We start from the raw sequence: 64,576 nt of genomic DNA, 5'->3' as shown, positions 1-64,576 counted from the left end.
CTTTTTCTCAGCAAGTTAAACAATTTTAGTTCTGAATATTTCAAATATTATTTTAAAATGTTAATTCCCAGGTATTTATATTTTACTTATGGCATGTTTCTTCTGTTTCAAGAGTCCTTATGTAACAGTTTTTATTTCAGATTCACAATCACATTTTCTTCCTTACAATTTAATTACACATATATACATTGAATATATATATGTGTGTAATTAATATATATGGATGTGTGTGTGTGTGTTCACAAGAGTGATTGACTACCTGCTTGGAGATCTCTCTGCTGATTCAGTTTTCACTTATTTAAAATTCTTCCTTGAGTTTTTTCTCTAATATAGTATGGTATGCTCCTTTCTAATATAGACTCTAATCATCTCTGCCTCTTGCTATTCACACCCTTGTTTAATCTTCTCCTCTTGCATGTAGACTGGCCCTAAGGGCTTGCTTCTAACGAATAAAATAAGGCAGAAGTGACAAGATATCACTTCCAAGATCATATTATAAAATCTTGGGTGTGCCCTTGCTTACTCTATCTTGGATCACTTGTCTTGGGGAAAGCCAGCTGCCATGTCAGGAGGCACCCTTGTGAAGAGGCCCTCATGGGTGAGCTTGGAAGCAGATCTTCTGAGACTCACCAGTAGCCATGTGAGTGAGCCTAGAAGTGAATCCTTCAGCCTCAGTCAAGCCTTCAGATAAGATTGCGGCCTTCATGAGAGACACGGAGCCAGACACACTCAGCTAGCCAATGCCTGGATTCCTGACCCACAGAAACTATGTAAAATAATAAATATGAGTTATTTTAAGCTGCTGCTAAGTCTTGGGATAATTTGTTATACAGCAATAGATAACTAATATATGTGATAAGTTGGAAAAATATTATTTAAATATTTTTATGTCTAAAACTGTCTTCTAGTGAATTTTGAGTCAAAGAGGAATTTTAAACTGAAATGAGTTTAGAAATCAATGATAATAAGAACACCACTTATAAAAACCTCTGGGACCCAATTAAGGCCATAATAAGAAGATTCTGAGCCTTAAATGATTTTTATATTACTAAACAAGAAAAACTTAAAAGAAAAGGAACCAAGATTTCAACTTATTTCACATGTCCCACCCACTGCACAAATGTAATAACCTTGCAAGTGCATAATTTACAGAGAAATAACAAATCTTAGCAACTTGGTGGATATCCCTCGAGAATATTTTTTTGACAGGGTACCTTTATTATGTTTTTAGTTTTTTTCTAATTAAACAAGGAAAATATATGTGTTCCAGAAATATCTTTTCAATGATGAGCAAGATGGAGAAAGATGAATTACCAGTAATTTTATCATCTACATATAACATTTCTATATGTTTATAGATGGAAAGGTAGATACATTTTACCAATATGAATTTATACTATATGCAAAGGTTTGAATCTTTTTTGATTACTTAAAAATAATTTTCATATTAAATATTTTATGTCAATAATAATGATTCTTTGTCTGATATTTAAATGGTATTCCATTACACAGATTTTTTTTTTTTTTTTTTTGAGACAGAGTCTCACTCTGTTGCCCAAGCTGGAGTGTAGTGGTGCGATCTCGGCTCACTACAACCTCTGCCTCCCAGGTTCAAGCAATTCTCCTACCTCAGCCTCCTGAATAGCTGGGATTACAGGCACGTGCCGTCATGCCCAGCTAATTTTTGTATTTTTAGTAGAGATGGGGTTTCACCATGCTGGCCAGGCTGATCTCGAACTCCTGACCTCAGGTGATCTGCCTGCCTCGGCCTCCTAAAGTGCTCGGATTACAGGCATGAGCCACTGCATCTGGCCCTTAGATGTTATATATTTTATGTTAACCAAGATCTTACTGTTGGTTATTTAAGTTTTTCATTATTTCCTGCCTTGATTAACAGAATTGTGCTGACTATGCTTGTGATTTTTAAATTACTCTCTTTGGTTATTTCCTTAGCATGTATTTCTAGATTATAACTTTTGAGACAAGGGCATAGCCCATTATTAAGCTTTTTTATATTCTTTGCCAAATTGCCCCTACACTGTTGTACACTACTATAAGCAGTGCCCATTAGCCCACACTCTGACCAAACCTAGATGTTATTATGTTTTACCTTTCTTAATTTGATCTATGATAGATAGCATCCCATTTTTATTCAATTTCCATTACTTTTAAAAATGAAATATACCTTTAAAACTTTTAAACTGTTCATTATTTTTTAAAAATTTCTTTTCCTTTCCCTTGACGATCTATTTTTCTATTGATTGACTTAGCTTATCTTTTTTTTTTTTTTTTTTTGAGACAGAGTCTCACTCTGTCACCAGGCTGGAGTGCAGTGGTGCTATCTCGGTTCACTGCAACCTCCACCTCCCAGGTTCAAGAGATTCTCTTGCCTCAGCCTCCCGAGTAGCTGGGACTACAGGTGTGTGCCACCACACCCAGCTAATTTTTTGTATTTTTAGTAGAGATGGGGTTTCACCATGTTGGCCAGGATGGTCTTGATCTCTTGACCTCATGATCTGCCTGCCTTGGCCTCCGAAAGTGCTGGGATTACAGGCTTGAGCCACCACGCCCGGCCGGTTTATCTATTTTTAAAGAGCTTTGTATATGTTAAGGATAACAACCTTAATAAGATTGATAATAGTTTCTCTTATATATAAATTTGTGACTATTTCTTGCTTCTTTGTCATTTGGAATTTTTTTTTTTTGAGACAGAGTCTCACTCTATTGCCCAGGCTAGAGTGCAGTGGCGTGATCTCGGCTCACTGCAACCTCCGCCTCCCGGCTTCAAGCGATTCTCCTGCCTCAGCCTCCTGAGTAGCTGGGATTACAGGCATACACCACCATGCCTGGCTAATTTTTTGTATCTTTAGTAGAGACAGGGTTTCACCATATTGGCCAGGCTGGTCTTGAACTCCTGAACTCAAGTGATCCACCTGCCTCAGCCTCCCAAAGTGGTGAAATTACAGGCATGAGCCACCACGCCCAACCATCATTTGCATTTTAATTAAGGTAGATTTTTGAGAAAATTATAGACTTATCAAAATTATATGTGCATATCATAAAAATAATTAAGTAGTTTTACAAGAATTGTTACAAAAAATAGTTTTCTCCTGCTCTGCCCCACCTCTCATCCTATTCTCTTATCCCAGAGGCAACCACCTTTTACCCTTTTCAAGGATTCTATTGGTATTTACCTTCATAACTGTCAGAAACATAATCAGATTGCTCCTTGATTTTTCAATATTAAGTATTCTCTACTGACTGAATTCCTACTGGAAGAAGATGTAGTTCTCTATCTCATCCCATATGCACATCACTCACATACATAATTCTACTGCCTCCATCCTCCTAATATAGATGCATCATAATTGTGGTCAGACTTAGGGTCAGTGATAATTATCATTATGGCTTTGTAAACTGTAGTCACAATTGAGTTTAATAATATAGATACTGTGATTACTATTCCTTTTCTGTTTCTCTCTTTGTCTTCTCTGGAGTTAACAACTGTCTGGCTTAGTGGTTTATTTAATTTTCTATATGTTTATTATTAGTCCATTTCCAAATTTCCCCTCTGATAGATTGAAATATATGGCTGCATTATGTTGCAATTCCTCCCATCAAGAGATGGAATCAATTTCCCCCTCCCTTGTATCTGGGCTTCCTTGTGACTTATTCTGACTAATAGAATACAGTGGAAATATTGTGTCAGTTCCAGAGCCTGAGCTTCAAGTGGCCTTGCAGCTTCTGTTCTCATCTTTTTGCTGCCTTGAGACTACTATGAAAGGAAACCTGGGCAAGACTGTTGAATGAGGCAAGATCAAGTGGAGAGAAGTACCAGCCTTCCAGCTATCCCCAGACCTGTGAGTGAGCCCATCTTAGAACATTTAGTCCCAGTCAAGCTGCCAGATGACTGCAGCCCCACTAATGACATTAGACAAGACTAGCAGAACCACTCTGTCCTCCAAATGGGCCAAGTTAAAGCTGCTGTCCTATAAAATCATGAACTAATAAAATGGTTGTCTTTTTTAGCCACTAAGTTTTGGGGTAATTTATTTTGTAGCAACAAATAACTGAGATACTTTCCAAGTGTGTAAACCTCCTCTCTATAATCTCAAATGTATTCGGTAATAACGTTAGCAATTATACTTGCAAATGTTCATATAATATTCTTGTTCCAGGCAAGTCTAAGTGCTCTACCTGGATTAACTCATTTCATCCTCATTGAGGAACATAGAACAAGTAACCAGTCTAATGTCATATAGCTAATAAATTTTGGGGGTGTGATTAAAATTTGAGTTGTCATATTAATATAATTCACTATTTTTAATGAGCCTAAAAAGAAAACTTGTATGATTATTTCCATAGATACTGAAAAGATCTTTATAAAATTCAACATCCATTCATGATAGATTACATACTATATGATCTCATTTATATAACATTGTGGAAATGACAAAACTATAGGGATGAGGACAGATCAGTCATTATCAGGAACTGGTGGGGAGGAAGTATTTGGCTACAAAGAGGTAGTATGAGGGATCTTTTAGAGGTTATGAAACTGTTCTGTATCCTTACTGTGATGCAGACCCAAAAAAGGTCAATTTTACTGTATGAACATTTAAAAACCTTCAAGAAAAGTGGAAATGATGCATACTTTCTTAACATTTAAAAATTTATATATCTCAATCCAAAAGCCAGGATCTGTGTGTGTGTGTGTGTGTGTGTGTGTGTGTGTGTGTGTGTGTATGATAACTTTTTCTTTCTTCCATTATTTTATTTTGTAGTATCTTTGTGGGTCGGGAACAATTATTATTATCAACATAATTATTATTAATCTTTAAATGAAGAGATTTCTTCCTAGGCAAACTGATTGCAGAAAATGTAAAGCTGTGTTCCAGATTAATATTGCAGCTTCCTCATTCAAAGTGAAAGCCCTGATGACATAATATTGTATATGTGTGCGTATAATTTAAATGTGTGAGTGTGTAAAAGGGAGAAAAGTGGAATTATATATCTGTAGTAGTGATGCCTAGTGTGGCCACCAGAGAAGTCTGCTTCCAGTGGTCATCTGAAGTCCCAGAACTATCGTACAGAATAGCTGCACAGTAATCAAACATATATGTATTACAGTGGCTTCTCAGAGCTGAATCATTGTTAGATGCACATGACAATGTGACATAATTTGTAATAGTACTGATATGGTTTGAATATTTGTGTACTGCAGATCTCATGTTGAAATGTGACCTCCAATGTTGGAGGTGGGACCTGGTGGGAGGAGTTTGGGTCACGGAGGTGGATTCCTCGTGAACGGTTTGGTGCTCTCCTCATTGGTAGAATGAGTTCTCACTCTGAGTTCACGCGAGACCTGGTTGTAAAAGAGTATGGCATTTCCATCCTCCCCCTTTCCTGCTCCTGCTCTCATCATGTGATGCGCTTGCTCCCCTTTTGTCTTCTGCTATAATTGGAAGCTTCCTGAGGTCCTCACCAGGAGCAAATGCTGGCGCCATGCTTCCTGTACAGCCTGCAGAACTGTAAGCCAATTAAATCTCTTTCCTTTATAAATTACCCAGCCTGAGGTATTCCTTTATAGCAACGCAAATGGACTAACACAAGGATACACGCACTTGTTAGTTGATAAAACCTAGCCAGGGCTTTAAGAAATGTTCTCCTCCCATGAAACTTCTGCTTAGGACACTTAGGGAAATTAATTTGTGGCTGGGAAGATAAGAAGAGCAGCTCTTCATGGATATCCTCACTCAGTATCACTGGAATTCTGATCCTCTTCAATGTTTTTTCCATAATTTTCTGTTGAACAAACCACATATTACAGAATGTTTTCAAATTATGTTAATGTCTCGCAACACTTTGATGCAGAATTTCCAATTGATCTTGCAGCATGGCTTGCTACATGGAAGAGATGGGATGATCGGGGTAAGGGTAAAAGCATTCTGGGATTGCCTGAAAGGGAAAGAGTGTGCCCCCTAACCAGGGGCCTTATTGGTACAGTACAGGGAGTCCATACGATGGGACAGAGATTTATTAACAATGTTCCCAGGGCAGTTAGTTAAATGGGTATACTGGGAAGAAGAAGTGGAGGTGGAGAGTCTAAAGTTCTACTCACAGTGTCTTACATAGTATTTACCCTCTTAGGTACTTTCTGGAGTCAAGTCCAGGAAAGAGAATTAATAAAATGTCAGGGATGTGGGCTATTTCAGGACAAGTTAAGGAGTGAGTTCAGATTGATGAAGAGAAAGTAGATGCTATAGAGGAAAGAGTGGTTGCTCACCTGCAGCCCCTTTTCCAGTGAAGGGAATAGCAGATTATTTGCAAATGACTCAGCCTCAGAGAATAATCTACCTTACCTGTCTTTGTTGTTCATAGTATTCCTAAGGATAAGAGGGAGGTACACATTGCCGAGTACTAAGCCCATATCCCCCTCATACCTACCTCTTGACAGAGACCAATTAATTCTGAAGTAATTTACAACAGTCTTCCCTCCCACAGACTCAATACAACTCTGAGAATCTTCCCATCTCATAGGCACAACCAGCTGTTTCTCACTGGTTCAACCTATTGTTTCTCATCTATGTAGTTTGACTTTCCAAGTTTCTTGAGGGGAATATGCCAGACTACCTACTTTGCTTCTTGCAATCCCATGATTAAATCCCAGATGAGAAAACCAACGGAAAATTCAGGAAAAGCAAGAATTTTTAACCAAAGAGTTACAAGATATCAATGCCCTCCAGTCAAAGATCACCAAGAACACAGCTATACTTGAGTAAGTTGAGTTATTACTCATTGTAGCAGGGGAGAGTGCACATCATGGGGTACCATGGAGCATCTCAATAAGAGGATATTAAAAGGACATATTATAGGACTTGAGCTTTGGTTGGGCAATTTTCTGAAGGGTTCAAAGAAGTGGAGACCAGCTCTAATTGGGAGTTGTCAGAAAGCAGAACAATTCTATGATTGAGTATCTCAACAAGTCTTATCTATAGAGAAGGCAAACTAGATAGAGTGAAGATGAGGCTAAAATTGATAAAGAAGCAGAAGTCATTCATTTTAGCCAAGAAAAGGGGGATATTTAGTATTTTGGGGGTTGTGCACTGACTTTGTCTTTGTTTGTGCTTAAAGAGATAGCTTCTTTAAAAAAAAAAAAAAAAATCCCAGTCTGGTCCTCAGCAGGGATATTTCACTGTCACTCTACTCTGTGGAGATGTGGATTTTGGTAGCAGAAGCCGTCATCTAATCAGGAGTCTAACTATGACTGAATGATTACATAACCCTATGGTAGAAGAGACAATGCAAGCCCTGTATGGGGTCTGGTGGTATTTTAAATGGCACCACCAAACCCCAGTGTCAGGCAGCCAAACCAAAACTGAGCACATGTTATGCAGTGAAGTAGTTCAATTCCTGTGACAAATTAGAAAAGAGTCCTCACTGGGCTCACACCTGTAATCCCAGCCTGGCAGGAGGATCACTTGAGCCCAGGAGTTCAAGACCAACCTGGGCAACATAGCGAGACCTCGTCTCTACAAAAAATAAAAATAAAAATATTAACTGGGCATGATGGTGCATACCTGTAGTCCCAGATACTTGAGAGATTGAGGAGGGAGGATCGCTTGTGCCCAGGAGATTGAGGCTGCAGTGAGCTGTGATTGTGCCACTGCACTCCAGCCTGGGTGACAGAGTGAGACCCTGTCTAGAAAAAAAAAAAAAAAAAAAAAAAAAGTCCTAGCCCTGATGTTGCCATTGCCAACAAGAGCAGCTATTTGGGTTGAGGCCTTAATGAGATCATAACATGGTCAGAAAAATTCAAATGAGTCCAAAGGCAAAGGAATACAGATAGGTGACAGAACAAACCTAAACAGAAAACAGATTTATGTGGTTACTATACAAGGAGTGAAAAGGGAAAATCAGAAAAACTTTTTTGGCAGTACCCATCCTACTCCAGCCAAATACCAATAGAAAAACCTGACCCCACCCATTTCAGCGAGATGAGTGGGGACCTGATCCCCACCCCATCACCTTGCAGAAAGCACAGGGCAGCGCTCTTATCCCCTGCTGGGGTAGTGTCGATGGGACAGAGCAGGGAGTTAATATTTCATCCTCTGCCCAGTGGAAGCATGTGGCACTCTCACTCTCCTGCCAGGTTAGTGTCACCAAGGTGGGGTGCAGATCTGATCTTACATACATCCCCCTGCCTGGAAAAAGCAGGCGGTCCTCCAATTCTTCCACAATGGTAGTATCAGGGAGGTCCGGTGTGAGCTGGGCCTCCACTCTACCTGGTATCAAAAAGACTGAACAATGCAGCAAAAGTCAGGGCCAGTCAGAACTCCACTTGCCTCCCACCCCTTGGGTCAGTGGGGCCCAGTGAGGCCCATCTAGAAGGGAATGAGACTGAACAAGGCCACCACTTGGGTGTCAGTGGATCCCAGTTAGAACCTGAGAATCAAGCCACACATGGCATCAATGAGGCAGAATGAAGTGGCAGGAAACAGCTAGAGGACACACTGTTTTCCTCCACCCTTGCCATCATCAGGGCCCAATAGGGAGCTGAGCTTCTGCTCCCACCCTGCAGCAACAGGCAGTGTGTCAGATCCTGCTTTTCCTCTCCCTCGCATCAGCCAGGCTCAGTGGAGATGACCTTATACGTTGACATGTACTCAATGAGGCGGTGCAGATGTCCCCAGAGTCAAGGTGAAGTTGTATTTCTGTGCATTGGCACATCTCTTTGCCAGGGTGGTGAAAGCAGGAACCAACAGGAAGCTAAGAGTACATACCCAACTAATCCTTGTGCTACATCTCAACAAGGTGTTACTCATACGAGTGGGTTTGATTGCTTGGCCAATGACCACAACCAAGGAGGATTTAACAAGAGGATTTTATTACTTGCAACAAGGAGGACACTGGGGATAATTCCTCAAAGCAGCACCTCCTGGAACGAAGATGAAAACAAGGGCTTTGGTGGGGCTAGTTAGCTGAGTCATTGTACGTAGAGGTGGAGTAAAGGCAGCACAGGTGCAGTCATGAACATGCTTCCACATAGAAGGTGGCAAATAAGCTCCTCCCTGAGTAGGGTTTTAAGTATGCCAATGAGGAGAATTGCCAAAATCATCTCTAACTCAGGCATCTCTGGATCCAACTGTTTTTGTTTGTTTGTTTGTTTTGCTGGGGCTGATCTTCTTCCTGGAACTTTTTGAAATAAGAACCCAAGGTGCAACAGTTAAAAATGGATACTTTTTCACAGTACTGACTCCATGTTAGACAAAAGTTTATTTGTTTGAATATAATTATTACTTTGCTTGAGTTTGTAGATTATTCAGGAAAAACAGCCTCAGGAAACATGACCTTCAATAGAGATAAAAGAAAAGACGCTGACCAACAACTCTGGGACAGGCTGACCAGCCTGATAAGAATATACGCTGATAGCGCCTGCAGAAGGCCACAAAACATAGACCAAGAAAGCAATGATTAACTGCCCACCCGAGACTGCACGCGTGCAAATGTTTTGATCATCATTTCCCCTAATTTCCCTTAAACCTCCCTGATGCAGAGACACAACTCAGTAAGGTAGTCTTTGAATCTTTGAATGCTAGTTCACTGCCTCCCCTAGGTTGCTGGCTTCTCAAGTAAAGCTAACTTTCCTTTTACCAAAGCTTGTCTTTTGAGCTTTTGGCTTTCAAATAACTAGTGGCCCAGGCCTGAGTTCGGTTACATACTCCAAAACCCAGGGATCCTGGGTTGCAAAGAGAGTGCCTGCTGAAAAAGAAGATTAAAACTCAAAACGGAACAGCTGTGACTGAGCTGTGGCCTAGTGAAGTCATTGGACACTGTGATTCAGGCTATTCGGATGTCAGAAGACACGGATCAGGGCCAGGTAGAGTAGAAAATGCTATTCTAGGGGGTGCTGATGGAGTAAGTAGACGTTGCCCTGGGTGTTGTTGGTGATTCATAGATCCTGTGCTGGGGTACAGTAGGGAGTCACAGAATAATAATGTGATGGAGGCTAATGATGATAGCGACAGGAGGCAGCCAAACGCCTAGGAAGATAGGGGTGGGTCCCTGGTGAAACCCCACCTTCAAGCTGAGGACAGTCCCAGGTAAAACCTCGGACCAGAGTGAAAATGTCTGTTCCTGTTTGCCTGCCCCTTCCCTATTCTGAGCCCATGAAAGCCCCAGACTCAGACACATTGCAGCGGAGGGTGGGGGGTTGGGGGCTCTTTCCTGCCTTCAGATAGGGGGACCACCCACATGTCCCCTCTCCACAGAAAGCTATTTCATCACTCATCCCTCAGTAAAACCCCCCGCCTTGCTCACTCTTTGATAGCGTATCCTCATTCTTCTTGGATGCTGAACAAGAGTTCAGGACCCACCTAGTGCAGGTACCCATAAAGGTTGTTGCACTGGCCCTTTGCCCTCGCCAGCAGAGGGCAGCCACCCCACACGACGGGGCCAGGAGCCAACTGAGCTGCTAACACGCCGCTGTTCAATGGGCTGTGGACAGCAGAACTAAAAGAGCTTATCCTACACTCACTTGCTCATGTGCTCCCTCCCACAAGGGGTTGAGTGGCACGGGCTGAGTAGAGAGGGTGCCCTTGCTGCGAGTCTGGCAAAGGAGCTGAGAGAAAATTCCTGTGTCAATGAGTTCATCATTAGCCCCCATCACACTATTATTCTGTAACAATAAGGCTAGTGACAATAAGGCTAAAAGTATTGGGTGCATCTGCTGAGCGCAATTGACAATCTAGAAAATGATAATAAAAGGCAGAGAGTTGTTAACAGGCAATGAAACCAAAGTGTTTCAGGGGTTATGTTGGGGGAAAATTGAAGGGGTGCAGAGGGTGTTGGGAGATGATATAGTGTCCTCAAATCCCTATTGTCCCCTGAACAGCATCTGTTGTTTCCCCATTTTCTCCCAGCAGTCTGCTCTCCCGCTATTTCCTTCAGCACACTATTTGCTGAACTTCTCGTTTTCCTCCATCACGGTGTTTGTGGAAAACCTCATGAGGTCCTTTCACTGGGCCTCACTGTTATTAGAAAAAAGGGTCCTGATCCAGATTTCAGTAGCAGGTTCTTGGATCTTGCACAGGAAAGAATTAGAGACAATTCACAGAGCACAGTGAAAGAAGCAAGTTTAGTGGAAACTATTCTGTTACAGAGTAGGGTGTCCTCAGAAAGCAAGAGGAGGAAAGCACTGTCCTTTGTTAGTGTCCCTACTTATAAGAAACTATAAGGAGCTAGAATTAAACTTGGAAAGTGCAGATGTGTTCACTATGGGTAGGAGCAATTGGTGTTATTAATGACCATTAATCCTTCAACCTAAACTTGCTCATAAAGTGGGCTGCAAGCTTAGGACATCTGGACATTCTGCTGGCTTGGTGGGAGATGCTCTGTATGGCCGTAAATATTCTGTATTTATGATTGATGGTCAACTTAGAATGTGGCTATTTTCACATCATAAGTATTAACCCTATAGGTGCCTTGTGAGTGCCTAGTTCCTCACTCCAAAATGGACTCACTCTAGCCACATGTTATTAAACCAGAGGCCCAGTAAGCAGGGATTCCTGTAACATTAAGATACCCCATTTGCTTTCAGCCCAATGTCTGTTGAACAACTCCCATGATCACTGTGACATACCACCCAGATCTCTCTTCAAGGAAAGATGGTTTCCCAGTTATCAGCTGACAGTATTCAGGACTGTAAATCCCTTCAGGAATTGCCTAAGATGCACGGAGCTACCATGCCCAAGATCATGCCCTTTCCTGGGGCAGTCCCCATCCAATGTCTGATCAAGTCTAGGGAGTAAAAACTCAGCACAGCAAAGAGCCATTCTAGCTCCAAAGCTCCTTGCAGGATTGGCTAAGGCTGTCATTTGGTCTGCAGCACAGCTCAGCTTCTGTTCACTCCAGCTTCCTTCCACTCTTTCCCACAGGTGTTTCTCCCAAGGGCCCTCCCTAATAAACATCCTGTACTCTAAACTCTTTCTCAGAGCCTGCTTCCTAGGGAACTCAACACATAACAATTAGTATCAGAACTGCTCTGAGAAAGCAAGCTGTGGATGAAATGGAGTTCTGGAACTACATCACCCACTGCCCATCTGAGAAAGAAGTCATCATTATTAGTAGCAGGTGGAGTGCAAACAGCTCCTGGAATAAATAAACAATTCAATTGTTAAAACTCTCACAGGTGGTGAACTGGACTGGCTACTGGTGGAGGGGGATGCACATGGGGGAAATAGTAACAATCAGGCTAAAAGTTTTTGGTGCCTTTGCTGAGCTCAATTGACAATCTAGAAAACGACAATAAAAGACACAGGGTGGTTAACAGGCAATGAAACAAAGTGTAAAAGCCTCAAGGGGCTTCCTTGGCAGCAGCATATGAAGAAGCTTTCATGTCCTGAAGTGGAAGGGCAAAGGACACTAAGGACAAGGCTCAGGACTTGGTCAGAGCAGCAGAGTACAAGGAAAGCGAAACTCCCGACTAAGGCAAATCTTCTATGCCGAGGTCAGGGCTCTGACTGGGAAAGGAAGCAACCTTGACACAGGGTACATCTGGGTTGATGACCTCCAAAATCCTGAATCTCCAGATTCCTTTTATTCCAGTTATTATGGCTATGTTGCAAATTTCTCCAAAACTTAGTTATGTAAAACAACCATTTATTATGCCTACAGATTCTGTGGGTCAGAAATTCAAGGACTTGCCTCGGCAGTTCTTGCTTAGGGTTTCTCTTGTGGTTGCATTAGATATTGGCTGAGGCTAAAGTCATCTGTAAGGCCATCTGGTCCTGGAGTGTCCACTTCCAAGTTAGCTCACTCACATGGCTAGCAAGTTGGTACTGGCTGTTTCTTGGCCAGGAGCCTCAGTTCTTCCCCGCATGGCTCTCTCCACAGGGCTGTTCTCACAGTGTGGCAGCTGGCTTCCCCCAGAGTGAATGATCTGAGAGGTCAAGGAAACAGCTGCAGTGATTTCTATGACGTAGACTCAAGTGTACTGAATTGGTCATACAGGACCAAGTCCTTAGCCAGTGTGAGAAGGGACTATACTAGGGCATGAATACCAGAAGGCAAGGGTTATTAGGATCCATCTTGGATGCTGGTTACCATATCTCTGAATGCTGTAAGCCTGCAGAAGTGGCCCATCCCTCCCTGTTAAGGACTATCACACCCCTATGCTGAAGTACAGTGCAGCCCCTCCACTGTGCCCCCATCAGGATCTATCCTCACTTCCCCTCTTTGCCACTATACCTATAAATAAGGTTAAGCCACGGCATAACCCACAGATATGTGCTGGGCATGAAAAGGGAGGAAAGTGACTATACTGCAAAGGCGATGCAAGGCCTGGGCTGCATGTACCAACAAGAGCTGGAGGAGTACATATGGGGCAGAATTTTGAGGGTGCTTGATCAAGAGGGATTCTGAGGGCATTGGATCAAGAGGTGGTGGATGGGAAGAACACAAGAATGGGTAAAAGAGAAACACAGGATTTAACATCTTGGCAAGGACTTCAGGAAATGATGTAATTCACCACTGAGATGGTTCCTTGCAATATAGGGAAAGCAATAATCTGTGCAAAGTGATGTTGAAATGCCAGATTTGCCATGGCAGTTAGTGGGAGAAGGGATGAAAAGTCTCAGGGAAGTGGACCTGCTGGATACACTACCAGAAACTGGATAATTACACTCCACGAGAAGTCCTATTTACAAAGGCCATTAAGAATTTTCAGGTGAGAAGGACACTGACATCACTAAGTTCAGTGGTGTCTCTCCTTTCTAGGTCAGGGCTGGCAATAGGAAAAGCTGTTACAGACTTTTGCTAACTGATTGCTTTGAGGATGATAGGACTGCAATGCAACAGAGGCGAGTTTCCAGACCTGAGCCACTTTCAGACCCAGAGCACATTAATTGAAGAGGAGGTTGGTCCCGAGGAGAAAGGACGCTATAGTACCACAGCAAGTATACATGATCCCTAGGGGAACACATGATTATATCAATGGATATACAGTAGGCATTGGGCACAAATTGGCAGTCATTCTCAATCAAAATTCAAACCAAAGCAGGAATATTAAAACCTTAAATACAATAGAGATCATTTACTGAAAGTCATCAAGAAACATAACACTGAATTGAAAAATACTGAAGACGTCTCCACTGAAGAAACCGACAAGATAGGCTCCATAATCACCATTACTTAGTATTGTTTTGACAGCTTTCACTACTGCAATAGAAATGAAAAGGTGTCTGCAGTGCTGTAGGGCAGGGAATATGGCTGTGCCCACTTGGCTGTTCACTGTGGGCATCATTATCTGGGGAAGGTGTCCATTCCATACAGAAGACAAAGGCACCTCCTGCCTCACAGAGCAGAGTTGTGAACTTATACCAGAGCAGCAGGCAGCAAGGGTTGGGTCCTCCTCTGGACAGGTTTTCTGAAGGGAAGTGTCTTTGGAGCTGGTACCTAGAGCTTGCTGCAATATTTAGAGAAGCAGAGGTGCCCCTCAGTGCATAGCATGGTGTCAAGGGACCATTTGCTAAGAAGAGGATGGGAAAGAGCCAGGAATGAGAGCCTAGGAGATAACACTGGGGTAATTGTCAGGATGCTACATGCTGTTCTGGGATGAGAATACTGGGGAAAATGAGGAGAAGATACTATGACAGCACAGCCCACTCCAACTGTACTGGTGGCAAGTGGAGGCAGGGTTCTAAAAGCCCCTCTTAATAACTATCAGAACACACCCCAACCTTCACAGGAAAATAGAAGCAATTATCATTAATATCTAATATGGACAACTGGTGTTTTCTTAGTCTCTATTTTTCCTTGGATTCTGCTCTTGTAGATACTGGAAACGAATCAGCACACAAAAATGACAACACAAGAAAACGAAAACAAACAAAACAGGCGAGGCATGGTAGCTCACGCCTGTAATTCCCACACTTTAGGAGGCCAAGGCAGGAGGATCACTTGAGCCCAGGAGTTCGAGATTAGCCTGGGCAACATAGTGAGCCCCCATCTCTACAAAAAATAAAAATAAAAATAAATTAGTTGGGTGTGCTGGTATGCTCCTGTGGTCCCAGCTCCTCAGGAGGCTGAGGCAAGAAGATTGCTTGAGTCCTGGAGGTCGAGACTGCAGTAAATCATGATCATGTCACTGGACTCCAGCCTGGGTGACAGAGCAAGACCCTGTCTCAAGAAACAAACAAACAAAACAAAAACTCTGGCATGAAGGCTCAGGTGTACTATTCATAGAGCACTTACTAACTCCACTTCCAAGTGCTTTATGTGTATTAATTCAGTTTTTTTCTTACATCGAATCTACGAGGTATCTGGATTTGGGTCATTTAGAAGGCCTTTCCTTACAACTGTTAGAAAGGAATTCACGTATATTATATTCTAGTACCTGTATAATTTCATTATTTTTACATTTAGATCTCTCATCCATTTACAGCTTATTCTATCTAAAAACTTTCAAATCTGAGACTGAGCTGAAAAGTATAAGAAATGCTTTATTCAAACTGCTCCACAGCAGGGAGCCCCTGATATAAATCAGTGACTTGCTGAGCAAAAGGTAACACTGTGCCAGACACTTCCTAAGTTGTAGAGAAAGGAGAGACTTAGAGTTAGCACATCTGGAGTTCTTTTTTGTTTTGTCTGTGGTCCACTGTGCTGACAGGGTGGTCCTGTTTTTATCTCTTGTACTGGGAAATTGTTTATGTTCAACAGCAGAACATCAAAGCCTAGCTGTCGGGAGAAGGCCAGTTCCCAGCTGAAAGAAATCAGAGGCTGTTTTATCTTCTAAGCCCCACTTCTTCCCCGACCACACACTTTTCAGTTTTAGTTTAAGACAAAGGTTAGGATCTACCTGGGGTCTATTATTGGGCTCTTACAATTCTCATGTATGGTGCGAGGTATAGATCCAATTTAATCTTTTTTCTAAATGGCTATCCAGTTATTTAAAAGTACATCTTTGCCCCGGTGTCTTTTCTTAAATTAAATTAAAAAAAATAGAGAAGGGGTTTTGCTATGTCAGCCAGGGTGGTCTCAAACTCCTGGCCTCAAGTGATCCGCCCTCCTCAGCGTCCCAAAGTGCTGGGATTACAGGTGTGAGCCACCATGCCCAGCCTGCCCCAGTGTCTTGAACTCTTTTCTCATACACAGTACCATAATTTCTAGATATACTTGGGTCTATGCCTGGAATTTTTATTTCTAGTCTATGGTCTGTCTGCCCATTCCTGTGTCAGTATCCCATTGCTTTAATTATAGGGGGGTTGTAGTAGAATCTAAAGTTGGGCAGTCCTAGCCTCTCTCATTTCTCCTCCTTTTCTTGCATGTGTGTTTTTACCATATGGATTTTAGAAAGTCTGGCTCCTGAGCTGAAACACCTATTTATGCTCTACTCCCTCTCTCTATGATATTTATTGACAACATTCTTTTGGGTGGAAAACAAAAGTAGAGAAATTGTTAAAAGAAAAAAAAAACCATTGTTTTGTGATAGATGAAGTCATTGGCCCCAACCTTTCAGCCCTTCCTGCATCTACATCCTTGCCTTGCCCTCACATGAGCAGAGTATACTTCCCTGCCTCTTCAACTTGGACTTGCACATGTGACTTACTTTGGCCAGGAGCATGTGAGAGTGAGTGTGTCAGCTCTAGGTCTAGGCCTTAAGAGGTACAGAACCCCATCACTGATCCCAAAGATCCTCAGTTATTAACTGCACAGATTTCCTCATCACTGACCACACAGAATCCCTCCATAAACCGTACCACAGACCCTCATTAGTCACCCCATAGTTTTCCCATGTCCCCTTATGTTTCTGCCATAGCTGTGAGAAGAATATTCCCATGGGGAACCTCTGCCCCTAAAACTTAAGCCCCACACTGAGAGAGTTGAAGAGTGGAGATGCCACAGCTACCACAACCTTAAATAGAGCCACCCAACCAAGCCTAGCTTGGATGAACAGAACCCCAGCTGAACTGTAAATCTGTGAGGATGAACACTTATAGGAACATGCCTATGAGCTCTTGTGTTGATTACCTGGTAACTAACTGACACATGAGTAATGGTTGGGAAAATTCAATACCATTAAAAGAGGTGTTAAGCAAAAAACGAAGATGCAGGGATGTGGGAATAACAATGTTACTTTTCTAAAACAGAGAAGAAATGAATTCCTATACAAGTATGTAGAGATAATTTATGTGTGTATAAATAATTATAAGCACAGGGACAAAAATAAAACAGATCACACTAGATGGATATCTCTAGGGAGTTGCTGATGTGGGTGAAGATGCAATGAATTGGGAAAGAGGGGGTGGAAAAGTAAACAAGAAGGATAAAAGATATATTACATAAGCCAGTATCTATGATTAGATCATGTTCATGCATTTACTAAAAACTATACATACACTATTGTGTATGTATAGATGAATAAATTAGTGTCATGATTTTTATTTTAGAATATGTTGTTAGAGTAGAGAATGTGAAATGCAGTTACTTTAGATTTTAAAAATAACAATACATTTATACTTCCTGTTACTCCTTTTACTTTGCAACATAATCTTTATGGATTTAAGAGCATGTTTCCCTCAGAGCTATATTGTGAACCTATCATTCATTTTTTTCACACTTTAAAATGCACAACTTTTCACGGTATATAGCATTATTCTTTACATAATTTCCCACAAACTTTTCTACTAAAAATCTGTTTTGAAAAATTTTACAAGAAAGCTTTCCTAATGCATTAAATTGTCAACATGAAGACTGTGATAATCAATAAGGCTGGTGCAAATAAGAAATTTCCTGGCCGGGCATGGTGGCTCACACCTGTAATCCCAGTGCTTGGGAGGCTGAGGCAGAAGGATTGCTTGAGCCCAGGCATTCAAGACCAGCCTGGTCAACGTAGGGAGACCCCTTCTCTACCAAAAAATAAAATAAAAAATATTTTTAAAAGGAATTTCCCCGCTTTCTGCCATGCATTCTTAAAGGTTCCCTTGAGAATTATTTCCCACATGTACAGTAAGGAACAACTTCTCACTTAAGGCTTTTCCACATAAATCGATCAGATCTGATTCCTGAGAAAGCTTTATCGTTTTTCAAAAACAAACAGGTTTTCTCAAAAGTATAAATAGTTCCACACATGATGAGAACAGACTTCTGAATGGAGCCTTAGCACAGTCACTACACTTGTAGGGTTTATCTTAAATGCAAGTTTTGTAGCATTTCTCCAGTGTGGAACTGTTGGTGAAGGCCTTCCCACATTCAGAACATATGTAGGGTTTCTCTCCTGTGTGAATTTGCTGACGCAGTTGGAGGCACGATTTCCTAGCAAAAGATTTCCTACAGACACTACATTAATAAGGCTTTTCTGCAGAATGAATTTTCTGATGTATAATCAACTCTGGCCTCTGTCTGAAGGTCCTCTCTCAGTCAGTACAGAGTTTCTCTCCAGTATGAGTTTTCTGGTGTGTGAGAAGGCTTAATTTTTTGGTGAAAGCACTTCCACATTCGGTACATAAATATAGCTTGGCTTCAATGTGAACTTGCTGACTGCCATAAGAGTTGTGGCTTGGAAGTTTAGAATTTCCCACAAGATTGCATCCTAAGGTTCTCTCCAGCATGAATCATCTGGTGGGTAATGAAGTTTGACTTCCAGCTGAAGGCCTCACCACATTCATTACGTACATAAAGTTTCTCTCCTTGTGAGTTTTTTGATGCATATTTAGTATTGATTTCTGATTGAACGTTGTACCACATTCACAATAATCTTTTTTTAAGATATGGGGTCTCACTATGTGGCCCAGGCTGGAGTGCAGTGGCTGTTCACAGGCATGATCATATCGTGGCACACTGCAGTCTTGAACTCCTGACTCAAGCGATCCTCTTGCCTCAGCTTCCCAAGTAGCTAGGACTATAGGCGCACACCACTGCACTTGACTATTGTATTCACATTGCCTCTCTTCAGTATAAATCGTCTGGTGTTTCCTGAAACGTGAAATCCCAGTGAAGGCTTTTCTACAGCCACTGCACTTGTCAGGTTTCTGTCCAGTGTGAATTCTTTGTTGGACCTTGAGTGTTGCCTTCTGGATGGAGCCTTTGTGTATTCACCACACTCACAGAGTGCTTTGTAGCACCGTAGAGCACTGTATGAGTTTTGTGAATACACACTCTACATGGATTTCATTTCCATGGATTGCATTTTAAAATTTCTCTCCTGCATAAATATTTTCATGTTTATTACAGAATGAACTACACATGAAAATAGTCAATAGTTAATCTTGTCAAGGTTCTTTGTGGTACTGCTTCTATTATCACTCTGTGAGTCTACATTTTGTTTCTAATTCTTTACAAATGAATCAGATTAATGGGGTCTTTTTGTTAGAGGACAATGTTTGGAACCACTTCAAATACTTTTACAACATTGTAATAATCATAATCTCTCTTGTATTTAATGTTTTCTTTTTGATGAAAGAAATATGACTTCAGGGTTTGTTTGGATGTTCCTGATATTTCTCCATCTGGTCATCATAATTTTTTCTAACAGGAAGCATCTCACTGTGAAGTCAAGTTTTTTCAGAATTTACTGCTGTGCGACTTCAAGCCCAAATTCCCCTTCTGAAATGTAAAAGAGAGAGTAATTATAACTGAAAGAATAGTTAGAGGATGGAGGAGAAAGCATATATTGTTCACCCAATTGGAACACAGGGAAATATGAGTCATATGACAATGATGATGATCATGATGATCATTATTATTATAAATATTTATGTGGCAATTACTATTTGCTGTGTATTTATCTAGGACTTATAATCTACCAGGTACTGTTACTTAATGCTCTCTGGGCATGGTGGCTCATGCCTGTAATCCCAGCATTTTGGTAAGCTGAGGCAGGAGGATCACTGTAGCCCAGGAGTTCGAGGTTGCACTCAGCAGCAATTAATCCACTGCACACCAGCCTGGGTAACAGAGAAAAACCCTGTCTCTAATTTTATAAAGACTTTTTAAAGAAAGACTTAACGCTTGCTTTGTTGGGTTTTGGACTGGCATGGAGCCTGTTACCCATTTCTCCCTTTTGGAATGGGAATGTTTACCCAATGCCTGTACCAGCATTGTATATTGGAAGTAAATAACTTGTTTCTTATTTTTATTTTATTATTATTATTTTTTTGAGACGGAGCCTTGCTCTGTCGCCCAGGCTGGAGTGCAGTGGACCAATCTTGGCTCACTGCAACCTCTGCCTCCCAGGTTCAAGCGATTCTCCTGCCTCAGCCTCCCGAGTAGCTGAGATTACAGGCGTGCACCACCAAGCCCGGATAATTTTTGTATTTTTAGTAGAGACGGGGTTTCACCATGTTGGCCAGGCTGATCTCGAACTCCTGACCTCAGGTGATCCTCCTGCCTCGGCCTCCCAAAGTGCTGGGATTACAGGCGTGAGCCACCATGCCTGGCCTTTTATTTTACAGGCTCACAACTGTAATCAACTTGCCTTAAGTCTCAGATGAGATTTTGAACTTTGAACTTTTGAGTTGATGGTAGAGCGAGTTAAGATTCTTGGGAACTGTTGGGAAGGGATGATCATATTTTGCAACATGAGAAGAACGTGGGATTTGTGGGGCCAGGGGCAGAATGCTATAGTTTGGATATTTGACCCATCCAAATCTCATGTTGACGTTTGATCCCCGGTGTTAAAGGTGGGGCCTAGTGGGAGGTGTTTGGGTCATGAGGATGGGTCTCTCATGAATGGCTTGGTACTGTCCTGGCAGCAATGAGTGAGTTCTCACTCTGTTAGTTGCCACCAGAGCTGGTTGTTAAAAAGAGTCTGGCACTTCCTCCCCTCTCTCTCACTTTCTCTCCCACTGTGTGATCTCTGCACAGACTTGCTTTCATTCACTTTCTGCTGTGAGTGGAACAGTGATGGAGGCCGTCACCAGAAGCAGATGCTGGCACCATGCTTCCTGTACAGCCTGCAGAATACATGGGCAAAAAAAACCTCTTTTCTTTATAAATTAAAAAATAAAATTTTTAAATGCCTAGCATTAAACTAGAAAAATGAAGCTATCCATCAGCTGATGAATGGACAAATAAAATGTGGTATATTCATAAAATGGAATATTATTCAGCCACAAAAAAAGAATGAAGTACTGTTACAAGCTACAACATGGATGAACCTTGAAAACATTATGTTAAGTGAAAGAATCCAGACACAAAAGGCCACATAGTGCATGATTCCATGTTTATGAAATGTCCAGAGGGCAAATCCAGAGACAGAAAGTAGATTACTGGTTGTCAAGGGGTGGAAGCAGGAAAAATTGAGACTTCTTTTTTTTTGTCAACAAACAATTTATTAAATTTTCAGATTTCCTGTAATTTTCCATTACTATCCATCATACATTTCTCTGCATGGTCACGCTAAAGATATAAATTCCTCACATCCATTCAATAAATCAAGAAACTCAAAACTCACAAATATAGGGCCGGGCGTGGTGGCTCACGCCTGTAATCCCAGCACTTTGGGAGGCCGAGACGGGCGGATCATGAGGTCAGGAGATTGAGACCATCCTGGCTAACATGGTGAAACCGCGTCTCTACTAAAAATACAAAAAATTTAGCTGGGCGAGGTGGCGGGCACCTGTAGTCCCAGCTACTCGGGAGGTTGACACAGGAGAATGGCGTGAACCCCAGAGGCAGAGCTTGCAGTGAGCCGAGATCGCGCCACTGTACTCTAGCCTGGGCGACAGAGTGAGACTCTGTCAAAAAAAAACAAAACAAACAAACAAAAAAACTCACAAGTACAATCTTCAACTCTGTAGAATGCTACCAAGAAGTAAAATAAGATGAAGGTAGAAAGATTCACTTTGAAATGCTGCATGCAACAATATAGCAACACATTGGAAAATCTAGAGAAAATGGATAATTTTCTAGAAAAACATAAATGACCAAAACTAACCCAAGAAGAAATTTAAAATGTTAATAGACCAGTTACAAAGAAGAGAGTGTAAAGTGATTTTTTAAATCCATAATTTAAAAAGTACTAGGGTTGCAAGAAGGATAATTACAACATTATTTAAAGTATCCCAATTAAAAAAAAAAAACTCACCAATCATTTCATATAGCCAGTGCAGCATTAATATGAAAACCTGATAAACACAAGACAAAACAAAACCATAGGCCAGGCACAGTAGCTCACACCTGTAATCCCAGCATTTTGGGAGGCCAAGGCAGGTAGATCACCTGAGGTCAGGAGTTCGAGACCAGCCTGGACAACATGGCAAAACCCCGTCTCTACTAAAAATACAAAAATTAGCCCAGGCCGGGCGTGGTGGCTCACGCCTGTAATCCCAGCACTTTGGGAGGCCGAGGCGGGCGGATCATGAGATCAGGAGATGGAGACCATCCTGGCTAACACAGTGAAACCCCGTCTCTACTAAAAATACAAAAAAAACTAGCTGGGCATAGTGGTGGGCGCCTGTAGTCCCAGCTACTTGGGAGGCTGAGGCAGGAGAATGGCATGAACCCAGGAGGCAGAGCTTGCAGTGAGCTGAGATCGCACCATTGCACTCCAGCCTGGGTGACAGAGTGAGACTCCGTCTCAAAAAAAAAAAAAAAAAAAATTAACCCAGCGTGGTGGTGCATGCTTGTAATCCCAGCTTGAACCCAGGAGGTGGAGTTGCAGTGAGCTGAGATCATGCCACTGCACTCCAGCCTGGGCAACAGAGCGAGACTCCGTCTCAAAACAAAAGAAAAAAACCAAAACTATAGACCAATCTTACTTATACATATGAATGAATATTCTAAATAAAAACCCAGCACTGTTATTAATAATTGCAACAACAAAAAAGAGTAATACACTATGGCAAAGAGCATTGTATTTCAGGAATTCAAGGGTATTTCAATATCAGTTAAGTATATATATATATTTTTAATTTTTATTTATTTAATATTTCTTTTTTTATTATACTTTAAGTTCTGGGATACATGTGCAGAACGTGCAGGTTTGTTACATAGGTATACACATGCCATGGTGGTTTGCTGCACCCATCAACCCATCATCTACATTAGGTATTTCTCCTAATGCTATCCCTCCCCTAGCACCCCACCCCCCGTAGGCCCCAGTGTGTGATGTTCCCCTCCCTGTGTCCATGTGTTCCCATTGTTCAGTTCTCACTTATGAGTGAGAATATACGATGTTTGGTTTTCTGTTCCTGTGTTAGTTTGCTGAGAATGATGGTTTCCAGCTTTATCCATGTCCCTGCAAAGGACATGAACTCATCCTTTTTTATGGCTGCATAGTATTCCATGGTGTATATGTGCCACATTTTCTTTATCCAGTCTATCATTGATGGGCATCTGGGTTGGTTCCAAGTGTTTGCTGTTGTGAATAGTGCTGCAATAAACATACGTGTACATGTGAGACTAACTTCTAATAGGTTTGGGGTTTCCCTTTGAGATGATGGATATTTTCTGGAATTAGATAGTGGTGATAGTTGCACAACATAGTGAAGTGTATACTTGAAAATGGTGAATTTATGTGATAAATAAAAACATGCTTTTTAAAGGGAAAAAAAGAATGGAGGGCTGATGTCTTGGAAGAAATTTGGGTCCCTGAAGGAACACAAGAAACAAGTATTATTAAAAGAAGTACATACGAAATTCTGGGTTGAAAATTCTTTTCTTTAAGAACGTTGAATATTGGCCCCCACTCTCTTCTGGCTTGTAGAGTTTCTGCCGAGAGATCAGCTGTTAGTCTGATGGGCTTCCCTTTGTGGGTAACCCGACCTTTCTCTCTGGCTGCCCTTAACATTTTTTCCTTCATTTCAACTTTGGTGAATCTGACAATTATGTGTCTTGAACCAACCCAAATGTCCAACAATGATAGACTGGATTAAGAAAATGTGGCACATATACACCATGGAATACTATGCAGTCATAAAAAATGATGAGTTCATGTCCTTTGTAGGGACATGGATGAAGCTGGAAACCATCATTCTCAGCAAACTATCTCAAGGACAAAAAACCAAACACCACATGTTCTCACTCATAGGTGGGAATTGAACAATGAGAACACATGGACACAGGAAGGGGAACATCACACACCGGGGACTGTTGTGGGGTGGGGAGAGGGGGGAGGGATAGCATTAGGAGATATACCTAATGCTAAATGACGAGTTAATGGGTGCAGCACACCGACATGGCACATGTATACATATGTAACAAACCTGCACATTGTGCACATGTATCCTAAAACTTAAAGTATAATAATAATAAAAAATTAAAAAATTAAAAAATAAAAGAAGTACATAAAAGAGCAACACAGTTCTACATTATTTAAGTATTTATCTTGGAGTCTGTTTGGTATAGCAGCTTAGAATTACCATAATTCATATATCATCCTCGCCCAGAATGGGAAACAGTGATGTTCTGATAGAATATGTGATATAGTAAGTTTTCACAAAATATTTATAGAATGAGTAAATTATGCCATTTTCGTATTCCACCATGAATTTTAGATATTGAGCATAATCTGATTAAATGCAGTTTATTTTACCTTTTTTGGTGAGACTGATATACTAGATGTTAGCTCTGTCCTGTGTAAAAGCCTCTCTTCTTTCACCTTTATATTTTTACTCCTACATGTTATGATTTTTAGTTATTCTAGAGAACATAAGCATTGGATTCCTAAAAATTGATTTGGTATTTTTTCCACTTTCAATTTTCCATTTAATCTGTGTTGCACCTTCCATCATTGAGATTATTGCCACAATGTCCATTGCAAAGAATTTACTCTTGGGTTGAAAAACTCATTTGTAAGTCCCTTGTCCTACAGAGTCAGTAACATACGTAAATGAAGACATCAAGAGTCATCAGTCTTTAAAATGACTGTGTAGGTGATTTTGCATTCCACAAATTATTCATGAAATTGCCTTTAAAATCCAGTTTATTTGCAATTCCAATCTTAACTTCATGTTCTTCTCCAGAAAGCTTAATTTTCATGCCTATTTCCACCAATACAAAATGTATATGGGCTCAAGAATAAATTAAGTGTCCACTGTGCTGAAAATTACTCTCAATCTTCCATATCTGAATTCAGGGAACATATGTTTTTGCACTCCAAAAGCAGATACACTCTGCCACTTGTTTTTAAACAATTGTTTTTACTAGATTTCCATTATATTGGAGGGGATTATTGTAGAAAGCCTAATAATTTTGGCTTTAAAGCCATTGTTTTCTCTTTTCAGGTATAATTTATGTTCCTTTGAGTTTTTCTCACCAGACATTTTAAAAATAAAACAAAATATTCTCCTCTGACTACCTCCATATATTTAATACCTTCAATATTCTAAATAGGTTCTATGTCCTTAGCGCTGCAGTAATGAAAAGTAAAATATAATCCCTTATTACCAAGGATTTACTTAAAATAAAAGGACAAAAGCATCAAATACCATATGGTTTAAAACTCTCTAGTTTGAAGAATTTGCAGACTAGGGAATCAAACAAGTGAAAAAAATACACTAGAGTAGTTAAGAACTATTTCATGGAACAGAAGCAACTGAACAAAAAATGAAAATATGCATATTGCCCACATATGCAGTACACAAAATAATCAGAAGTCCAGATGCAAAATGGAGCTTTATACAGTAGACATTGAGGAAAATGTGAAACAATGAAATAGAGCATGAGATATCCTATTAGTTTTCCATTGCTGCATAACAAATTCCCACGAACTTAGTAGCTTAAGACAACACACTTTTATTATTTCACAGTTTCTGTGTGTCAAAAGTTCACGCATAGCTTAACTAAGTCCTCTGTTCAGGATCTCACAAGGTGTCAGCCAGGCTATATTTTCATCTGGAAACTTGACTGGGGAAGAATCCACTTCCAAGATCATTCACATCATTGGCAGATTTTATTTTCTTGCAGCTACATGACTGAGGGCCCTGGCTTCTTACTGGTTGTCAGCTGGAAGCTACCTTCAAATCGAAGAGGCCACCCATGGTTTCTAGAGGCTGCCTGCAGTTTCTTGCCATGCGGGTTTCCTCAATATAGATGCTTACCTCATTAAGCCAGTAAGGAGAATCTCTTGTGTCAGTCTACTACAGCAGAGTGTTAGATAATGTAATGAAATCATGGGAGTTACATCATATCATCTTTGACTGTAATACAACCTGATCAAGGGAGTGATATCCCATCACCTTTGCCATATTCTATTTGTTAGAAACAAGTCACAGAGATTCTACCTGCACCCAAGGAGAGGAAATTATACAAGATTGTGTGACTCACTATGGATCACCTTAGTGTGTGTCCACCAGAGTCTTCCTCTGACCACCAATGCTTTATATCCCTCTCACAAGCAAAATACATTCACCCCATTCCAAGGTCCCAAAAGGCTCACCTGATTACAGTATCAGCTCCAAGCCTAAAATTTTATCACCATATTAGGTCCAGGTGCAGATGAGGCTCCTGGATGTCATCCATTAAGTACAGCTTCTGAGGCACAATTCCTCTCTTTCTGTATGTGGACCTGTGAAAACGGAAGAGACAGGTTATCTTCCCCCAAAACACTGAACATACAATGGTTGGGCAGACATATAATAACAGTCGTAGACATTCCAATTCAAGATAGAGAAAAATTGAAGTTATAAACCTTCTTTTAGAGAAGAAGTGAGTTAAGGGAGTTTAGAACTTTCAAGATGAGTTACCTTCTGTGACGGTTAATTTTATATCAACTCAACTGGGCTAAGATGCCCAGATAGCTGGTAAAACATTATTGCTAGGTGTGACTGTGAGGGTGTTCCCAGAAAACATTAACATTTGAATCAGCAGACTGTGTAAAGATTTGTCCTCACCAATGTGGGCAGGCATCATCTAATCCATTGAGGACTGAATAGAACAAAAAAATGGAGGAAGGGCAAATTCACCCTCTCTGCTTGAGCTGTGGACATCCATCTTCTCCTGCCCTCAGACATTGAGGCTATTGGTTCTTGGGCCTTCAGACTCCAGGGCTTACACCAACACCATCCCCTCACCCCCTACCCCATTTTTCAAGCCTTTGGCCTGGGACTGATAGTTGTACCATCAACTCCCCTGGTTCTCAGGCCTTCAGACTCAAACTGAATTATATTATCAGCTTCAGCTTTTCTAGTTCTCCAGCTTGCAGAAAGAATATGGTGGGGACTTCTTGGCTTCCATAATGGTGTGAGCAAATTCCCATAATAAATCCCCTCATATCTATGTACCCTGTTGGCTCTGTGTCTCTGGAGAACACTGACTAATACACCTTCAGGACATTTCAAAGGCATCAAGCTCTCCCAGAAAACATGAGATTGACTTCCTAAATGGAAGTCAATGGTGGCTCACACCTGTAATCCCAGCACTTTGGGAGGCCAAGGCAGATGGATAACTTGAGGCCAGGAGTTTGAGACCAGCCTGGCCAACATGGCAAAACCTCATCTCTACTAAAAATACAAAACTACAAAAATTAGCCAGCAGGCATGGTGGCACGCGCCTATAATCCCAGCTACTTCGGAGGCCGAGGCTGGAGAATCGTTGGAACCTGGGAGGCAGAGGTTGCAGTGAGCCGATATCATGCCACTACACTCCAGCCTGGGCGATAGAGTGAGACTCTGTCTCAAAAAAAAAAAAAAAGTTTACTAAGATGATTAAAACAAAAAATTCCAAGGCTTAAGTACATGTAGGAAACATGGAGAGCACAAAAGAGGGAAAGATAAATTCTCCATGGGGAAGTAGGTTTGCCTGTCAGTGTTGGGGAAGCTTAACATGGAAAGTGAGACATGTGAGGCAAAGTGCAAAAGCATGGGTGTAAAAAAAAATAAAGTATCTGACATCATGGAAGTGCAAATAGCTCTATGCAAAAAGACAGGAGTCTATGTCTCATGTTAGGGAAGCAAAATAAGTTTAAAAATCTAAGGACAGACTGGGCGCAGTAGCTCAGGCCTGTAATCCCAGCACTTTGGGAGGCCAAGGCGGTTGGATAACGTGAGGTCAGGAGATAGAGATCAGCCTGGCCAACATGGCGAAACCCCATATCTACCAAAAATACAAAAATTAGCAGGTCGTGTTAGCACACGCCTGTAATCCCAGTTACTCGGGAGGCTGAGGCACGAGAATCAGGAGGTTAGAAACCCGGGAGGTGGAGGTTGCAGTGAGCCCAGATCATACCACTGCACTCCAGCCTGGGTGACAGAGTGAGGCAAAAGTAATAATAAATAAATAAATAAATAAATAAAAACTAAGGACAAATGCTGGACTACAATCATGGGAAAAGCATGGATTTTTTACTTGAACTAATGGATCACCACTGAAGGATTCTATATACAGGAAATAAATATAAACTAACGTTTGTATCTTGAAAGAATAAATTCCACGTTACCATTGTATTTTGTACTTCAGGATAACATGTTAAAAATAGAGACTTTTTTTTTTTTTTTTTTTGAGGAACCGACCACGAGCAGGGCCATCACACAGAGTTTTAAGTCCAGACTGAAAACACATATTGTATGATCCAATATTCCTTTAATTTTGAACTATTTAAGGCGTAGGAAGTGTCAAAAGGCTCCAGAGGAATATAAAAATGTAGGATAGTTTGTACCTAGATAAAACAAGATAATTAGAGAGGTGTGCACATGAAGAACCCGATGGGCTGAGTTCTGCACTGGCCCTGTGCCTTTGACTTATTTGGAAGACAGCTCTAAATCAGTGGTTCTCAACATTGAGCGTGTATCAGAATCACCCAGAGGGCTTGTCAGCACACAGATTGCTGAGCCTCACACCCAAAAGTTAGATATTCAGTAGGTCTGGCATAGGGTCCAAGAATTTGCATCTCTAACAATATCTCAGATGCTGTTGCTGGTGGTCCAGGGAACACACTGGAAGAACCACTGCTCCAGAAGATGGCCATGGCAAACTCTATTGCGCATTTATCATTAGGTTGACCACCTGTCCAGTTTACACCTGCTGTTCCAGCATAATTATTAATGATGACTCTTTCACTTTCCAAAGTTTCTGAATTTGGATGATGAAGTATAAGGTCACCTTACCTATAATCCATAATGAGATCAAAAAGGGGTTTTGGAGCCAAGCACAGTGGCTCACGCCTGTAATCCCAGCACTTTGGGAGGCCAAGGCCAGTGGATCACTTGAGGTCAGAAGTTCAAGACCAGCCTGGCCAACATGGTGAAACCCTGTCTCTACAAAAAAATACAAAAATTAGCTGGGTGTGGTGGTGCATGCCTGTAATCCCAGCTACTTGGGAGGCTGAGGCTGGAGAATCCCTTGAGCCCAGGAGGCGGAGTTTGCAGTGAGCTGAGATGGTGCCACTGCACTCCAGCCTGGGTGACAGAGCGAGACTCTGTCTCTAATAAATAAATAAATAAATAATACAAAAATTAGCCAGGCATGGTGGCACGTGCCTGTAATCCCGGCTACTCAGGAGGCTGAGGCTGGAGAATCGTTTGAGCCTGGGAGGTGGAGTTTGCAGTGAGCCGAGATCGAGCCACTGCACTCCAGCCTGGACAACAGAGCAGGACTCTGTCTCAAAAATAAGGGGGGTGGGAGATGGTTTACATTCAATTATCAGGAAATCTTTACCCTGGAAAAATTTTTCTTTACCCTTGTAGTCATTTTTCTCCCTGAGGCCAAGGTAAATCCTACAGATAACTGCAGTTTCTTTCCAGCTATGTCTGATAGGAAACTCAGAAGGAAACTTGCAGTTTAATTTTACTCTGCAGAACCCTAGGGCCCAAATGCTTACAGCCCAGATCAATTCCGGTCCTGACTTCATCCATTCTTTCCGTATTTTCTCTGATCTAATTTTTATGGAGCTATACTTGTACATTTTACTACAGGGATTCTTAAAAGCTCACAAAAGCTGCTGAACTGCAACGGGTGCAACAAATACATGAATTAACGATAACTCATGAGAAACATGGTTATTTCCTGACTTTCTTGGGTAGGGACATAGGTCTGTGAAGTCAAGGTTGTATTGCTCAGATTAAGCAGGCTGGAAATCTCCACAGTTCTGCTGGACAAGAGGCTGTACCCCATGGAAAGCCAGAGAACTCCATGCCTCTGTGATCACAAGCTGCATATGTGTGACTGATTTGATCATGTGGCACTTGGAAAAAGGCAGATTTCTCATTGGGACTAAGTGTGCAATTGTCCCCTCCCAATTCATGTATTATTATTATTATTTGAGACACAGTTTCTCTCTGTCGCCCAGGCTGGAGTGCAGTGGCGCAGCTTACTGCAACCTCCACCTCCCGGGTTCCAGCAATTCTTATGCCTCAGCCTCTGGAGTAGCTGGGATTACAGGTGTGCGCCACCATGCCCGGCTAATTTTTGTATTTTTATTTATTTTTGAGACAGAGTCTCGTTCTGTCACCCAGGCTGGAGTGCAGTGGCATGATCTCAGCTCACTGCAACCTCCGCCTCCCTGGTGCCAGTGATTCTAGTGTCTCAGCCTCTGAAGTAGCTGGGATTATAGGCGCGTGCCACCATGCCTGGCTAATTTTTGTATTTTTATTTATTTATTGAGACAAGAGTCTTGCTCTGTCGCCCAGGCTGGAGTGCAGTGGCGCGATCTGGGCTCACTGCAACCTCTGCCTCCCGGGGTCCAGAGATTCTCCAGCCTCAGCCTCTCAAGTAGCTGGGATTATAGGTGTGTGCCGCTACGCCCAGCTAATTTTTGCATTTTTAGTACAAACATGGTTTCACCATGTTGACCAGGCTGGTCTGCAACTCCTGACCTCAATTGATCCACCCAACTCTGCCTCCCAAAGTGCTGAGATTACAGGCGTGAGCCACAGTGCCCAGCCCATTTATTATTAACACCTGTCCTTACACCCTGACCCAAGAGTACAATTTCTAAAACTATATCTGTAGAAAATAATCATGTATGCACACAAAGATTTAAATGTAGGAATTTTACCATGGTGATGTTCATAACAGTTAAAACCAAAACCAACTTTCATAAATATTTATTAACAGCATATTGGTTATATAAATTATGATATATTCAAAGATACGCTATTTGCAGCTGTTAAAATTGTTTAGAAAAATATATGCTGCCATGGAAAAATATGTAAGTTAAAATACAACGTAAAAAAACAAGGTAACCAAACAACATGATTCCAGTTTTCATTTAAACTAAAAGTGCACATATGAATATACTGATCACTTGCAAACATAAGCACCAAAGCACATACCCAGAAAAAAATATATGGAAGCAAATAAATCAAATTGTTGGTAGAATTTATATTTAGGAGATGGCAGAGTTAGAGGTCATTTTTACTTTCTTCTTTGTGTTTATTCATAATGCATAACTTAATATTAGGAATATAATTATTTATATAATAAACAAAACTAAACAGAGTTTCAGAATATATACGGGCTTACTGACTGCATGACCCTGAGCCCCTGAGAGGATGAACCCTTCCAGAGCTGACAGCATCCACAGGCATGTCTGAAAGGAGGGAGCTGTCAGCTAGGGCCTGGCTCACTCATCGTCCTCCTTGGTTTACAGAATCTCAACGGGAACGCTGAGTGGGAAAATTGATCTCAGCTGTGGTGGGTGACGGTAGCAGACACAGTCAGGAGACCTGGCTCCAGTCTAGTGCTGTCACTGCCAACCTGAGAGGCCTGGGCGAGTCACTTGCCTTCTGAGGCCATTTTATTTATCTTTGAAGGGAGGAGGGAGAGCCGGAAGGACCCCGGAGACTGTTGTGGCCCTACTACCCTGCCAGTCTCTAAGTTCCAAAGAAAAAAGGGTTTTTCTATACCTAAATCAGGATAGAGGAGAAATCGGCACATCCCCAGAGGAGGGGGGAAAGGGAGTGCTGGTGAGAATCAGCTGACATCTGTAAAGAATCAATGGAGAGGGAAGGATCCGTGCTGGAGTGGGGGATAGCGTCTCCCTGGCTATGGCTGGTGGCTGCTCCCACTCGGATCTCCCCCCAGACACCCTGCAGGGAGCTGCCTCCCCCTCTCCCCTAGGCCATGGGGATGAACCCTCCACATCCCCCCTCTCTTCCATCTCAACTCCACAGAAGATTCTGATGTACAGTAAAAGGTGATCACTAAATCACTGATCCTCCCCCGCAAAGCTGCTAAAAATAATTAATCACCACAGGAACCCTTGCAATGACCAAATTTGGTTACAGCCTTTTTTAAAATATCTCTCTGTTTTGCAGATAAAGGTTACAGTCTTATAGTCCAAAGATGAGGAGAAATTCTTAAACACTTCCATGCAGAAACAAGTTTTATAAAAGGGAGAGGAATAAGACCAGCAGCAGACATCTCATTGACAAAAATTGAATTCAGATGTCATTTAACATCTACAGACCATGTATTAGTTATCTATTGCTGTATTATAAATTACCAAAAACTTGATGGCCTTAAAAACATACACATCTCATGGTTTCTGTAGCTTAGGAATCTGGGTATGGCTTAGCTGGGTCCTCTGTTTCAGAGTCTCTCATAGGGCTATAATCAAGGTGTCATCCAGGGGTTGTGGCCTCATCTGAAGGCTGAACTGGGGAAAGACTTACTTCCAAGCTCACTTATGTGGTTATTCACAGGATTCTATCCCTTTTGGGATGTTGGGATGTACTGAAAGCCTCAGTTTCTGATAGTTGGAGGCTATCCTTAGTCTCTTGCTACATGGGCCTTCCCAACATGTTGCCAAAACCAACAAGGGAAAGAGCCTGTCACCAAGACAGAAGCTATGATCTCTTGTAATCTAACCACAAAGGTGGCATCCTCTCAATGTTAAGGTATTGTATTGGTTAGAAGCAAGTTACTCAAATGGAGGGAATTACACAGGGTGATGAATTCCAGGAGGCAGGGATCACTGAGGGTTATCATAGAAGCTACTTCCCATAGACCAAGCTTGTCCAATCTGTGGCCCATGGGCCACATGTAGCCCAGGACGTCTTTGAATGCAGCCCAACACAAATTGGTAAACTTTCTTAAAATATTTTGAGATTTGTTGTGCTAATTTTTTTTTAGCTCATCAGCTATTGTTCGTATTATTATATTGTATGTGTGGTCCAAGACAATTCTTCTTCCAGTGTGACCCAGGGAAGCCAAAAGACTGGGCATGCCTACCATAGGCCATGGAGAGATAAGAATTCCAATCCTGTACCCCATCCCAAGAAACCATTCCTTGGTCAGGGCAAAAGAATGACAGTTTCAGACATGAAATAATTTGAAGAGTGTTTCACTGATTTATTCTGCTTAAAGAAAACACTTAGGGATGTATTCTAAATAAATGAATATGAAATCATAAGAGAGATCGCAAAATAAGAGAGCAAAACAATGGTTCACAATTACTGTTGAGGTAAAATACACACCCCTGAGCACACACTCATACAGTTAAAGTTAAATTGTAATAGATGAAGTCACTGGGGATTTTGAATAAAAATATTAAGTGAGATTTCTTGAAGCAGGATTAACTCAACCTATAAGAAAAATATAGTCTTTAAATACACAGCTTAAATTTTTCTAGAAAAATAAGAAAGTAATACTATTCATCTTTTTCTATAAAATAAGGTCCGGTTATATTCAGATAAAATAGTAAAGGAAATAAATCATGCCTGTTGGAAATGGGAAAAGTATATAATGGGACAATTAATAAAAGTAAAACTTTCCAAACTAATGAGGAAAACAGTAGGGACAAAAATGAACAGAAACTGGCCGGGCACAGTGACTCACACCTGTAATCCCAGCACTTTGGAAGGCTGAGGTGGGCGGATCACTAGAGGTCAGGAGTTTGAGACCAGGCGAAATCACATCTCTACTAAAAATACAAAAACTAGCCAGGTGTGGTGGCACATGCCTGTAATCCCAGCTACTTAGGAGGCTGAGGCAGGAGAATTGCTTGAACCTGGGAGGCAGAGGTTGCAGTGAGCCAAGATCGGGTCACTGCACTCCAGCCTGTGTGACAGAGCGGGACTCCATTTCAAAAGAAAAAAAAAAAAAGAAAATACGTGACATGGTGTGAAATGGTCTAAGATATATACTTCAGGATTCATCTCTCCCCAGAAAAACACAAAACCACAGGAGAAAAAATTTGTTTTAAAAGGTAGATTTATTCTACCTTTTGATAATATAACAGCTGGAGTAGACAGAAAGACAAAAAATAAATCATCCAACTAGATTGAAAAGTCCCCACCAAGTCCTAATATCTAACAGAGAATATAGTTTCTTCTCTTATATCCATGAAAGTTTTACAAAATTATGTCACGTATCTAGGCCACAGAGGAAATATTGAATAACATTTACAAATTCATATTCTACAGGCTACATTCTCTGACCATAATAAAAAACATAATTACATAAAAATAAAAAAAGACAACTAAACTACCTTAACCAGTAAGAACCTAAGAAGCTTTCTTCAATACCTAGGATCAAAATGAGAAGTCAATTCTGTAGTTTCACCTTCCATACCAGAGTGTTTGAAACGTAGCTACATGTAGAGGAAAGTGTATAATCTCAAATACTTTACTATTAAAAACAAAACAAAACTGGAAGCCCCAAAATGATCAAGTTGGGAACATGACTTAGGAAATTAGAAAAAGAACAGCAAAATTTAAAAAAAAAACGTAAAATAAAAACACAGAACAAAGAGTCAAGAAGTGATACATAATACAAATAGAAGTTTATATAAATAAAATAAATATAAAATTAAGACATATAAATAAATAAAAAGCTGATCTGGGAAATCTGATCAAATTGAAAAAAAAGAAAGAAACACAATATTAGTAATGAGAAAGGAGATATTGTACCAGACAAGTAGTAAAGTAAAGTAGTTGTACTGGAATATGAGGTATAAAGTCTAGAGCAACACACTTAAACATTTAGAACTATATGAGTTCCTGGGAGGAGAGTAATTATAAAAGCAGATTTTTAAAAAATCATAAGGGCTGGGTGTGGTGGCTCATGCCTGTGATCCCAGCACTTTGGGAGGCCGAGGCAGGCGGATCACCTGAGGTCAGCAGTCCGAGACCAGCCTGGCCAACATGGTAAAACCCCATCTCTACTAAAAATACAAAAAAATGCCAGGTGCACACCTGTAATCCCAGCTACTCAGGAGGCTGAGGCAGGAGAATCACTTGAACCCTGGAGGCAGAGGTTGCAGTGAGCCAAGATCGGGCCACCACACTCCAGCCTGGGCAACAGGGCGAGACTCTGTCCCCAAAAAAAAAAAAAAAAAAAAAAAAATCATAAGGAATCAGTGATCATAGGAAAAAAAACAGGAAAGATCGTTCAGGTCTGTCATTGGAGACATACCAGCACCCACAAGCAACACTACTGGATGCACCTCCAATGGCACAGAAGGCCTGGCTGGGGGCTGGCAAAGGCAGATGTGGCAGAAGTCACCTTCTGGCAAACCTACAGGTGTGAAATAGGTGTGACAGGACAGGCTGGAAAGGACAGGGCACACTCAGAGCAGGGTGGTGGGGGGAGGGGACCCAGAAGTGAAAGGCAGGACAGGCTAGGGTTGGACTGAGATGGGCCAAGGCTGACAGGGCAAGGACCTCGTGGGATGGTCAGGAATGGGACAAGATGGGTACAGGTGGGGGCATGATGGTCATGACAGGCGGGGCCTGTCACCCACCGACTATTGGAGGTTTGGAAGTGGGTTTGCAGCCAGAGAGACAGGTTTAGGGAACATCACGAGATATCAAAATCCTTGTTCTTCCAAAGTCGGTGAAGAAAACTCTAGACAGTGGATGTAACAGCAGGGCAGATCCCTTGGCCTCACCCAGGTTCAGGGAAGAAAGGGACAGGGATGGAGGAATGTATGGGAATGGGGAATTTTTAGACAATCCCCTTGACCACCACCAAGGAGGGGTAGACAGAGAGACAGGAGACCAAGTGGTGGACAGAGAAGCACAGAGAGAAACTCCAAGATGCCCTAAGAAAAAGGTGCATGGAGTCTGGGCGCAGTGGCTCACGCCTCTAATCCCAGCACTTTGCAAGGCCGAGGTGGGCGGATCACGAAGTCAGGAGATCGAGACCATCCTGGCTAACACAGTGAGACTCCATCTCTACTAAAAATACAAAAAATTAGCCGGGCGTAGTGGTGAGCGCCTATAGTCCCAGCTATTCGGGAGGCTGAGGCAGGAGAATGGCATGAACTCAGGAGGCGGAGCTTGCAGTGAGCCGAGGTCGTGCCACTGCACTCCAGCCTGGGCGACAGAGTGAGACTCTGTCTCAAAAAAAAAAAAAAAAAAAAAAGAAAGAAAGAAAAAGATGGATGGAGCAACAGATGTGGGAGGAGAGATTCGTGAGGTGTCACCTTTACACAGAGTGTGGAATACGGGACCTAGGTCCAGCAAGGCTTAGATGTCCACCCTGGAGCACAGGTCACTGGTGAACGGGTCGTGCTGGATCATCCCGTGCAGCATCAGAGCCAGCAGCCCCACCCGGTTCATCATAGACGTGTGCACCTTCTGCTCCTGCTCAAACAGCTGTTCCAGCTTGTGCAACTGTGGGACCTGAATATGAGAGAGGGAGTCCAGGATCCTACCCCAACCCTCAGCCCCCTCGGCATGGCACCTACCGCCTGCATGCACTCCAGGTCCACGGCAGGCCTCAGCTTCTCCCAGCTGTAGTGATGGTTGCACAGGCATTTGGGAAGGCAACAGAAATTACCCGTGAACTCAAAGACATTGTGCACTAGCAGACAACCGCCCACCTCATCCTTTGACACCTATGGTGAAGAATAAAGGAGGATGAGTTATGAAGGAGCGAAGCCCTGGGGAATGATCAGGCACAGGGGAACAATAGGGGGACGGAGGACAGAGAGGAGAGGGATGGGGAGTGATCAGGCAGGGGGAAGAGGAATTCAGAGAAGAGAGGACAAATAGTGGGTGATCAGGCATAGAGGATAGAGGAATGAGGTAGACTAAGCAGGGATGGAAGAATGCAGGTGATCAGGCAGAAAGAACAGAAGCACAGAAAAAGATCCAACAGAAGGAGGGATGGCTGGAGGGGCAGGTGGGCCAGGGAGAGCTGGAGAGCTGGAGGGCTGGAAAGCAGTCCGGCAGGAGGAGGGAAGGGTTGAGGGTGGTCGGAGGAGGAGAAGTAGATGAGTGGGGCTTGTTGAGGCAGAGGGGAGGTGAGGGCTGAGGTGAAGGAGAGGAGGGTAGAGGGAGAGAATGGGGAGCAGTCAAACAGGGAGGAAGAAAGGATGTAGATAACAGGCAGAAAATAGAATCGGGGACAGTCAGGCAGGGAGAATGATCAGAGTGGAGGAAAGTCAGAAAGTGAGGAAGAGAAGTTGAGGGCGCCACACGAGGAGGGAAGAGTGAGTTGGCCAGGCAGGGGGTGGGGCAGGAAGGGAGGATGGTTGAGCAAGAAGAGGAGCAGAATTAGGGGGTGCTTATGCAGTGAGGAGGGGCAGGACCACCCAGAAGGTGGTCGGGCAAGGAGGACATGAATACGGACAGCCAGGTAGAGAGAAAAGGAAGAAGAGAGGGTGAGAGGCAGCAAGGAGCATGGAACGTGGGGTGGTCGGGAAGGGAAGGAGGACACACAGGAGTTGCTGAGGAGATGTGGAGGGCAGTCAGGCAGGGAGGACTGGAGGAATGGAGGGTGACAAGGTAAGGAAGGGTCTCACCTTGGGGTCCCAAGAGTGCTCAGGACACAGCACCTGGAGGCGCTTACAGTACCTCTTACTCTTCAGATTGTAGACATCACAGAAGAGCCACGTGGCCCTGGAGGGGGGTGGAAAAGTGAGGTGCTAAGAGTCAGGAGGAGTGAGGTCCCACCCCAGAACCCTACCTGCACCTTGTCCCAGACCCCACCCATACCATGCCTCTAACTACACCCGCCTCTGCCTCTGAGCCCACCCACATCCTGCCCCTGACCTTGCTCAACCTTGCTTCTGACCCTGTCCACATAATGCCTTCGACCCTTACTAGCCCCAACACTCACCTTTCAATGCAAATAGGGTACAGGGACCCGACAGACAATTGGCACTCGTACTGGGGAAGAAAGAGCACAAATGGGAGGAACTGTGGACATATGCTGCATGTCCTCCTACAATAAAGCTCCAAACACCAGGTCGGTTGTCCCCTGCAGACCCTATGCTCCCGTCTGCACAGCCAGTGTCCCCCTCACCACTGGTTAATGCCCTGACCTTGCCTTTCATACTGGGCATGGGGGAAGAGCACACACAGGGGAAGCCATGGATGTGTATTGCATTCCTCCTATAACAAATATCCAGGCGCCAAATCTGCCCCCACCACATGGACCCCACCCATGTGCCACCCCACCCAACCAAAAACACCTTTGTCCCATCTGACTCCTAGCCAATGTTCCAACCTTGGCAAAGCAGTGCTGCATGTGGTGCAAGGCAACACGCTTAGAGATGGGCCGCCCGCAGGAGACACAAAAGATCTGCAGGTCTTTGCTGCCCTTTTCACCTTTGTTGCTCTGCACAGGACAATGGAGGGACCAGGGAAGCAGTATAGGATGGGGAGGACAGGACCAGAGGCCAGGTACCTTTAAGCTCTACCTCACCAATGCCCTCTCGCCTAGTAATCAATCTGTGCACACAGCCTGCTGTTTGCCATGCAGAATGATGGCCTCAAGTTCATGGAAATGGCACTCCATGTCCTTCAGGCAAGTATAGGTGTTCTGCTGCTCGTGGTGGATGTGCTCAAGCATTTTCTTGCCATGCTTACTGGCAATGCAGGGGCTCCTTTGCCACTGCTGGATGTGCTAGGGAAGGATGTTATTGATGTGGCTGGAAGAAGAGAGAGCAAGAAATGAAATGGGTAGATGGGGACATCAGAGGAATGAGAAAGATGAGCTACCAAATGGTGACTCTATAGGGCACTGAGTGGTGGATGAGTGCATGTTGGTGAATGGGTGGTTGAACAGTGGATGGGTGGGTGGATGGGTGGAGGGGCAGGTGGGTGAGTGGCTATAAGGGTGGATGAGCATGTGGGTGAGTGGCTATAAGGGTGAATGAGCAGGTGGATGAGTGGCTATAAGGGTGGATGAGCATCCTGGTGGATGTAATGTGGATGGGCAGTTCAGTGAGTGGGTGACTATGGTGGTGGATGGGTGGGTGGCTGAGTGGAATTACAGATGGCATAGATCACACCTTACTTTGCCTTTGTCCCTTAACCTCGAGGTGCACTCACTCACCTGCCAGCCTCATGCCACAGTCATCCGAACAGTACTTGGAGCCTGGCCAGGTGGGATACACACAGCCAGGTCCCAGGCACTTCCATGGTGAGGCTGGGTCCTTGACATGCTCTGGATGCTTCCACTTGCCTGTGTGCTTCCTTTTCTGGGTCTGCTGCTTCTCCTTCTTCAGGACAAGAGTGGTCAGGGCAGGATCAGGAGGGTCAATATCAACCCCCAACTCCTGCACCCCTACCCTGCATTCCACCCCCAACCTGCCTTCATGCTCCCCATTCAATTCGTCACCTTGTGCTCTACCTTTTTCTTCAAACTCTTCATGTGCTTCACATTCACTGCCTGCTTCTGCCTGTGGGATCCATGAGCTGGAGCTTCTTGATGTCACTCACCCAAGGCTGCAGATCAGGAAATACTGACACACTCCACACAACTGGTTTCTCAAAGTGGTCTTTGGATACTCCCTGCCTCCTGTCACCTCACTGTTGAACCTCACTGCCCTCATTGTCCCCATCCTTCTACCCCAGGGCCCTCCCTCACACTTGCCAGGCTTTGATTGCCAAAAATCCCCTCTGCAAGTGTCCTGGTACAGGTCACAGTGCTAAGGCAGGTCCTCTTCAGACAACAGCTAAGGTGTGGCTGTTGCCCAGGTGCCTCCCTTACTGCCAGTGGCACCACTGCCATCTGGTACTTCTGGGCTAGCCTGGACTTCTGCGTTTGAGGCAGCTGTCAAGTGGTCAGTGGCCAGTGGGACCACAGCAAGGTCTCTGGGGGTGTTACAGGCAAGGTCTGAGGGGCAGACCCTCAGCATCAGCCCGACTCCCTGTCTACCCTGTATCCTGGACTCACCAGGGGCCAGAGATTATTAGTAGGATTCCCATGCTCATGGAAAGAGGGCTGTTGGTCAGCCCTAAGTGGGTAGGGAAAGACCACCCTGCCCCAACACTCCTGGCCTCACCCTCAGGCCAGTCTAGCCTGGGGCAACCGCACCTGCTGGACACACTAGGCCCTGCCTGCCTGGGAATGACTGATACCACCTGGTGCTGCCTGCCCACCTTATCCCTTATCCAGACACAATTGGTTGGTCCACCTGGACACATCTGCCCCCAACTTGCCTACCTCCATGCATAATGGCCTGCCTATCCGCCCAGAAAATCTGGGTGCCACCCCTTCAGATTTGCTCTGCTCAGCCTGATCCACCCCTCCCTCCAAGACACACATCGCTACCCTGCTTACCCAACACGATGGACCCAGACAGGTCCACCTCTGCCTGCCCAAACACACTTGGCCCCGCCCCTCAGGCAAATTCAGTCTGCCTCACTGCCTGGCCTCCTCCGCTAATCTCCCCAGGTTCCGCCTACCCACTCCTGCGCACCTGGGGCAAGAGTGAATGGGTGATCGAATGGTGGATGGATGGGCGGATGGATTGAGGGATGATCAAACGGTGGATGGATGGGCGGACGGGTTTAGGGACGCTCAGACTCACCTTACCCTTCGTGCCCTGTGAGCCTCACACATGGCGTCCGGTCATACCCAGCCCCGCCCCTTGCCAGCCTCCGCCCCCTTCCCAGACTCTCACAGCACCACAAGCCCCTCCGCACTCTGGGACTGAAAGGACGCGGCCTCACCTCACAGCCCGCTGAAACCTGTTAAGACGCCAAGCCCTGACCCTCCTCCCCACCTGCACAGGCCACATCAGGGCTTACCGGCCCTGACCCACCCACCTAGCGAAATTTTACAATCTTTATTCTGAAAAGTACTCATACCTGTGCCCAATATCACCACATAAAATGCATAAATATACAAATATACTTTTGCGGCCCAGGAGATCGAGACCAGCCTGAGGCAACATCGCGAGACCTCATCTCTAGAAAAAAATTTTAAAAAAATTAGCTGGGTGTGGTGGTGCACGCCTGTGGTCCTAGCTACTCAGGAAGTCAAGGCAGGAGGATCTCTTGAGCCCAGGAGGTAGAGGCTGCAGTGAGCCAAGATCGCGCCACTGCACTCCAGGCGAGATCGCGCCACCACACTCCAGCCTGGGCGGCACAGCGAGATTCCATCTCAAAATATATACGTACATATGTACACATTTCTGTGTGCATCATATATATCTACACATGCAAACAAGTCACTACTCTCGGCAATTAAGGAAACAAAAACACACACAGGACCAATACGCATCTTGAACAAGACAGTATCAGTTGGAGAACTCATACTATCTTCAAGCTAGAGATATAATATTAATAAAAATGGACCTTGGACTTAGTCTTAAAGGGACTCTAAACACATTCCGATGAATAAGCACCACACAGCACACAGATAAGGTGCATTAGAAATCAACAAAAGGCTTAGCTTTTGTTAATTGGAAACACACATATAAATAACTCTTGGTAAAAAGAAATTAGAAAACACTTAACTATTATGAAAACAATAATACTCAACTTGTTGTCTTAGATGGAACTTTAAGCCATCTTAAAGTTCTTTTCTCATCTTAATATGAGAAAAGAAGAAAAATGGAAATAAATTACCCATCAGAGGATCTGACTGGGAGCATTCAACTCAACTTAGAGCAAGTCCCTATTGTGATTCCAAAAACCTCCATTATCAACCCCCAAATTCCCTTCGAAGATCCTACATCCACTCTCCAATCACAAAACTCAGTCTCTCATCAAAGCTCTTGCAAAATACCTCAGCATCAAGCAGGTGCTGAACCACGGAGCCTCCTGTGAGGTGCAGCCAAAAAGCTGCGAAAGAGAAGCTTCGGGAAGCACCCTTGTCCCGCCCCTTTCTAAATGTGTCCAATTCGGGCTTGCTCAACACCTGGACGGAGCTGCTGTACCACCCAAGTTCAAGAGCATAGTTACAGAGAAACAATACAGCCATGTGTGCACAGTTCCCACATTTTGTTTTGGCTTGTTTTTATTTTTTTTTTTCTTCCAACTTTTATTTTAGGTTCAGGGGTCCATGTGCAGGTTTGTTATATGGGTAAATTGAGAGTTGCTGGGGTTTGGAGTACAAAAGATTTCATCACCCAGGTAGTGAATATAGTACCTGACAGGGAGTTTTTCAATCCTCACCCTCCTCCCACCCTCCACCGTAAAGTAGACTCCAATGTCTATTGTTACCCTCTTTGGGTCCTGTTGGACTCATGCATTACATTTTGTAGGTGATTGATCATTGCAGTATCATATATAACAAGAAAATTGCTCCTCTTATAATTTCCAATTATTTTGAATAATTTAATATTATCACTATTTTACTATCTATTTATATTATTATTATTATTATTATTATTATTTTGAGATGGTGTCTCGCTCTGTCACCCAGGCTGGAGTGCAGTGGCATGATCTCGGCTCACTGCAAGCTCCGCCTCCCGGGTTCACGCCGTTCTCCTGCCTCAGCCTCCCTAGTAGCTGGGACTACAGGCGCCCGCCACCACGCCCGGCTAATTTTTTGTGTTTTTAGTAGAGACGGGGTTTCATCGTGTCAGCCAGGATGGTCTCTATCTCCTGACCTCATGATCTGCCCACCTCGGCCTCCCAAAGCGCTGGGATTACAGGCGTGAGCCACCGCGCCCGGCCTATTATTATTATTTTTAGAGACGGAGTCTCACTCTGTCACCCAGGATGGAGTGCAGTGGTGCAATCACAGCTCACTGCAGCCTCGAACTCCTGGGCTCAAGCGATTCTTTCACCTCAGCCTCCCAAGTAGCTGGGATTACAGACTATCTGCTATTATTTTAATTATAAGGTAGGCAATGAGAAAGAACACACAAAAATCACATCATTTTTTTAAAGTCAGGAAACTAGGAAAAGATTTATAAAAAGTGCAGGAAAATAGCGAAATGTATGAAGGTAGGAATAAATTCACATTTGAAGTTCATCCTTTATTACACGATCAGTAACTTTTAAAAAAGTTGTTAATGGGGCGGAAGCCTGACACGCTGCGAGGCCCCTCAGTCTCCCGCGGCCGCCTTCCCCAGGCATGGCTCAGGGTCTCACCTCACTATGGCAGCGGCATGGCACAGCACACTCGACTTCATGCTCAGCGCCAAAGCTGATGGCGAGACCATTCTAAAAGGGCTCCAGTCCATTTTCCAGGAGCAGGGGATGGCGGAACCGGTGGACACCTGGCAGGACCACACTGCTATTTAGCAACCTGCACAAACAAAAATGGCAGCTTTGCCAATTTGAGAATTTACTCACATGGATTGGAGTTACTGGACCTTCAGAGTTACGATGGTGATGCACAAGGCAAAGAAGAGATCGACAGTCTTTTGAACAAAGAAGAAAGAATGAAAGAATTGAGTCAAGACAGTAGTTGGCGGATGAGGCAATTACCACCTATAGTTCCAGGAGGAGCCATCAACAGATATTGGCCCACCGCAGATGGACTCCTGGTTGAATACAACATAGATGAAGTGGTATATGATGAAGATTCACCTTATCAGAACATTAAAATTCTACACTGGAAGCAATTTGGAAATATTCTCATCCTTAGTGGGAATGTTAATTTGGCAGAGAGTGATTTGACATACACCTGGACCATCATGGGCAGTGGCAAAGTTTACTTCGGCAAAGATGTACTCACTCTGGGAGGCTGAGATGAGGGCATGTTGTGTGAAATAGTCGAACTAAAACTAAAGATGGTCACTATGATAGAGATTGACGAAATGGTGATTGATGGATGTAGGAAATATACGTTGAAAACTTGTGGTGATGTCTTAGATAATCTTAAAGGAGACTGCTATATGAAATTCAGTACTGCATTCCAGTACTGAAAAGGTATGCCAAAGAAGGGAGATAATTTGATTATGTGATTAGTGATTTGATAGCTGTTCCAATCTCCATGTCTCCAGAAGATTCCACATGGGAGTTTCTCAGACTGATTCCTGACCTCTCAGTGAAAGTATTGAAACAGGATGTGAAATATTTTACACAAGGGGAGCTCTGTCAATCTGACGGAAGCCCTGTCTCTCTATGAAGAACAGCTGGGGTGCCTGTATTGTCCTTTGGAATTCTCGAAGGAAATAGTCTGTGTCTCTTCATACTTGGAATTGTGGGTATTTTACACCATTTGGAAGAAAGCTAAACCTGGAAGACAAATATCCTCTAATCCTGTGTGCTGCAAATAGCCTTCCTGACCTCCATATGCTGTACATGACATCAAAATAAGTCACGCAATTAATTGTGACTTCCTTAAAGTTTTTCTTTTTCAATTATTATTTTTAATTTTAAAACAGCAAATGGAAAACATATATTTTGATGAGTATAGGGTGTTATTTTTTTGAAAGTCAGTTGAAGGATGGTTAGACAGCACAGCTAAGACTGCTAAATGCACTAACGCCCTGGAATGTGATTTGTGTTCCTTTTTATTTCTCTGTGGACTTTTTTTGTTTTCATTGTGGTACACCTTCAACTTGGATGTTTGAAGGAATGAACATCATTGTTTTGTTTCAGAAGGAAGTTCTTGATGATGTTTCCTTCCCTCAAAATTGACTTACATATTAAAATTTGGTGCTTATCATCATGATAAATAGCTAATGCTCGTGAGGCTTAATACCTAGGTGATGGGTTGATAGGTGCAGCAAACCACCATGGCACACGTTTACCTATGTAACGAGCCTGCACATCCTTCATGTGTATCCTGGAACTTAAGATAAAATAAAAAAATTTTAAAGCATTTTTTTAAAACAAATAATAAGAGCCAGGCGTGGTGGCTCATCCCTGTAATGCCAGCACTTTGGGAGGCCGAGGTGGGTGGATCACCTGAGGTCAGGAGTTTGAGACCAGCCTGGCCAACATGGTGAAACCCCATCTCTACTAAAAATACAAAAAAAAAAAAAATTAGCCGGGTGTGGTGGTGGGCACCTGTAGTCCCAGCTACTTGGAGTGGGAAACTGAGGCAGGAGAATCTCTTGAACCCAGAAGGCAGAGGTTGCAGTGAGTCAAGATCACACCATTGCACTCCAGCCTGGGTGGCAGAAGGAGACTCCGTCTCAAAAAATAAAAAATAAAAATAAATAAATAAATAAAATTTGGTGCTTATAAGAGAGAGTTAAAAAAAATGAATAGCAATTGCTTTAATCCAAATTACAAAAGAGACCCCAAAAAAAGTTGTTAATGGAGTAAATGCTCCAGTTAATGGTTGTCATTTTGTATAAAAATGGACAAATCCAGTCATATACTGTTTATGCCAAATCTAGCAAATCATAAGAATACAGAAAAGTTTGAAATAAAGGGATGGAAGAAAATTTGCCAGGCCCATGCTAATCAAAATAAAACAAGGTCAGTGATATTACTAGCAAACTGAAAAGACTAAGACAAAAAGTATTCATTGGAATTGAGACGGCCCTTCCATAATGATTCAATTCACAATGAATATAAAAATTCTAATCTTATATACACTTAAGAAAATGGTGTAAAATAAACACAAAGAAAATACATTAGAACAAATGGTAAAATAGCAAAAATATATTATCATTGTGGAAGATTATAACCATACTGCTCCACTAATTCCCACTGACCCTTCAAGCCACTGCCTTGGCATCTCTGTCTGGGAAGCTCTCTTTGCTTCTTTTCCATCTGGGTATCTGGCCTCTCTTCTGAATTAACTTATGGATTAATTATAATATAGCAAGGGCTGTTCATTTTATTTTAATCTTGAAATTAGGAAGAAAATATGGGTGTTGCCTGAACCTCTTACAATTGTCTTGTGTCTGTCTTCCCCACTAGAAATGAGGGAAGGGACAATGTTGGTCTTCATCACTGTCAGATGCCTAGTGCCCAGTTTACTGCCTGGCACACGGGAGGTGTCCAGTAGCAATTGGTGATTAAAGAAATATATCAGGGACTCTGACCTTCTGGTGTTTTTGCAAAATGGCAAATTACTGTAGTCTATGTGGCTCCATATTATTTCTTAGAGATAAAAGCAAATAAATGCTATAATTTACACTAAAGTTACATTTAACTAACCATAGACAAAGTCAACATTCAAAAAATATTAAGATCTTTGTTAAGAAGCTATTTTCCCTCATTCAAGCCTGGTGTCTAATGACAGCATCCCCAGATAAATCTAAATCTTCATAGCTTGTATCAGACTCAGTTTAGGGATTAGAGCATGAAGTGAGAAATCCAAGCTGAACTCAGAAGTACACTGTGAGCTCTATGTAAGAATTAAAGAAAGAGGAAAGAAACATGAAAAGCGGCTCAGCAGTTAAAGACAGGTTTACTTTGGAAAATAAACCTGAGAGGGCCTTCTGGCTAAGTTAGGACAGAGGTACTCTCTCTTACAGACTGAGAGTTTTTTTAATTTATTTTTTATTTTTTCATTTTGTTTTATTTTTGTTCAGGAACTAAGACTACAAGGCCATACGTAGGACAATTTTCTTTCAATGCTTATGATAAAAGTCTACATGCTTACAAAGAAAGGTTCATCATGGCCTTTACAAAAACAAATAGAAAAGAATTGCTTTTTTAAATTTTACTTTAAGTTCTGGGATACATGTGCAGAACGTGCAGGTTTGTTACATAGGTATACATGTGCCATGGTGGTTTACTGCACCTATCAACCCATCATCTAGGTTTTAAGCCCTGCAGGCATTAGGTATTTGTCCTAATGCTCTCCCTCCCCTTACCCCCAACCCCCTGATAGGCCCCGATGTGTGATGTTCCCCTCCCTGTGTCCATGTGTTCTTGTTGTTCAACTCCCTCTTATTAGTGAGACCATGCAGTGTTTGGTTTTCTGTTCTTGTTTTAGTTTGCTGAGAATGATGGTTCCAGCTTCATCCATGTCCCTGCAAAGGACATGAACTCATTCTTTTTTATGGCTGCATAGTATTCCATGGTGCATACATGCCACATTTTCTTTATCCAGTCTATCATTGATGGGCATTTGAGTTGGTTCCAAGTCTTTGCTATTGTAAATAGTGCTGCAATAAACATACGTGTGCATGTGTCTTTATAGTAGAATGATTTATAATCCTTTGGATATGTACCCCATAATGGGATTGCTAGGTCAAGTGGTATTTCTGGTTCTAGACCTTGAGGAATCACCACACTGTCTTCCACAATGGTTGAACTAATTTACACTCCCACCAACAGTGTAAAAGCATTCCTATTTCTCCATCCTCGCCAGCATCTATTGTTTCCTGACTTTTTAATGATCGCCATTCTAACTGGCATGAGATGGTATCTCACTGTGGTTTTGATTTGCATTTCTCTAATGACCAGTGGTGATGAGCTTTTTTTCATGTTTGTTGGCCACATAAATGTCTTCTTTTGAGAAGTGTCTGTTCATATCCTTTGCCCACTTTTTGATAGGACTGTTTGTTTTTTTCTTGTAAATTTGTTTAAGTTCCTTGTAGATTCTGGATATTAGACCTTTGTCAGATGGATAGATTGCAAAAAATTTCTCCCATTCTGTAGGTTGCTTGTTCACTCTGATGATAGTTTCTTTTGCTGTGCAGAAGCTCTTTAGTTTAATTAGATCCCATTTGTCAATTTTAGCATTTTTTTGCCATTGCTTTTGGTGTTTTGGTCATGAAGTCTTTGCCCATATGCCTATGTCCTGAATGGTATTGCCTAGGTTTTCTTCTAGGGTTTTTATGGTTTTAAGTCTTACATTTAAGTCTTTAATCCTCCTTGAGTTAATTTTTGTATAAGGTGTAAGGAAGGAGTCCAGTTTCTGTTTTCTGCATTTGGCTAGCCAGTTTTTCCAGCACCATTTATTAAATGGGGAATCCTTTCCCCATTGCTTGTTTTTGGCAGGTTTGTCGAAGATCAGATGGTTGTAGATGTGTGGTGTTATTTCTGAGGTCTCTGTCTTGTTCCATTTGTCTATATATCTGTTTTGATGCCAGTACCATCCTGTTTTGGTTACTGTGACCTTGTAGTATAGTTTGAAGTCAGGGAATGTGATGCCTCCAGCTTTGCTCTTTTTGCTTAGGATAGTCTTGGCTATACTGGCTCTTTTTCGGTTCCATATGAAATTTAAACTAGTTTTTTCTAGTTCTGTGAAGAACGTCAATGGTAATTTGATGGGAATAACATTGGATCTATAAATTACTTTGGGCAGTATGGCCATTTTCATGATATTGATTCTTCCTATCCATGAGCATGGAATTTTTTTCCATTTGTTTGTGTCCTCTCTTACTTCCTTGAGCAGTGGTTTGTAGTTCTCCTTGAAGAGGTCCTTCACGTCCCTTGGAAGTTGTATTCCTAGGTATTATATTCTCTTTGTGGCAATTGTGAATGGGGTTCACTCATGGTTTGGCTCTCTGCTTGTCTATTGTTGGTGTATAGGAATGCTTGTGATTTTTGCACATTGATTTTGTATCCTGAGACTTTGCTGAAGTTGCTTATCAGCTTAAGGAGTTTTTAAACTGAGATGATGGGGTTTTCTAAATATACAGTCATGTCATCTGCAAACAGAGACAATCTGACTTCTTTTCATCCTATTTGAATACCCTTTATTTCTTTCTCTTGCCTAATTGCCCTGGCCAGAGCTTCCAATACTATGTCAAATAGGAGCAGTGAGAGAGGGCGTCCTTGTCTTGTGCCAGTTTCCAAAGGGAATGCTTCCAGCTTTTGCCCATTCAGTATGATATTGGCTATGGGTTTGTCATAAATAGTTCTTATTATTTTGAGATATGTTCCATCAATACCTAGTTTATTGAGAGTTTTTGGCATGGAGGGGTGTCGAATTCTATCAAAGGCCTTTTCTGCATCTATTGAGATAATCATGTGGTTTTTGTCATTGGTTCAGTTTATGTGATGGATTACGTTTATTGATTTGCGTATGTTGAACCAGATTTGCATCCCAGGGATGAAGCTGACTTGATCATGGTGGATAAGCTTTTTGATGTGCTGCTGGATTTGGTTTGCCAGTATTTTATTGAGGATTTTTGCATTGATGTTCATCAGGGATACTGGCCTGAAATTTTCTCTTTTTGTTGTTGTCAGAGGAAGAGTTTTTAAGGATTCAGGGTGGGAGAGTTTATCGGAGGCTTGGATTGTCTGTGTCTCTTTGTTGTGCTTATCTGGGAGGGAGAGTTTTGTGTCTGTTCCCATACGTCTTCCTGCAGCCGCAGGCATACACCACCCCCGCCTCCCCGCCCCCGGTCTGCTTTTAGCTTCCTTATCTTAGTGCACCTGAAGGGAAAGGAATGTGCTTATTAAGGCCCACTGTTTTACTGGGGCCCATTGTATGAGGGTGAAGTTTGGCAGTTACTCAAGAGACCTCCCCCGCTCCTCCCTCTGTGCCCAAGCTGTCTTATCTGTGTTTTACTGTCCGTTCTTTCTGGCTGCTTGTTGTTAGAAGAGAAATTATTTCCTTGAAATGCATGAAGCTGGAAAGGCAGCTGGAACTTAAAATGGCAGTGTTTGTCCAAGATGATGGTGCTCCTACTGTGTCACTCTAAAGAAAGTGTTACCACTCTGTGGCTGTGAAAGTTGATAAATAGTACTTGCAGTATCCAAGCTAAGGTGTATTTTAACTTTCCTTTGAATTATTTTCCTTTGCATTGTTCCAATATGAGGGATCTGTGCTACTATCACTGATCACTGCTTCTGATCACGAAGTTTCAGAAAATGAAGCAGCAGCCATTGTTGTGGCCCTCTCAGATGCATCATCAATAACTTTTTGATCCTCTTCACTTCTGACTTCAAACCTACTTCTCTAATGTCTCCTGTCTCTTTACTGCTGTTTTTCTTTCATTCAGGTTTCTCATATTTTACATCATGATGAACTCCTGTCTCTGAGATGTGGATGGCTAATCCAGTTTGCCTCCAAGGTCGTCTTCCCAAAGGGCCATGGATTAAGAAATATATCACCATCAGCCAGGCGCAGTGGCTCACACCTTTAATCCCAGCACTGTGGGAGGCTGAGATGGGTGGATCGCTTGAACCCAGGAGTTCGAGACCAGCCTGGGCAACATAGTGAGTTCCCATCTCTACAAAAAATACAAAAAATCAGTGGGCATGGTGGTGCACACCTGTGGTCCCAGCTACTCGGGAGGCTGAGGCAGGAGAATGGCTTGAGCCTAAGAGATTGAGGTGGCAGTGAGCCATGATCGTGCTACTGCACTCCAGCCCAGACAACAGAGAAAGACCCTGTTGAAAGAAAGAAAGAAAAAAATGTCACCATCCTCCTTAGGAATCTTTCCTGGATCTCCAAGATGTTCAGGATCAGGGCTCCACTCTATAGCGTGTCTTTCCAAGTTCTCTATGACAGGGCCCCACTTGCCTGTACCAAACAAGTCCTGTTCCCAGCCTCCCTAAACGTCAAGCAATCAGGGAGTATTCGCTCTCTTGTTGATCCAGCATGGGCTTCCGAGTTCTGGGTCTTTACTGAGACTTGCCTTTCCTTTCCTTTTGCTAATTCCTGCTTACCCTGCAAGACTAAGCTTTGGCATCGCCATCTGGAAAACTCTATTTCCTTTCCAACTGGGTGAACTGCCCCTCTTCGGAATGCACTTGTGAGCATAATTGTAACAGTGATGGGTATTCCTTTTATTTTCTTGGAATTATAACGGGTGGGGGAGTGTTGCCTGAACCTCTTGCATCTGTGTTTGTCTATTTTTGCCTATGAACATTCAGCTTATCTTTCAAGACGCACCTCAGATGCCTGCCCCACTGGGAAGCCTTTCCTCCTTCCTCAGTTTTCCCACAGCATTTCTGTCATTCTGCTCAGTGTTGTTGTGTATTTTACAGGTTTCTCTCCTCCCAGCACAGTGCTCCTACAACAGTTGCTGGTGATTACTGACTTACAGCTTTGGTCTCTTCTGACTGCCCAGATACACTAGATGTTAAGTGCTTTGTTGGCAGACCGGCACGTCCTTAGAGGCAAACACTAGATTGTCCATCCAGATTGGATGGAACAAGAACATGAACCATTCCAGCAGCAGATACTCTGAATTTAACCTTTTTCTGCAGACTGTTTCTGTACTTGTAATTGATTTTTATAATGTCCAATGTATTAGTATTTTCTGTTATGGATCATGCTTTGGGTAACATGTCTAAAACTCTTTGCCTAACCTAAGGTCGCAAAGATTTCCTCCTATGTTTTCTTTTAGAAGTTTTATAATTTTATATTTTACCAATAGGTCTATGATCTGTTTGAATTGATTTTCATGTAAAGTGTTAGGTTAAGTTGAAGTTTGCCTTGTTTTCTGTTTTGTTTTGTATATGGATAGTCCATTGTTCAAGCATCATTTATTTTTATTTTATTTTATTTTAAGTTCCGGGATACATGTGCAGGCTGTGCAGGCTTGTTACATAGGTAAATGTGTGCCATGGTAGTTTGATGCACCTATCAACCCATCACCTAGGTATTAAGCCCAGCATGCATTAGCTATTTTTCCTGATGCTCTCCCTCTCCCCGCATCCCCTAGCACAGGCCCCAGTGTATGCTCTTTCCCTACCCGTGTCCATGTATCCTCATTGTTCAGCTCCCACTTACAGGTGAGAACATCCAGCATCCTTTGTTAAAAAGACAATACTTTCTCCATTGAAATGGCTTTGTACTTCATAAAAAAATATTAGTTGACTAAGCCTAGGCATGGTGATTCCCACTTGTAATCTCAGTGCTTTGCAAGGCCAAGGCAGGAGGATCACTTGACACCAGCCTGGGCAGCATCCTGAGACCCCGTCTCCACAAAAAAAAAATTAGCCGGGTGTGGTGGCATTTGCCTGTAGTCCCAGCTACTCAGGAAGCTGAGGTGAGAGGATCACTTGAGCCCAGGAGTTGCAGGCTGCAATGAGCTATAATTGAACCACTGTACTCCATCTTGGGCAACAGAGTGAAACTCTGTGAAAAACAAAAATGTTGACTAGAGGAGGATTCTGGGAAGGTGGTGGAGTAGGAAGCACCAGGAATCCACCTCCCCACAGAAATAACAGTTACACTGACATAATCTGTCTGACATAACTATTTTGGAACCCTGGAGTCTGTCAAAGGCTTGCAATTTCCAGGGGAAGCCTAAATGGTGAGTTGCAGTTAATTTCAGTCAATTTAAGCTCTTAGCACAGTAGCAGTTCCCCACCCCTGACTTTTCAGCCCTATGGCAAACAGCTGTGCACAAGTTCTTGGAGCAGCTTGCACACAACTTGCAGGAGCAGAGTAGGCAAAAAGAACTCTATCTTCCAGTATCGGGGATCTGTGCTTGGATCACTAATCACTGCTTCTGATCACAGAATTGCAGAAAATGAATTAGCAGCCATTGTTGTTACACCTCCCACTACTGTTGAAAGCCTCACCTCCTGGAGGTTGTAGTGAGCCAAGATCATGCCACTGCACTCCAGCCTGGGCGATAGAGCGAGACTCTGTCTCAACAAAACAAACAAACAAACAAACAAAAAACCTCACCTCCCATCCACCCGCCCCCACTGATGTGATTTCCAGGAGATTTAAAGCGTCAGTGCCTTTCTCTCTCATTTTTGTCTTTTTCCCTTTTTTGGGAGCCAGCCATAGTACACTCAAAAGCAACCATACATATGGGGGAAATTAGAAAGTCACCACACATGCCCAGGGGAAGGGACTCAGGCTTAGTAAAGACCTGAGAAGACTGAGTTTACACCTCAGGGTGATTCTCAGCACAGAGACAGCCTACAACAATTAAATAAACAAGTAAATAAATAATAGAAAGCCTTGAGGAAAGGGGAGCATCTGATATACAGAGTTATTACATTATTACATTTGAATGTCCAGTTTTCAACAAGAAAACAGAAGGCATACAAAGAAACAGGAAAGTATGGCCCATTCAAGGGAAAAAATAAACTAACAGAAACCATCCCTGAAAAAGACCTGTCAGCCATGGTCTGGGAGCAGTCATGCCCATACAGGAACCCAGCAGGAGGCACATCTATCCATATTTCCAGAGGCAGAACTGCAGATGTCAGTCCCAGCTGTGGACCCTGAAGCAGCCCTGTGACTTGGTTCTAGCCTCTCTCAGCCACATTCCGGAGCCAATCCTGCCTGTCTAGTGACCTACCCAGTAACCCAGCAGGAGGTGGCCCAGGGAACTGGTGGAAGTCATGTGCATTCACACACCTGGTAACAGGGCTGCTGTCTGTGTACTCAACTGCAGACCTTGAAGTGGATCCTTGTCCCAACACCAGTCCCACTGATCAAGGTCCTGAAAGCAATCCTATTGGCCGAGACACCATGCAGGATCCACACCCGCCTAGGACTCTGGTACTAGAACCACCAACTGTAGACCCCACTGCATACCCAGCTAGCAACCATGTGGCCCAGCTAAATCTCTACTTGACTGCAATCCCAGGAGCAATCCCATCAGCCCGGAGACCCTTAAGTGCCTGTAGCCACAAAATTCTTTGTTTTCTTTTTTCTTTTTTAAAACTTACTAAAAATTTATTTATTTTGTAATCATTTTCTTCCTTTGAGACAAGGTCTCACTCTGTAGTCCAGGCTGGAGAGCGGTGGCATGATCACAGCTTACTGCAGCCTCAACTTCCCAGGCTCAAGTGATCCTCCACCTCAGCCTCTCAAGTACCTGAGACTACAAGCGTACCACCACATCCAGCTAATTTTTACATTTTTTATAGAGACGGGAATCTCACTATGTTGCCCAGGCTGTCCTGAAACTCCTGGGCTCAAACAGTCCTCTGGCCTTGGTCTCTCAAAATGCTGGGGTTACAAGCATGAGCCACTGCACCAGCCAAGGTCTTTGCTTTCTTAATCTATCTCTGAGAATGAATTTTTGAATCATAGGGGCTGCATCTTCTGCACCCACTCCAGGAACACTCCTTGCATCCCTAGTAAAGATTTCTCCTAAGCCTGGAAAGTTACCACGTGGTCTTTCCATAAAAGGCTTATTGAATTAAGTCGCAATTGGAATCTATACACCAATGAAGATCCTAATTGTCAATGACCAGAAGACAGATCCTTTGAATTAGAAAGAAAAATTTTATTTCAAATTTATTTGAAACCAATTTTAGAGAACGCTTATTCTAAACTATTTGCTTATTGTATTTATGGGAAGATCAGACAGAACAAAGAACTCAGAAAAGTATTGTGACTAGCCCTAAAAATTTCCTTAACAAAATTAAAGAACAAAAGCAGACCTAGAACAAAAGTTGAAATCTGCTCCCACTATAAATCCCCCTTCCCACTATAAATCCCCCTTCTCCACTCACATCCCAGCTCCATGTCCCTGACCCACCAGAGGATCTATTCACTCTCTGGGCCCCTGATTTGAACCCCCCTCCTCAAGATCCAGCCCCATCTCCTCGGCCTCTCCCTCCTCCTCTATCTTCTCAACAAATTCCCTCTGCTCCTCCAAACCCCGGAAAAACTCCTTAGACATCCAGCTGCCTTCTTTTATCTCTCTTTCCCTGGATGATTTACAAAAACCCTCCTGATCTTAAAAGCCCAAATCAGGCCTGGTCTTAAAACCTGAAGCTTAGAGGTCATTTATGTAAGAACTGACTACCATGAAATAAATCTGGCACAGGCTCCAAGGACACTCAGCAAGACTTGTTTTTCTGTGCCTTGAAACCTCTCTTATTTCCCAAGGCTTTGTAATCAGACTCCATCAGCTCCAGACCTCTCTATGCAATGCCCTCTGTAAATGTATCCTGGACTCCCTTCTCAAAGAATTCATGTTTCCTGGACAGCAACAGATATTTTAAATTATAAAGCTATTCTGCCCCCACTTTCAGAAGGACCTACCAAGTTCAGAGAATAGTTGGAGAGATCATTGGCCATCTGTAATCCCATACGTAGAGACCTTGACTGGCTGCTAAGGGGTGTATTTCCCTCTCATGATCATACTGCAGTTATTAGACAGGCCAGACGGCCTCCTGGGGAAAACTCCCTCCACAGAGTGAACAGATGGTCGGAGCCCCTTCCTGGCCCTCCTGCAAATGAGGAGATCGCCCAGCTAGTTGCTGATATTCAGGGGCCTGATAGGGACAATATCAGAGGCTCTCCTCCCAAGGTAAATTTGTCTAATGTTGAATTATGTATTCAGAACGAGGGAGAGCACCCCAAGGCATTTGTCAAGAGACGTATACAAGGTTTTCAAAGGCGTGCGGCATTAGATCCTGAAGCTCCAGAGTATAGAAATATTCCAGTTTCTGCTCTGGTCGGAAATCTTCTTGATACAAAAAGGCAAATCCAAACTAGTATAGTGGTTGCGCTGGTCAGTCTGTAAGCATTATAATGGAAGCAGGCACTCAATTATTTGAAAATAGCTTGCAAGAAAATAAAGGGAAAAAATAACTAAAATCAAGTCATCTTGCGGCTTGAATTGTTACAGAAACAAAGGCGTGCCTCTAAGAATGACTCAAAGTTGTTTCATATCTTTGGTCAGCCACAAGGTTTTTCTAGTTTGCCTTCTGAAATTTGCAGATATTGCAAAAAGCAGAGGCATTGGAAAAATCGCTGTCCTGTTTACAAAACAAACAAAAAAAAAAAAAAAAAGGAAGAAACTCTCCCTAGAATCCAACACCTTTAGAAGGCTCATTATTCCTCTCCTTTGGGACAATACTACATTGATTGATGGGGTCAGCTGATCCTCAGTTGCACCTCAAAGCCCACCATTGAACTTAAAGTAGAGGATTAAGAACTGGATTTAATTGACACTGATAGGACTTCCTCTACTATTCACTCAGAAGAATTATCTCTACCTGTTACCTCTGCCTCTATTCAAGCTATTGGAATCTCTGGGCAACCTATTTCATCGCCCATATCTCAGGACACCCCAACATCCTTTGCCCTCTCAACACCTTCCATGTCTTTCTAGTTTCTGACTCCTCACTTAGCAAACCTTTTAGGTAGGGATTTATTATGTAGGTTTAATGCTGCCATACAATGTAATAAGGAAGGCGTTTTTATGTCTCTGCCTTCGGCCCAAACTTCAAACTTTCTATTAACCTTAGTATTAAAGTTAACACACTCTCTCATGGAAACCCCCCTTGATTTAAATTCCTCTAAAGAAGATGCAATCTTAAAAGATGTCCCAGCTTGTCTCTGGGCTTAATGTGCAAGTGAGATTGGACTACTACTGAGTACAGAACCGGTACATATTGCATGAAAAAGGAACAAACATTTCCCATCAGTAGTAGCTCAGTACTCCTTCTCACAATATGCAGAGAGAGGAATTGAACCTATCATAGACTCCCTTTTGCAGCAAGGTGTACTTATTTTCACCACTTCACCCTGTAACACCCCAATCTTACCAGTACAGAAAGAAGGAAAATTTGCTTCCAATGGAAATCAAATCTATTTGTACAAGATTTGTAAGTTGTACAAGATTTGTAATTCCCCACCACCCTGTTATCCCCAATGCAGCTACTATCCCTACCTCAATTCCTGGTGATGTAGTTGACCTCTGCTCAGCTTTCTTTTCCTTTCTGTTGCACCCTGACTCAGTTTCTTTTTGCATTTACATTTAGAGGGAGGCAATTAACATGGACTCGCATGCTTCAGGGATATTGTAAGTCACTCTCAAAATTCTCTCTAATCCTTAAAGCCTACTTGGATTCTGTAGCCTTCACCCAAGACTCCACTCTTGTGCAATATATTGATGACCTTGCCCTTTTGCTTTGTAACCAAACTAAATAGGATACCCTTAAAGACGCTCCCTCACTTTCCTAAAGGCACTAGCTGACTGAAGCCATAAAGCCTCTAGATCTAAACTTCAGTTAGTGCAAACAACTGTTACTTACTTAGAACATGAAATACCTCAGGGCACTCAGAAATTCACCCCAACGTGCCTTGAGTCAGTTTTATCCATTCCTCTCCCTAAAATGAAAAAGCAGCTGTGTAAATTTCTAGGAGCAGCTGGCTGTTGACCACCATGGAGTCCTAATTTTGTGGCTATTGCCAACCCACTATATGCCCTCCTTCCAGATACCACTCCAGAGACCATTCTCTGGCCTTCAGAGGCATTAACTTCTTTTGACACTTCAAAACTAGCATTGTCCTATCCCCTGCTCTTGGCTTACCTAATTTTGATAAACCTTTTCACCTCTATTGTCATGAAAATAGTGAGATTGCTGCAGGTATTCTAGGGCAACCCTTTGCCTCTCAGATACAACCTGTAGCATATTTCTCATGCCAATGGAATACTGTGGCAGCAGACACGCCCCCATGCCTGCATGCAGTAGCATCAGCTGCTGCCCTAATTACTGTATTACCTATTGTATGGGTGTCAGCACCCATACATTAGGTTCCCCCATCCACCTCAATGTTTCCCATGCTGTGTCTGCTCTCTTCCAAGTTCTTAAGATGCAGCACCTCTCTACACATGGACAGAGCACCTAGGAACAAGCCCTGTGAACCAATCCCTCCATCATCTTACGCCTTTGTGACACTAAATCCTGCTACGCTCCTACCCCTCCCTGATGAAGAGCCTCATTCCATTCCACTTGATTGCCTAGCAGCTATAGAAATGAGTTCAAAGCCATGAGGGGATCTCTCAGACTCTCCTTTAGGCAACCTAGCCGTGTTGCTATTTTGTAATGGCTCTTGCAAATTTAATTTTAAGGGAAACATAATAACTGGCTATGCCATAGTTTCCCCACATGAAACGCTTGAGGCATACTCTTTGCTGACTATAAAGTCAGCCCAGGCTGCTGAACCTATAGCTCTTATTAGAGCTTACACATTGGCAAAAGGAAAAACTGCCATGATTTACACTGACTCTGATATGCTTTTGGTGTCTGTCATGCTGTTGGCACAATCTGGAAATCCCGTGGATTCTGAACCTCTGCTGGTACTCCTATTGCTAATGGACATATAATCACAGCCTTATCACAGGCTGTTCACCTTCATACTAAAATTGCTATTGTTCATTGTCCATCCCACACTAAGGAGACTGATACTATATCTTTAAGAATGATAGGGGAGAAAAGGCTGCTAAACACACAGCCAAAAGCTGACCCCCTTTTTATTTTTCCACCCAATTTATAAACTTACCCTTATCCCTAACTGATATTATTCATTTTCAGGCAAATGCCCTGAAATATGAAAAAGATAAATGGGTACAAATGGTGTCAAGTAATTATCAGATGGATTGTATATTGGGCCAAATGGACTTCCTGTGGCCCCTTTTCATTTAACCTTTCGGCTTGTACTTATGTCTCATCAGATGGGACATATGTGCATATGGGGGATAGTTGAGGAACTAAAGAATAACTGATTTTACCCTGGGATCTACAAAATTTCTGTACAAATTATTTCCCAATGCATTACTTGTAAATCTCATCACATTTTTGGAGGAAACCAACACTCCTCAGGCAGTCTTCCAAGGCCCACGCTTCTCCTTGCAGCACTCCAGATACATTTCACAGATTTACTTCCAGCCTTGGCTTTTCCTGCTCTTTGGCTATAGTCTGCAGGTTTCGTGGATGGACTGGAGGTTCTAATGGCACAACAGTGGTGAAGAAATTGATAACTGAGATTATACCTCACTTTGGCATCCCTTTATGGATCGAGTCAGACAAAGAAACTCATTTTACATCAGAGATAAACCTCTTGCTTGCAAAATCTCTGGAGTACTCATTAAAATTTCATGCCCCATACCATCTCCAATCCTCATGGCAAATGGAACATAAAAATCTAGACATTAAATAGACTTGTGAAAAATCTGTCAAGAAACAAAAGTACTACTCCTGGCCCTTATAAAAATTCTGAATACGGCTGGGCGGGGTGGCTCACACCTGTAATCCCGGCACTTTGGGAGGCTGAGGCGGGTGGATCACAAGGTCAGGAGTTCAAGATCAGCCTGGCCAAAATGGTGAAACCCCGTCTCTACTAAAAATACAAAAAAAAAATAGCCAGGCATGGTGGTGGGCGCCTGTAATCCCAGCTACTTGGGAGGCTGAGGCAGAGAACTGCTTAAACCCGGGAGGCTGAGGTTGCAGTGAGCTGAGATCGCACCATTGCACTCCAGCCTGGGCAACAGAGCAAGACTCCGTCTCAAAACAAAAACAAACAAACAAACAATAAAACAACAGTGATCTCAGTGGCTAACAACCAGGAAAGGTCAATATCAGAGACATTCTGAGGTCTTGATACTGACTGGGGTAAGTAATAAATCAACAGTTCAGTAATAAATTTAACAGGGAGATATAGGGAATGAGACAGGCAAAAAAGGCCTTGATAAGATCCTACTTATCCCAAGTGGTCTGGAAGACTGCACATGAGCAAATCTGCATGCATGTTCAGGAGAAAATGGAGAGGGCCTGCTATAATCTGAATGTGTCTCCCAACATTCGTAGGTTGGAATTTAATCCTTAATGTGGCAGTATTAAGAGGTGTGGCCTTTGGAAGGTAATTAGTTCATGAGGGCTCTGCCGTCATAAAATTTCCAAATGAAAATTTTAGAACTGAAAAATACTGTCAACTAAAGAAAAAAATCAGGCTTTTAAAGAATTAAAATTATTATTATTATTATTATTTTGAGACAGGGTCTCTGTTGCCCAGACTGTAGTGCAGTGGTGTAATCTCGGCTCACTGCAGACTCCATCTCCTGGGCTCAAGCGATCCTCCCACCTCAGCCTTCCAAGTAGCTGGGACTGTATGTACTTATTTTCTGTCTACTTATTGTATTGATTATTAAGATAGGAGTGTTGAAATATTTGCCTGTAATTGTAAATTTATGTATTTCTCCTTGTAGTTCTATCAGGTTTTATTTGACATATTTTGAAACTCTGTTTGTTATTAGATCCCTTAACGTTCAAGATTGTTATATCATTTTGATTAATTAACCCCTTAATTACCACAACATGACCCTATCAAGAGGGAAAAAAAAAAAGTCACTCAAATAGTGTTTAAATATTTTATTCAACTGATGTGCATCAGTGAAAAACTTAAGAACAAGAAGCCTCCTGTACTGAAGCAGAATTAGTTTATGTTAGGCAAGAAGAACAGAGGGGTATATGACTGCAGTCTGGTCCCAGTTGCAATTTTTTTTTATCCGTACCTGCTGAAAACTTCTGGTTGGAGCCACTGATAAATTGATCCAGTTTTTCATGCTTTTTGCTCAGGATTATTGGTGCAATCCCATGCCTGCAACTTTCAAAACAGTTCTTTGAGAGCTGTTTTTTTAATCCTCACAGTTTTTTAAGGTTCAAGGGAGAAGGAGATAGTTTTTAAAAGTGGGTGTGGAGTGGAGAATAAGAAAATAAGGGAAAGGAGGCAAAGGCTAAAACAAGAAAAACTGAGGTTTGTTTTCATTCTTTTATAACTCTTCCTCTTGGCCAAAGTAAACTCCTTTCTTCACTGGCCAAATCTGTAGAGAGATAAAACAAAAGTACAGGAATGTATAAGATTCAAGAATTAAGTAAAGAAGGCTCCCACGATGAGCGTGGAGGAGCAGTTTGTTCTTTGATCTTTTGTTCCTTAATTGTAGTTTGGATCATCTGTTTGGACAGGACAGTACTGGTGGTCTTAAACATGATAGAATGCATTTGATTAGAGATATTACTATCAGGAAAAATAGTAAAAGCTTCTGAGCCTTTGGAGAAAAGTATATCCTCAGAATGATGTCCCTGTTCAGAATATCCAGGGAAACATGTCCCATCCCTATCTACCTGATGACAACCCAAAGGTCCCAGGAATCAGAACTCTGTTGCTTACCTGATAAATGTTTTGGTTGGCTTCACAGATGTGTTGATTCACCAAAAAGACATCAGAAAGGTTTTTGGAATCTGTGTATGTCATTCATCCTCAACAGCGGCACATATACCTCCCGTAGATGCCAGGATGATCTATAATGCCAGTCAATGATGAACACCAGCCTTCCGGAGTTCCTGAATTTCTTGAGTGTGTCAGTATTTTTGGTAGCATGGTTAGTGGCTTGGGTGGCTTCACAAATGAAAGCATGGAAAACTAGGCATTGTGTAGAACTTGAATAGTCCACAGGGCTAATCTCTTAAGGGATGGATGCAACATAAAACATTTCCCTGAGTGTGGAGATCTCACTTCGATTGATTCCAAGTCTTTCAGCTTCTTCACACAGTCCCTTTCATCACCTAAGAATGGGCATTTTTTCAGAGGGTGGATTGTTCTTCTGGCTTGGGAACTAGGATTTAACTTCTGAACTAAAAATGTGATAAACTGTTCAAACTCAGTCCAATTGTATAGTCAGAAAGAGGAAAGAGATGGGAAAGACAGCATGACCCTGTCCAATTTGCTGGCAAAAATCAGCAATCCTTAGACCTCAAAACAAAATACGAATCACTTGGGGTCTCTCCAGCATCTAAAAAACACTCATATGTTTATCATTGTGGTTTGCCTGGGTGAAGATAGTGTTGAGGCCAGACCAACAACATCCACCTGCTTCAGCCTTTTCAGAAAAACAAGTTCTACCTCTTCAGAATATAATTTGTTAATCTTGGAGATTTGTCAGAGACCCAGTTTGGGGACTATGCCCCAAACAACAGCAATAATGGTATGGAGAGTTCTCTCAGGGTCAAGAACAAGTCAAGAACGAGTAGTATTTGTAAAGGTACAATGGAACTGACAGAAAAAAAAGTGAGCAAAAGCAAAAATCATAGGTGACATTAGCTTCATAATCATAAATCTTAAAAAAAATCCAAGAACTTTGGGCATTAAGGAAAGGAGAGAAGAGAAATGAAATGTGGCAGAGAAATACGGAGAGGGTGCAGTGGCTCATGCCTGTAATCCCAGCCCTTTGGGATGCCAAGGCAGGAGGACTGCTTGAGGCCAGGAGTTCAAGACCAGCCTGGGAAACATAGTGAGAACCCATCTCTACAAAAAAATAAAAATAAAAATTAGCCGGGCATGGTGTTGTACCTATAGTCCCAGCTACTCGGGAGGCTGAGGCAGAAGGATTGCTTGAGCCTGAGAAATCGAGGCTGCAGTGAGCTGTAATTGTGCCACTGCACTCCAGTGTGGATGACAGAGTAAGACCCTATCTCTAAAAAAAAAAGGAAAGGGAATTTTTATGCCCAGCACTTGGAGATACAATAGTCTCCCTTTATCTGCAATTTTATTTTTCATGGTTTTAGTTACCCGTAATCAACCGTGGTCTGAAAATAGACGAGTACAGTACAATAAGATATTTAGGGAGAGACAAAGAGAGACCACATTCACATAACTTTTATTATAGTGTATTGTTATAATTGTTCTACTTTATTATTGTTGTTATTAATCTCTTATAGTGCCTAATTTACAAATTACACTTTATCATAGATATGTATGTGTAGGGAAGAACATAGTATATATAGGGTTTGGTACTATCTGTGGTTTCAGGCATCCACTTGGGGTCTTGAAATGCATCTCTCATGGATAGGGGAGAACTACTGTAATTCTATAGAGATGCACAAATTCAGAAATTAAAAGGTAAAGGATAAGAAACAAGGCTAGGAAGAAAAGGAAAATAATAAAGATCAAAAAGATATTTTGTTCCATCATCATGAGCAGAAGCTGTGCACTGTTCAAGGTCATCTGCTTGTTCCTGTATTCTTGGGAAAATGTCTCCTTCATGCCATTGTCTGCCTCAGAAGTGTTTCAGGGATCTCTCAGTTTCCAGTGAAAGTAGAAGTCCAGTCCATCAAAGGTCAATGTCTCTTTATCTAGGAGACATAGACCCAATTATCTATTCCTTATAACTTAGCTGTGGTAAGGAGGACCTGGTAGAGGCCCTTCCAGTGGAGCTCCAGAGAAGTTTTTCATTCGTGTCTCTTCCATTAGAATAAGGCTTCTAGTTGTAAGTCATGCAGAGACTTAGAAGGTGGCTCCTTCGAAAAGGCAATTTGAACCTGTTGATAATGAATCTGAGTATATCCCATTAGTACTTTATAGTATTGAGCCATATCTGCTTGCAACAAAGTAGAGTCTAAAATAAGGGATGTGATGTCCAATTTCATTGGTCTGGCTGTAACAAGTTCATAAGATAACAATCTACGTTTGCCAGAAGAACACCAGATGGTCAACTGGGCCAACTGGAGAACCTTAGGCCAAGGTAATTATAAGTCTTCAGAGACTTTAGCAAGTTTTAATTTTAAAGTACCTCTTTCAGTTTTTTCTGAGGATTAGGGATGGTAAGGAAAGTGTAATTTTTGGCTAATAGGCAGCACCTTACAAAGTTCCTTAATTATGGTCCCCATAAATTTAGTATCTCAGCCAGTAAGAGAAGTAAGTAGGGAATTCCCAAGTAGGAAAGACAAAACTTACTGTTTTTAGCCACAGAGCCACTGCTTTTCAACCAGGGGAAGCTTTTGGCCAACCAAAGAAAAGGCAGAAAACAGTAAATATGTATTCATATCCACATGATGTAGCAATGCAGGAATTCTCTCGACCCCTTCATTGGACTTGTGACGGGGGTGCCCCGCTTACTCAGCCCACCACACTCAATCCCTTATGAGAGGGAGAATGCTAGCGAGTGAGTGTGGGATCTGGCCAGCTGCTTTGGGCACCAGCAGGAACAAGCTCCATGTGGGCCCTGTGGCAGCACCCAGATGGGGGTGCCTGCAACGCCTGAAGCCCCAGAGGGCATATTATAATGCTCTCTTAGCCCCATCATCCATGGACAGCAGTGTGTTATCAGCTCAGTGGTACTTTTGCCTCATCACGTGGGGTGGCTGTCCTCTGCCAGCAAGAGCAAAGGACCATTGTGACAACCTTTTTTAGGTACCTGCACTCGGTGAGTCCCAAGCTTTTGTCCAGTGCCCAAGAAGAATGAGGTCACACTGACAAATTGAGGGACAGTGAATGCAGAGAACTGCATTGAGTGATGAAAGTGGCTCTCAGTGGGAGCTGAAAAGGGGACAAGACAGACAGGTAATCTTCCCCCACAGTCTGGCTGTCTCTGGCCAGCTCTTCTCCGAAGTCCAGCCATCCCTCTGAAATCAGGTTGCCTCTCTCTGAAATCAAATTTTCTCTCTCTCTTCTACCAACTGAGTCTGGGGTCTTTATAGGCACAGGACTGGGGGGTGGGGCGGGCCATGGGTAATCTTGGAAAAAGCAACATTTGATTGGTAAAAAGGCATTATTTGGAAAGAACCAACTGGGAGAGAGTGGGCGAACAGAGATAGAAGTTTTCACTTTAGGCCATGGGTTTCAGGCTTTTCAGCTCAAAGGTGAGGTTTTTGGCAGGGACCCTACCTTGCCTACCTCTGTCAGTAGGAAGTTATATAAAGTCCGCTTGTCATTGTTCAAAAAGTCCTCAAGACTGTAGTTCCTATGTCCCATTTTTATAGTTTTTCCAGGGCTGTGAGTCTGGCAGGTGGAATGTTCATTGGAGACCTCGTCTACTACCTGATTAAAATTTCCCCACCAATGTCCCAGAATAGTTTTACATTTTCTTGACTATGATGGGGCACAATGTGCAAATTTTTACCAATGCCCATCCCAGAGAATGGATAATTTCTGGAGAAATCAAGCAACTGTTTTGCTATCTCCATAAAGAGCACATCCAGTTCTC

General features: G+C 42.6%; 1 long non-coding RNA gene and 1 pseudogene across 1 annotated transcript; one reads left to right on the top strand and one right to left on the bottom strand.

Moving 5' to 3' along the window:
* Positions 1 to 25,712: 25,712 nt before the first annotated feature.
* On the bottom strand, positions 25,713 to 55,044 carry LOC134760917 (uncharacterized). Its single transcript, XR_010139030.1, has 4 exons — positions 54,850 to 55,044; positions 37,945 to 38,758; positions 37,628 to 37,724; positions 25,713 to 26,506 (listed from the first exon to the last, which is right to left on the bottom strand). It is a non-coding gene; the product is annotated as an uncharacterized LOC134760917 (long non-coding RNA).
* On the top strand, positions 43,167 to 44,293 carry LOC100937932 (spermine synthase-like; annotated as a pseudogene).
* Positions 55,045 to 64,576: the final 9,532 nt, after the last annotated feature.

Source organism: Pongo abelii, chromosome X (assembly GCF_028885655.2).
Source record: "Pongo abelii isolate AG06213 chromosome X, NHGRI_mPonAbe1-v2.0_pri, whole genome shotgun sequence".
Classification (NCBI taxonomy): Eukaryota; Metazoa; Chordata; class Mammalia; order Primates; family Hominidae; genus Pongo; species Pongo abelii.
This window is presented reverse-complemented; position numbering and strand designations above follow the sequence as displayed.